General features: G+C 42.3%; 3 protein-coding genes and 1 pseudogene across 3 annotated transcripts; 2 read left to right on the forward strand and 2 right to left on the reverse strand.

Annotated features, from left to right (window-relative positions):
- Positions 1–2,771: 2,771 nt before the first annotated feature.
- LOC117695521 (myelin-associated neurite-outgrowth inhibitor pseudogene) lies at positions 2,772–3,263 on the forward strand (annotated as a pseudogene).
- A 7,918-nt stretch (positions 3,264–11,181) lies between these two features.
- Positions 11,182–15,673, forward strand: LOC117695492 (homeobox protein prophet of Pit-1-like). The gene is made up of 3 exons (XM_034486383.1): positions 11,182–11,543; positions 13,600–13,645; positions 15,479–15,673. Exons 1-3 carry the CDS (start codon positions 11,182–11,184, stop codon positions 15,671–15,673), a joined length of 603 nt encoding a protein of 200 aa, XP_034342274.1.
- A 2,462-nt stretch (positions 15,674–18,135) lies between these two features.
- Positions 18,136–33,103, reverse strand: LOC117695108 (paired box protein Pax-3-like). The gene is made up of 3 exons (XM_034485992.1): positions 32,727–33,103; positions 28,409–28,454; positions 18,136–18,360 (listed from the first exon to the last, which is right to left on the reverse strand). Exons 1-3 carry the CDS (start codon positions 33,101–33,103, stop codon positions 18,136–18,138), a joined length of 648 nt encoding a protein of 215 aa, XP_034341883.1.
- Positions 33,104–48,249: 15,146 nt separating this feature from the next.
- LOC117695409 (paired box protein Pax-7-like) lies at positions 48,250–53,428 on the reverse strand. Its single transcript, XM_034486284.2, has 3 exons — positions 53,013–53,428; positions 52,380–52,425; positions 48,250–48,336 (listed from the first exon to the last, which is right to left on the reverse strand). Exons 1-3 carry the CDS (start codon positions 53,426–53,428, stop codon positions 48,250–48,252), a joined length of 549 nt encoding a protein of 182 aa, XP_034342175.1.
- Positions 53,429–72,089: the final 18,661 nt, after the last annotated feature.

Consider the following 72,089-nt stretch of genomic DNA (forward strand, 5'->3'; position numbering starts at 1 on the left):
ACCTTAGCTCCTCCTACACATCGTACCAATGAAAACCTTAAATTTGAGGTCAAAGTAAATTTTGTACCATTTAAGAAATTATAACTTCATCTTGATAATAATTATACAGATTTCTACCAATAGGTTATGGCTATGCAATAAGTCCTAGCTAATCCCCCCTGTTCCAACAAAACCACTACTTGTCCCTAGAAAGACAGACCATTATTAACCACATTAGTCCCCAAGCTCAGGGAATAGGGGCGCTGACTCTTCTTTAACTTCTTCAAGCTGATTAAGGGCGCTAAGATTTTAGAAGAGGGGTGGGGGGAAGAGTAAGTTGATAAGCCTCTGATGCTGTGTCTTCACTGAATCCAGATGGAATTCCAGGACATCAGAGGTTTGGGCATGTCTGCTCAGTATGCTTGCTTGATGAGTAGATACACCAAGGCTGTGTATTCTGCAATATACAATTCTCAGAACAAGTTTTAGTATCAAGAGAAAAAAAATTTCCCACCCCCAGGGGGCTGACATATTTTTTTAAAGATGTTAGATCTGAAGACTTTTTTTTCCCGCTTGTTAAAATTGGTTGTAGTATTTACGTTTCAGATTTTATCCCCTTAGCCTACTTCCTCCCACCACCCAGAAACCTCCCATCCCATCCCCCTCCTCATGCTTCTATGAGGCAGTGACCACACCTACCCCCCCCTCACTATCCCCTCCCCGCCCTCACATTCCCCCCACGCCCCACTGTGTGTTCATTTTTTTTTTTATGGGACCAAGAAACTCCTCTCCCACCTATGTCCGACAAGGCCATCCTCCCCTACATATACCTCTGGAGTCTTGGGTCCCTCCCTATGTGTTCCCAGGCTGGTGGTTTAGACCCTGGGGGGCTCTGGTTGGTTGGTATTGTTGCTTTCCACCTGGGGTCAATAACCCTTTCTGCTCCTTCAGTCCTCTCACTAAGTTCTCCATTGGGAAACCCCTGATCATATCAGTGGTTAATTGTGAACATTGTCCTCTGAGTGTGTTAGTCTTTGGCTGACCTCTAAGGAGACAGCTATATCATGTTCCTCACATTATGCACTTCCAGCCATCCACAACAGTGTTTAGATTAGGTGGCTGTACCTGGGGTGAATACCCAGGTGGAATGGTCTCCTGATGGCCCCTCCTTCAGTTTCTGTCCAATGTTTTGTTTCTCTATTTGCTCCCTTGAGCATTTTTGTTTCTTGTTCTAAGTAGAACTGAGGCATCCCCTCTTGGTCTTCCTTCTTCATGAGCTTCATGTGGTCTGTGGGTTGAGTCTTCGCTAATCCAAGCTTTTGGGCTAATATCCGTGGAGATATGTTTGTGTAACTATCTTCTTTTGGGGTTTTTGGAAGATTACTTTCTTGCTTTTTCTAGGTTGTAGTTTCCCTCCTTGTGTTGGAGTTTTCCACCAATTATTCTTTGAAGTGCTGGATTTGTGTTGAGATACTGTGTAAATTTGGATTTGTCATGGAATATTTTGGTTTCTCCATCAATAATGATTGAGAGTTTTGCTGGGTATAGTAGTCTGGGCTGGCATTTGTGTTCTCTTAGGGTCTGTATGATATCGGTCCAGGATCTTCTGGCTTTTATGGTCTCTGGTGAGAAGTCTGGTGTAATTCTTATAGGTCTGCCTTTATATGTTACTTTGCCTTTTTCTCTTACTGCTTTTAGTATTTTTTTCTTTGTTTTATACATTTGATGTTTTGACTATTATATGGCGGGAAGTATTTCTTTTCTGGTCTAAACTATTTGGAGTTCTGTAAGCTTCTTGTATATTTATGGACATCTCTTTCTTTAGGTTAGGGAAGTTTTCCTCTATAATTTTGTTGAGGATATTTACTGGTCCTTTTAGTTGGGAATCTTCCCCCTCATCTATACCTATTATCCTTAGGTTTGGCCTTCTCATTGTGTCTTGGATTTCTTGTATATTTTGGGTTAGTAGCTTTTTGTATTTTGCATTTTCTTTGACAGTTGTGTCAATGTTTTCCATGGTATCTTCTGCACATGAGATTCTCTCTTCCATCTCTTGTATTCTGTTGGTGATACTTGTGTGTATGACTCCTGATCTTTTTAGGTTTTCTATCTCCAGGGTATTGTCCCTTTGTGATTTCTTTATTGTTTCTACTTCCATTTTTAGATCCTGCATGGTTCTGTTTAATTCCTTTTCCCGTTTGGTTGCATTTTCTTGCAATTCCTTAAGGGATTTTTGTGTTTCCTCTTTAAGGGTTTCTATCTGTCTACCAGTGCTCTCCTTAAGTTCTTTGAGAGTGTTATTTATATCTTTCTTAAAGCCCTCTATCATCATCATGAGAAGTGATTTTAATTCTGATTCCTGCTTTTCTGGTGTGATGGGGTGTTCAGGGCTGGCCCAGACCGGAAGGAACCAGTGTCCCAATTACCACCTCTTATTCTTTTCTCACTAATCTATTCCTCTTCCCAACTAGTCCCCCTACACGGTAATGTATCTTGTGGTGTGACTCAGTGAACTTAATTAGGGGTACTTACATTCGCAAGGTTGAGGGATTATTTATGAGAGCATAGACAATTTGCCAGTGGCTATAAAGAAAAAAATGTTTCTTGCTCCTCAACAACTTTAAACTAAGAATGAGGCCTCTCTCCCCTCCATTCAGAAATATGTTCCAATTCTATCCTATTTCCAGGTTGAAATTTATGTAATGACCTTTTTAAAAATGAGAATCAGTTCAGCACTGGTGGCAGTGCTGGCTGACGGGCATGCACATGGGTCAGGCTGTCTTCTTAAAATCATGAATTCTGTTTATAACCCTGGTTCTTTTGAGGTTTCCTATGCAAATGCCAAAGGAATAAGTTATCCAGGCTACACTCCTGGTATATCTTACAAAGTGTCTGTTCCCCTATCAGAGGTGCTATGACACCATACTTCTCCTCCCACAGCCCCTACCAGTTAGCCATATGCCCAGTGAGAAGTGTCTACCCACAGCAGACCCCATATGCTTAACAAAGTACAAAGTATACCCAGTCTCTGTACATAGTACCTACTCGTGTCATTCACCACACCATAGTGGTGCAACCTGATGGCATGCCAGCAACAGTTTACCTTGCTCTCATCCCTTCTCCTAGACCCAATGGAGTCACCATGGGCATAGTTTCTGTAATCACAATGGCCATGTCAGCAGACTGCTCATTCTACAATTCCTGTTGCCCCTCACCTACTCACTGACCTCACATACCAGGCCCCCAAAGCATCCACCCACAGCTATGTGCCCCCTCAGTGGTGATCACCCTGCAAATTAATACTTGAGGACGGAGCTGGTCAGTCATTTCATTGAATTACAAAGCTTGTGCCTCCAACAAGGACTTTCTTCTCAATGCTAGAGCTAAACACAACTAGGTCTCAGCTTAATAGTCTCCAACAAACTATATAAGTTGGATTTAAGAGAAATCCTGGTTTGTGGACTTCCTGGCATTGTTTTTAGAAAATGATTAGAAAGAAATATTAATCTATTCCGAATGATGAAGTGAAAGTTTCTGGTTATGTCATGTGATGCAGACTTCCATGGTGTTTTTTGCTGAGGCAAGACCTGTGAGGGAACATGTTTGGAGAGAGTATTCATAGGCCTCAAGAGACAGTGAAATGGTGCTTCCATAGCTAGCCTTGCAACACTTCGTTGGTCTTCCATGTTCACTTTGTTGAGAGAGTCATAGCAGAGAATTCCTAGCATCCTAGCTGGTTCTAGTCACTCCTGCTGGCTGACTCTTACTGATTCAATGGCAGCCTGGCTGTTTCTGCTGGGTGCCACTGCTGCTGACTCATGTTTGGTACCCTGACATTACTGAACTGGACTGCTGGTATCCTAACAACAGAGACTAAAACCACACCCCAAACTGCTTCTAAACAAGTCCACAACTCCTTGTCATATTTACCATCTTTTCTCCCTTACCTTTGGCCAGTGGGCTAAAAGGGGGATTAAAGTATTTGAGAACCCTTATTAAAAGTAGGTTTTCAAAAATCTAAGCCTACAGAATCATATCTAGTTGAATGCATGTTCATTAAAACAAATACTAAAACAAGCCTTTCTCAATCTACCTATAGGAACTGATGTAAAACCCCAAGAACTGGATGGTACTCTACAACTTGTGCAACCAGGGCACTACTGGAACATGTGATGGATCTCAAAGTTATACATGTACAAGCGAGTGTGCTCATCCCATCCTCATGAAGCATTTGGTGGGCTGGAGAAGATTTTTGGAATGGTGCAGATTGCCAGTTAGGCAGGTGGACTTGTAATTTTGCAACAGCCTGTTCCTTTGGCACTCTCACTGACTGAACCTGTAGACTGGGAGAAGGTGTGAGCCTCGCAATGGCTCCAGAGCAGAGGCAGAGACGGTAAAGTTTCTCTTCTCCATTTCAGCTTGAATATGGTCTTGTGGGCAGGATGTATTTAAGACTTATTTGGAAAAATGGGAGCTGGGTGGCCAGGACAGCTGGGATGAAGGGTGGTCTGTGTGTCAGTAGAGCAGTGTCTCTACCATCTGAGTGTCCAGGATGTTTTATGTATCTGTTCTGATGGTTGGGGAAGTCCAGTGTTAAACTAAACTGTCTTCATAGGAGAGAGAATGTCAGAGGGAAACAGCCACACCGAGGTGGTATTATCTTCTGCTTCATTTAACTTAGAAAACACACACACACACACACACACACACACACACACCCTCAGAAATATGGAGTTAGCTGAAAACACAGGTGCTGCCATATTCACCCCCCACAAAGAAGGGCAGAGAAATCAGCAGTATGCTCTGGGTAACATTGTGTTTAAGGCACACAATGTTAAAGGGAATGTCTGTATTTTAAATTAGCTTCTCATGTTTCTTGTAGAGAGATGGGGCTTTGTTTATGTCTGCCCTTGTTTGTGGGGGTGAATACGGCAATACTTCATGTTGGGATTCTTATCCTTTGGATGAACAGTTTGCACTGTTGATGATACCAAGGCCTCTCCAGGACCCAGCAGGACAGAAGGTAGTTTTCCCAGGTGAATAATCACAGGGGAGGGGGACCAATGTACCCATAGTTTATATTCTTAATTTTTATGCTATATAACAATTAGATGATCTCACATGTAAAAGCACATTTATTGCAAAAGGAATTGTTATGTATTAATACTACAGTTTTCAATAAAGATTGACTTGTGTTGCAAAAAAGAAAGAAAATCAAGTTAGCATCTCAGAGACTTTTGCAACTGTATGTGTGTTTGTGTGTGTGTGTGTGTGTGTGTGTGTGTGTGTGTGTGTGTACTCACAAATGTGCAGGTACTTTCAGAGGCCAGAGGAGGGCATCAGATCCAATAGAGCTAGACTGACAGGTAGATGTTAGCTTGGCCTGAGTGCTGGGAAGCAAGCTCAGGTCCTCTGCAAGAGAGAGAAATCCCCTAACAGCTGAGCCACCCCTCCAGCCCTTCAAACAGAATATTTTAAAAATCAACTTTTCTAACATAACACAATCCCACAAGTATGCTAATTTAGGAATTAACATGCGAAGAACTAACAGACATTTTAGGATCCTTGGCCTTTGAAGTGACATAAAATTAACATCTGAGGTGACTTTTGAATGTTGGAAGCTTTGACCTGAATTGTTTTAACAACCTGATTTGAACAGCAACACAATTCTGTAGAACTCAAGGTTCAACTGGTTGTCAATGTAGAATAACCAATACGTCTCATACAAACATTTTGATTTGTGTTAAGACTACAAAATGGATTATCCAAGACTTCTAATACAACATTCTTACCTAGAATCACTAACCCCAGTGTGAATATTGAGATGAAAAGCATTTGGTGGCATTAGCTTTGTGAAACTGAAGTAATAGGGTGACACAGTCAATATGTTTGCCTCCTCATCCTTAATGCCAGTCTTGTAATGAGCCACTGGTGCCATCCCCTCTTCAGAGACAAGGGAGTTGAGAGTCAAACACCACCATCCTAAAGCCACCATCCTAGATCACAGAGAGCTCAGGCCTGGGACCTAGTGCTACCAGCTGCCAGCACCACGCCACCCCCCCACACTACTCATCCTAGACTTGTGTCACAGCACCCAAACCTTCATCTTTTCTTTTTCTCCTCTTCTTGTTTTTATTTCTTTCCTCCTCTCTTCCTTGGCTGTTATCAGAATCCAAGGATGTCCTGTTAGTGAATGGATAAAGTGGATGGGTCCTTCTCCGAGGAAGCTCATGTGCTGCAAAGGTTAAGGACCATTCCCTGCTCAGCATCATCATGAAGAATGGAGCCTCCTGCATTAGCTACCTATGGGCTCTGGGATCTTCCCCTTGATCTATGATGCACAGAGCTGCAAGCAACCAAGGATCCAATTTCCAGAAGTTCCCATGGATACTTAAAAACAGAACTTACACTACTTCAGGAAAAGAAAGAATGTCTGAGATGACACCCTCAGGACAGGAGTCCCTGCTTGCCTCCTGACAGGTTCTTTACAAGGAGTCTGGTGGAACTTCTTGGGGCCAGGTATTGAGGAGGGTGCTAGGAGTCCCTGTGGTATCTATGGGGCCTCTGACCAATAAACTGAATGAATGCTCACAGGTGATTGCCAAGTTGGAGGTTTAGGGCAGGCTTGCCCTCATGAGCCTCTTCCATGCTTTTGACCTTGTTTCCCTAAGGCAAACAAGGTTTCCTGTGTTTCCAAGTTGTTTGTCTGCCCTGATGCTTGTCTGCTTTGCTGTGCACACAGGTCTCTCTTGCCTAGCCCAGATTATTTGCTGTCAGTTTGGTCTCATGTTCATTTTCTTCCTTTGCCCTTCAAAGTGTTAAATGTGCTCCTTCACTGGGCTAACTCAAAGGAGGATTTTGATTGTGGCAGATCCTGTTGTATTTCGAAAAAAAAAAAAAAAAAAAGAATACTGTATGGGTATTAGATAACCCTATTTTTCTCAGCATGGTATTCACCTCCATAAAAGGAGAGGTGGATTTTTTGTGTGTCATTTGTGAGTACATGGTGGGTACACACCTACTCTAGCACCCATGTTGAGGTCTGCAGACAACCTTGGGTGCCTTCCATCTTGTTTGAGACAGGGTCTGTCTGGTTGGCTGCTATATAAGCAAAACTAACTGGTGCATGAATTTCCAAAGATTTTCCTGCTTCTGCCTCCCATCTCCAAGTAGGGGTGGGCTGCCATTTCAGAGCCTGAACTACTACTGTGTTTGATGTTTCAATTTTATTAAATGAGATTTCATATAGGTATTCATACATGAGTAGTGCATTGATATCATTTCTATCCCTTCTTATACTGTTCCATGCCTTCTGTGTTTGTCCTTCCAATCTCTCTTGATTCCATTGCTTCTTAATTATTTTTACATAAATATGACCTACTGAGTCCAGTTAGTCCTGCTCTCATGTACTTGTGCTTGGGGCTGCCGACTTAAGATTGGGTAACCCATCAGAAGGTTTGTTCCTGAAGAAAATAGATTTGCCCCCTTTTCAGCAGCATCAATTCCCTGTAGCCCTACACTTAGGGGTGGGACCTTATAAGATTTCCCTCAGTTATATCAACTGATATTGTTATTATGCAGGGATTTGTCAAGTAACCATATTGTTGAGATCTTGTCAGTGCCGTGTCCCTGTCATACCTAAGTGGTACTATGTCTCCCAGCTGCTGTCCTGCTCTTCCGGCTTCTACAATACTTCTGTTCCCTCATCCTCCATGTTCTGTGAACCTTACATGCAGGTGCTGCATTATACAAGTACCTCTTGGGGCTGGCATCCCATGGCCATTGATTTTCTGCATTTGACCAGTTGTAGATTTTGTAGTAGCCTCTGTGTGTTACCAATAAAAAGAAGCTTCTATTGTTAAGCAGTGAGAAGTCTACTTATCTGAGGTCTATAAGGACAGTATTAGAACTCATTAGTACTAGAACAGCTTAAACTCAGGTCGTCAGGCTTGGCAGCAAGCAAGCATCCTTACCTGATAAACTGTCCTGCTGGTCTACACATTTAGGACATTTTTTTTTAAAAAAGTGAAATAAAATGTTTCTTCAAATTGACAGTGATACTGCACACTGGTTTTAATTAAATTCTTTCCCGGTGACAAGAACACTGAAAAATAAATCTCTCTAAAATATTTTCAAATTGAGTAATTTAGTGAAAATAAAACAACTATAATTTACTGTTTTAGGTCATCGTGGTGGTTAGTTTGAATTGTCAACTCAACACAATGGAGATTCCCCTGGGAAGAATATTTCACTCAGGTATTGTGTAGCTCAGGTTGACCTTGGCTATGTCTGTGAGGGACCATCTTACATTAATTGAAATGGAGACAACCAACCTGAGAGTAGGTGGCATCATTCCCTTGTTTGGGGCCCTAGACTGTGTAAGAGTATAGAAAATTAGCCGACTATCAGAAACATGCATACATTTATTCTCTCACTTCTTCACTGTGGATGTGACATACTGATGGGAGTTCCTGCCTCGACGTTTCCGCAGTTATGGATTGTAGCTGAGAGATGACCTTAAGTTCCTTTTTGCCAGTACATTTAATCAAAATAACAGAAACAAAACTAAAATAATTGTATAGTATTTAAAATCTTTTGTGTAGGGAAAAGGTTAAGAAAGCTATGTAGCAAATACAGTGTGGGACAATATTAACCATCATTAGGCATTAGGGAAATGAAAACTGAAAGCATGATTTGGTGTCACTTTGCAATATATCAGGATGATTATTATGAGCTTAGTACCAAGCAAGGGAAATCTCCTTTTGAGATATTGACCAGAGTGGGTCCAAGAAACTCCCTAGAGCATTCTAAGATATTGCTGTTGCCCTTGGTGTGTCCAAGAATTTGCTGCAGACACTATACAGTTCAGGCACATAGCAGGAATCAAGCTGGAACTAACCTGACCTGAAAGCCTCTTTCCTGATGTCAAATGGAGACACAAGCTGCCAAAGGACGAAAGGAGTTAATAGTCCTACTCAGCTATAAATCCCACAAACCACATCAATGACTACCATAGAAGATAAGCCAACAGTGCAATAGTGGCACTCATATCTTGGGAGTAACCACAAGTTTCTAATTGGACATAAGATCCATTCAATAGGAAGAAATTTGTGCCTGTACTATGAAACCCAGCCGATTATCCATATCCAGAGAGGTCACAGCTTCTAGAGGAGAACCTACTACCCATTTACCTAAACTTTATATATATGTATATGTATACGCATATGTATATGTGTGTATGTGTGTGATATTTGCATGTGATTCGTGTGTGTGTGTGTGTGTGTGTGTGTGTGTGTGTGTGTGTGTGTTTAAGTCCCCCCCCCAAATTGAGACTTTTGTTCCAGGAAGTATGAGGAAGCTCATGAACTCCAGGGAGTAAACAAAAGGCCACATGTTGGAGACAACAGGAAAGCTTGGAGGCATCTTGGGGCCCACTACTCAGCAGGAGAAAGAGGGTTAAACAATTCAAGGGGTTGAGACTCTGAGCAGCCAAACTGAGGGGAAGAAAAGAGGTATTTTGGGAATCAAGCTACCTCCAACTTTCATAGAGAGCTGCAGTGGTACAGGTTAAGGGGAGTCTTCACTTGTGTTAGGGTCAGCTTTTTGGTAATATTGCCACTTTGTGTTATCTCTGTTCCTTATAAGTAACTGGCCACTTATACTCCTGTTAGTAACTCCAGTTAAAGAAAAAAAAAAAACTCATTAGTTGACCAAATTGGACATTGGTACAATCGTTACTTTAGTCTGCCACTGACTTACCTTATAGAATGAGTGTGTGTGTGTGTGTGTGTGTGTGTGTGTGTGTGTGTGTGTGTGTTGCATCTCTCCGGGAAAAAAAAAGCCTATTCTACAATAGCACACATGTGTGGCAGTCAGAGGACAACTTACTGAGAGTTTCTTCTCTCCTTCCAGCATCCAGTTCAGGAGATTGAACTCAAGTCACTGGACTTGGTGTAGGCCTCTTTACTCACTGAGCAATATTTCAAACCCAATCCATTTAGCTTTGGCATAGTTCCTGAGATCTGAAGTCAGGTCATCAGGCACTGGTAACAGGCACTTTACCCACAGAGCTACCTACCTGGCTTTAAAACCAGACAATTTTTTTTTCAAAAATAGTCTTTGCTATCATCCTTTGCTAACATCTTTTCTGTAGAGTTACATCTTTTGTTTGTTCATTTTTGGTGCTAGGCCTGGAACAAAGCCTCTCACTCTCCCTAGGCTAGTTCTCTACCACTGAGCAATATCCTAAAGACCCAAGTGATAACTCTGAAATTATCTGATTAGAAAACTGCCTGTGGGGGCTGGAGAGATAGCTCAGCAGTTAAGAGCACTGACTGCTCTTCCAGAGGTCCTGAGTTCAATTCCCAGCAACCACATGGTGGTTCATAACCATCTGGTGCCCTCTTCTAGTGTCTCTGAAGAGAGTAATGGTGATGTACTCATATGAAGAAAACTGCCTAGTGTATGCGTTTAACCCTTGTGTAAAGTGTTCTATTCTAGAGGGTTGTTCCAATGATCTCTCCCTGCAACACAAAGAGGACAGGACGCCCATGCTACCTTGGCATTTTTCTCTGTGATGTCTGACAGGGGTGACATTCTTACAATGAACATTGGGGCTTCTTTGTTACTAGATCTTACGAAGGAAAATGCTTTAAATTCTGCTCCTGTGCCTAGTTGGACCAAACCAACTCTGCATTCAGTGTCTTTAACAGAAATATGGAGCAGAAGCCCCTAATCCATAACGTCAATTTAATTCCAGCATGGAGAACATTGGGCTGTGAAATTGGAAGGTGGGGCCATGAGATGTTCCCCATGTTTTACACAGTGTTCTTTGAATTATTAGCCCCACCCTATTCTCTGTCTCCAGATAACCTTAAATCTCCATTCTTAGTCCTCCTCAGTAGCCTCTCTTGGGATCCGAGGAGACGCCTGAATCCGGGTCCAGTTCAGGTCTCTTTTCTTGAATATATCCTAAAGTCAGCATCCTGTTTGAAGCAGTTCTTTTGCCAGGCCTCCTAATGGAAGCTGTTTGCTCCTGTGGGGTGGATGCGCCTCTTCACGCCCACACATACCCCCCCCCAACTTCCGTACCTAGGCCACACCCAGAAGCCAGTTAAGTCTGTAGTGTTGGGACATGCGCAAGATTTTCGCTCGAGAACTGGGAGGTGCTCCAGAGTAGGCTCCATTTGCAAAGCTCTAGCAATGGAGAGCAAATACTTCTACTTCGACCTCGACTATTATGGGGTGAACTTCTATGAGGAAGAAATAATGACTGAATCTCAGCAGAGGGCCGCAGCAGCAGCCTGTTACCGCTTTGGAAGAGGTGTAAGAGTCCTGCATGAGCTAGGCCAGGACGATGACCTGAGCTTTAAATGCAAGAAAAACTACAGCCATGAAACAAGGAAGGAAATGCAAGCCCATTCCAGTGAGACTGCTAAAGCGACTGAAGCAGTTCCCCGTCGTCCCAACAACAGGCAAATAAAACACCACAAGTTCACCTATGCCCAACTGAGTGAACTGGAGAAGGCTTTCCAAGAGACCCAGTATCCTGATGCACACCGAAGGTAAGTACATGCTTTTTCTTTTTTTCCAGAATCTACTGTTTTCCGCGACATTGGGCGCCTTTACCCTCTCCTGGTGCCCACTTCTTCATTTAAATAAACAAAACAAACAAATAGAAACACATCCCGAGTATTGAACTCAGAAGCCCTAGAAATGCTAGGCCAATTCTCTTTCCCCAAGTTAAATCCTGAGTCAATTGCATTATTTAAGGCAGATGGTACATTAACAAAGGCAGATTTGCTCTCTGTCTAGCAAGTCCTGTCTCAGCCTCCTTAGTAGGTCAGGTTAGTTCGGTACTTGGCTTGGCCTGCTTCTCTTCTTTGCCCTGAAACCATGAAATCTTCAGCTGAATTTATGGTAGGAGTGAGGAAGTTGGCCTCTGAGGCTAAGGTCAAACTCCCATGCACTTTGGACAAAGAAATAAGCTCCCATAATGCCCACAGTGATATGTTTCAATGGTGGTCATAGAAAAGAAACCAAAAGCCCCCGTCTAAGCCGAGTCTAAAGTCCAGAGCATACAGTGTTTTCTAAACTTTTGGAGAAAGGTTTTTCAGAGTATTTTATGGTGCTAAAACAAAACCTGTGCTTATGAAACCTTTGTCCGTGGCTCGCCTCTGGCCTATTGCACTATTTTGTCTTTTTGTCCTGAGGCACTGCCACAGGCAGGAAATCCTGCAGAGCTTCCCCCTTTCAAACTACCCTGTTGTTCTTACTACTGTCTTCAGTGCTCATGTGTGTGTTCCTACATGTGGTAGAATCTTTGCTTTCTCGAAGCTGAATGTCTCAAAGGCATTGTTAATCTATCTAATCCACTTACTTTTAACACCACGTGTAAAGGGATGACTGAATTCATTTGGTCTGTGGCCCACATGCTTTGCTTCTGTGGACAGACAGCTCTTTAAGGACAAGTTTTAAGTCTTTTGTGGTATACACCAAGAAGCTGAATTGCTGGCTATCTTAATTCTGTGTTTCCTCTTTTGAGCAATCAGTAACTCTGTTCCCTCATGGTTAAAGAATAAACAAAGTACCATCCATAGGAAGTGAGGGAGGCCAGAAGCCTGGGAATCATCACAGTGAATATGGAACCAGTGTCATATATATTGTATAAAAAAAGTGGAAGCTTGAAGAGATGGCTCATGGGTAAAAGTACTTAATACACAAGCCTGAAGATCTGTTTGTTCTTGGGACCCAATTAGAAAGCAGGAAGTAATGACGAGTGTCTAAATTACATCAGTCCACCAAACAGATGGCAGGGAACACATGGGAGAAACCACAATATGGTGAAGCAGATAAATCTAGTAGGCACCATAGTCCCAGAAACAACAAGAAAAACGTCTCAGCAAGGTCAAAGGGAAGAAGAAACTCCAAATTTAATACCTCTACTAGTCTTGCTGTCTGGAGCACTTGTGTGCTGTGCTTGTCTACTTGTATGTATATAATATTAAGTGATATAAAATAATATAATATCTAATATATTATTATATAAAATTAAATAATATATATACAATATTATATATAATGAATGAAGTAATTTTTAGAGCAAGGTGACTACCATTCAAGCATGTCTTCCTGCATTTATACCCATCCCCAACAAAACAAGCATAGCTGCACAGAAAAAAAAGAATATTCCTGTAAGCAAACACATATGATAGACTCAGTTCTGTTTCTCAACTACAGTTCTGTATTAGATTTTTACTTTAATTACATGTGGGAGCATAACACAACTGTGAGAATGTGGAGGTCAGAGGACAACTTGGGTGACTCTATTCCATCCCGTGGGGCCCAGGGACTAAACCCAGGTCTCCAGGAATGTCATCATGTCCCTTTACCCACAAAGCAATCTCCCTGGATACACTATGGTGCTCATAAGACAATCTTTGATGCTTTGACAAGATGAAGTCACATCTAAACAGTCCTCTGGGTGGGAAAAATGATGAAATAAGTGTTTGCTGAGTCAGAGCAGGGAGAGCAAAATAAAACTATGGAGAAATTATACAGGTGCACTTTCTTTCCCTACCCCAGTGGCAATGGCTAAGTTGTGTTTTTTTCTCTCCACAGAAAAACACTTGCAGACCTCATTCACGTGGACGAATGCAAGGTGAAGGTTAGTCCAAGTGCAGCAGGGTACTCCATCCCAGGCTTGTGTCAGGACAGACATGGCCTTGCCTTACACAGTAGGAGCTCCTGTGTCTAGCAAGAGTCACACTACTTTGTTCTTGGAAGTAGAAAGGGTTTTTCAAAAAGAAACTCCAGCTAGTGTTTTTTTCCCTATTTCTAGCAGTAAAGGAACATGTTTTCCTAAAGGAAAACAAAATGAAGAAACTAGGTCTTCTCTGTGGGAAAGAGACGGGGTCCAGCTATGGCATACATAGATATAGCTATGGATGTATGCATGTTATACACACCTGCATGTCCCCTAATTGATACTGACATATGTGTGACAAAAGGATCCTCTGCAGAGTATTTCTTTTTATTTATTTAATTATTTACTTTACATCCCAGTATCAGTCCCCTTCCAGTACCTTCTCATGCAGACCCTCCCCCTCCCCTTCTCCTATGGGAAGGAAGAGCCACCCCTGAGTATCTCTCCCCTCCCCACAACCCCAGCACATCAAGTTGCTGCAAGACCAGGTGCATCCTCTCCCACTGAAGCCAGACAAGGCAGCCCAGCTAGTTGAATGATTTCACAGATAGGCAACAGTTTTAGGGATAGCTCCCCCACTCCAGTTGTTGGGGGATCCACATGAAGACCAAGCTGCACATCTGCTGCATGTGTGCAGGAGTCCTAGGTCCAACCCATGCTCACTTTTTGGTTGGTGGTTCAGTTTCTGTGGCCCCCAAGGGTCCAGGTTGGTCTTCCTGTGGAGTCCCTGTCCTCTTCAGATCCTGCAGTCCTTCCCCAATTCTTTCATAAGACTCTTAGCTTCATCTAATGTTGTCATGTGGGTCTCTGCATCTCCTTCCATTGGCTACTGGGTGGAGCCTCTCAGAGGACAGTTATGCTAGGTTCTTGTCTGTAAGCATAACAGTATCTTTAACAGTGTCAGGGATTGGTTCTTGCCCATGAGATGGGTCTCAACTCAACTTTTGTTTTGGGCCAGTCATTAGTTGTCCATTCCTTCTGTCTCTCCTCCATCTTTGTCCCTGCACATCTTGTAGGCAGGACACATTTTGAGTTGAAGGTATTGTGAGTGGATTGTTGTCCTTATCCCTTCACTGGGAGTCCTCTGCAGAGTATTTCTGTCTGGAGCTATGCTTTAACTCAGGGTGACCATGAAAAATATTTATGAGATGGCATAAAGAAGCATTAGCAGACATTTCAGTTGTATCAAATTACTAAATGCTAAACACATGCACATAGCTAACAGAATCATTGAATGAATATGGAGCAGGGGATGATTTGCCTTTATATACAATGAAGAAAACTGTTTAAGGTGAAAACGATGTGGGATAAGAGCTGATTCTCTTTTGTAAGGTTTTAGTAAGATGATAGACAAATGCAGCTCTGTACTTTAATTTCCAAGCTTAATACCATGTGTCAATTCTGAGATATTGCCCCAAATCCCCTTTCATTATGAAGAAGGCAAGGTTTGACTGCTTTGAAGGTCTGTCTATAGAATGACCCTGATCATGTCCAGAGTTTGGCAAACAGCTAATTTTCTTAAGGCTTCTGCAGAAGAGGGAGTCTGGTGCTGTGTGTGCTAAGTAAATTTGATGGGTTTTGTTGGTAACAGGATGGAAACTGGGATCTCTCATGCTGTGAGCACATCCTGCATCCTGGGTAATACTTGAAGCCCTAAAAAGTTTTTGAGCAAATATAAACTCTGTCCTGCTGTGAAGGGAAGAATGTTCCACATGAAGTTGTATGATGTGTCTTCCCATCATAATATTAACTGTTCAGTATGATTAACCAGCTTCTATCTTGGTCTGATTTCAGGCTTGGTTTAAAAACAAGAGAGCTAAAATCAGGAAAAAGCATAAGGAATTACTACTCAGGAATGCTACATCTGGTACCTTGAGCAACTTTTCCACTCAGATGAATGAAGACCCCAAGAGTAGTACCTCTGTTCCCAAGGCACCAATAGAGTTCATCGAGTGCCAGCAACATCTTGGCAAATCCTGCTGGTCATAAAAATATAGTTTTGTCACATACAATAGCAATAAAGAAGATGTTTATCAAAGTACTGGTTACATTTGTCATCTCTTTCCTACAGAATGGGATAACTTTGGGTTCAGTTTTGTGCTAAATGAAGGCCAGAAGACTATTCCAGTATTTGGATTAAAATGTCTAGCACAATAAGAGAATATGGTGATGACACACCGTTTATATGCAGACGGGGCCTCCTCCTTCATTTTCCTGAGACATCCTAGGTAAATGTCAACATCCTACCTGCATGTCTGGAATCAGGGATGTAGCCCTTCTTGGACATAGGATCTCTTCCTCTTGAAGAACTTCTTGGAGAATAGGAACATTCATAGAATTAGAAAGCCATGAGGGTGAACTTGGCACTGATAGCAAGGGTAATAATGTGTTGTGAGGATGAAGCATTGAATGCAAAACTATGCGACTGTCCAGAGTTAGCTAGTGAAGAGATGAAAGGCTATACACAGAACCTTGAAGGAAATGGAAGAAGCAAAAGGGGTGCAGGGAAAATTCCTGGTTGCTAGTTCCCAGAGAGGAAAAGGATCCCAGAGTAGAAGTGGAAAGGTGGCCATCTGCTTTATTTCCTATAGCTTGTCAAAAAATACACAATCTATAATGGGAATCAGATCTCAGTTTATAAATTTTAAAGATGAGCAATAATTTATTATAAAATGCATTCAAACATACATAAAACATGTGGACAGTGTTATTTATGAGCAGTTCCAAGTCCTTAATTCCATCTTGCTGTCTTATCAAAGAATGAAATAAAGTCTGCATTCTGACATCTGACAATGAGCTATGCCCCTGCCCCTGCCCCTTGTAACTGTTCTCTAATCATGTATTATCCTTGATCAGGAGACTACACAGGTTTCCAAATGAGGTCCTAATGTGATGGGGCATGTGGGGGGAGGGAAACTACCTTTGCAAAGCCTGCCTTGACAACACAATAATGAATGCAAAGGAGCCCATGATCTGTTTAAAGAGTACAGTGGCTTCAAGTTGCCTACAAGATAGCCTAAGAGTTCCTTAGCCAGGCAGGTCAGTCTCCCGCACTCTGCTTCCATTCTAGGCCGTTTTACTTGAGTTTGTTCTCAGAACTGTTTAAGGCCAGACACAGTGGTGGGCACCTGTAATCCCAACACACATACAGGGAGATGACCTGCAAGGACAGGAGCATTGACTGTAAGTTGTTGGGCAAAATGACCTAAAAAGGAATCACCGTCCAGAAACAACAGGGATACAACCATGAATGCAACAGAGGCCAAATAGAGACTCCTGAAGAACATCCATCTACTATTCACAAATGTGCCTGTGTTCCTGCTCTTCCTCTCTCTCTTATGTTCCTCCCTCTCCCTCTCCTCACCCTCTGTCACATGCCCAAAACACACACACACACACACACACACACACACACACACACACACAGGCACACACATGAAATAAACTGAAAAATCAGGTGAGGTCTCCTAGAAATGACAGCTGGTGTGTCACCTCCTGGATATTTTACACACAATCACAAACGTGCACACACCAGACAAAATTTCACAGCTAAGAATGAATATGCCTGTAAGCAAACACACATGATAGACTCAGTTCTGTTTCTCAACGACAGTTCTTTATTAGGTTTTTACTTTAATTACATGTGCAAGCATAACACAACAACCAAGCATGTGGAGGTCAGAGGACAACTTGAGAGACTCCGTTTCATCCTGTGCTTTTAGTCCTGGGGCCCAAGGACTAAACCCAGGTCCCCAGGAATGTCATCATGTCCCTTTACCCACAAAGCAATCTCCCTGGATACACTATGGTGCTCATAAGACAATATTTGATGCTTTGACAAGATGAAGTCACATCTAAACAGTCCTCTGGGTGCGAAAAATGATGAAATAAGTGTTTGCTGAGTCAGAGCAGGGAGAGCAAAATAAAAATATGGAGAAATTATACAGGTGCATTGCATTTCCTTACTGAGCCCTGGGTAGCTAGCTCCACCCATCCCCCAAGTTCCCCTCTCCTTATTTTTCTCTGGACAGGTCTGTTGTTTTGTGACCAAGGTTTGCTCCTTGGCCACACACAGCTACTATTGCTGCTGGTGTCCACGGCTCATCTTTCTTGCCTTTCAGATTCTGGTCCCATTACCTTCCCCCAAGACTTTCTCACAGAAACCGTGGGGGTGGGATCAGTAGGCTGGAACCCAGTAGGACCACAGAAGTCCCAGGGAAGGACCTGATAGGCACCTAGAAGGCTGTAACAGAATGTGAAGACAGGGTAGTACTGCCCAGGAATGCTGCAGAGGCAGAGTCTGCCCTTGTTCTGACAGGGAAGGTGTACCCACTATGTACGGAAGCCCCCTCAGCTGCTCTGAGCTACTGTTTGCAGAAAATTTAGCACAACATATCCTTTTCTGTGGATGGCACACCCAAGGACTAACTTGGTAATTCTGTCCTTTATTGCTAATGGAAGAGAAGGGAGATAGGGCTGTCCTGGCCAGCATGGGTGTCAAAGTGCTGGTGATCCCAGAAGAGCCCATCGCCCACTTGCTCCTGGAAAATGATGACTCTCTTGGACTCCACCAAAGTCTTCATGCGAAGTTCTTCCTGGGTAGGAGTGATGATCTTGCCCCGTAGTATTTCCCTCTGAATCTTCCTAACTTTAGCTCTCTTATTGTTGAACCAATCCTGAAATCCGAGGGAGAGATTAGATTAGCATGTTTAGCAGTTGCTGCCTTGATGGGGAAACACATTATGCAGGATGATTTGTCCCCACAAGTCTCTTTGGAACACACAATGCACGTTTGACATGGCTGCATCTATTATTAGTCGTGATCAAAGATTTTCCTACAATTTTGTATGCTACCACCAGAAAAGTAAAGAAAAATGTTACATAATACACAATACCATGTATTTTATTCTGAACAACTTTACCTAATTAGAGCCATGTGCCAAGTTCTCTGTACATAGGTTTATGGTCATTCTTTTTAAATTGTACTTAGACGAGTCTCATTCATTCCAGTGTGGTCATGTACTTCCTTTGTAGTCACGAGCCACCTTTTCTCCTCCCTAGCGGGAATTGGGGGCAATATCCTGGACACACGATATACTTAAATTTAGAATTGTCACTTTCTAGATCACCTTTCAAAACCCTCTAATAGAAATGAAGAGCCCATCCGCTCCTCGCCTGTATCCCAGTGACTGGAGCAGATGCCCCGCTGATCTGCTCCCCTGTGGAAGCTGCATCTGGAGGCATCATAGAGAGGCCACGGACCACAGGGCTACAGGTAGGAGCACCCGCAAACTGTCCTAGGCCCCAGAGGCACAACTGGCAGTAGGGGCACCCAGAGCGCACCTGGCATCCAGATTCTGCCCCTGCGGAACACCACTCACCTTCCGCCCCTCGCCCGGATCCCTATGACTGGAGCAGACACCCAGCTGATCTGCTCCCCTGTGGAAACCACGTCCAGAGACATCCTAGAGAGGCCACTGCCCTCAGAGCAGGGGACACCATATCCTGAGGCATCCTAAAGGAATGACTACGCTCAGAGCAGCAAACACCTAGCTGTTCTACTACTGTGGTGACACCATATCCTGAGATATCCTAGAGGAGCCACTGTACCCAGAAGAGCTGGAGCTCAGGATCACAGAGACATCCGGACCCCGAGGAGTTCTAACACAACTAAGATAACTGGAAAGGCAGGCTCCAGTCAGAACCAGTGAGTGCAGGTAGCACTAGAGCTAACCAAATGGCGAAAGGCAAGCGTAAGAATGTAAACAACAGAAAGCAAAGTTACTTGGCATCACCAGAACCCAGTTCACCCACCATAGCAAGTCCTGAACACCACATTACACCGGAAAAGCAGGATTCAGAATTAAAATCACTTCTCATGATGATGACAGAGGACTTTAAAAAGGGGCATAAACAACACTCTCAAAGAATTTAGGGAGAACACAGGTAAACAGGTAGAAGCCCTTAAATAAATGCAAGAAAACACAACCAAACAGGTGAAGGAATTACAAAAAAACCACCGAGGATCTAAAAATTGAAGTAGAAACAATAAAGAAATCTCAAAGGGAGAATACCCTGGAGGTAGAAAACCTAGGAAAAAAATCAGGAGTCCTAGACACAAGCATCACCAACAGAATACAAGAGATAGAAAAGAGAATCTCATGTGCAGAAGATACCATGGAAAACATAGACACACCGGTCAAAAAAATGTGAAATTTGAAAAGCTAACACAAAACATCCAGGAAATCCAGGACACAATGAGAAGACCAAACCTAAGGATAATAGGTATAGATGAGAGTGAAGACTCCCAACTTAAAGGGCCAGTAAATATCTTCAACAAAATTATAGAGGAAAACTTCCCTAACCTAAAGAAAGAGATGTCCTTAAATATACAAGAAGCCTACAGAACCCCAAATAGACTAGACCAAAACGAAATACCTCCCGTCACATAATAATCAAAGCATTAAATATACAAAACAAAGAGAAGACACTAAAAGCAGTAAGAGAAAAAGGCAAAGTAACATATAAAGGCAGACCCATAAGAATTACACCAGACTTCTCACAAGAGACTATAAAAGCCAGAAGATCCTGGACTGATATCATACAGACCCTAAGAAATCACAAATGCCAGCCCAGACTACTATACCCAGCAAAACTTCAATCACTATTGATGGAGAAATCAAGATATTCCATGACAAAACCAAATTTACACAATATCTTCCCACAAATCCAGCACTTCAAAGCATAATGGATGGAAAACTCAAACACAAGGAGAGAAACTACAACCAAGAAAAAGCAAGAAAGTAGTCTTCCAACAACCCCAAAAGAAGATAGCTACACAAACATAATTCCACCTCTAATAACAAAAATAACAGGAAGTAACAATCATTTTTCCTTAATATCTCTTAATATCAATGGAATCAATTCTCCAATAAAAAGACATAGACTATCAGACTGGATACATAAATAGGACCCAGCATTTTGCTGCATACAGGAAACACACCTCTGTGACAAAAACAGACACTACCCCAGAGTAAAAGGATGGAAAACTATCTTCCAAGCAAATGGTCTCAAGAAACAAGCTGGAGTAGCGATTCTAAGTATCAAATAAAATTGATTTTCAACCAGAAGTAATCAAAAAAGATAAGGAAGGCCACTACATACTCATCAAAGAAAAATGTACCAAGAAGAACTCTCAATTCCGAACATCTATGCCCCAAATGCAAGGGCACCCACATACATAAAAGAAACTTTACTAAAGCTCAAAGCATACATTACATCTAACACAATAATAGTCAGGGATTTCAACACCCCACTCTCAGCAATGGACAGATCATGGAAACAGAAACTAAACCTAGACACAATGAAACTAACAGAAGTTATAACCAAATGGATTTAAAAGATATCTATAGAACATTTCATCCTAAAACAAAAGAATATACCTTTTTCTCAGCACCTCATGGTACCTTCTCCAAAATAGACCATATAATTGGTCACAAAACAGGCCTCAACTAGATACAAAAAAGATTGAAATAATCATGTGTACCCTATCAGACCACCATGGACTAAGGCTGGTCTTTAATAACAACAAAAACAACAGGAAAGCCCACATACACGTGGAAACTGAACAACACTCTACTCAATGATGACTTGGTCAAGGATGATGTAAAGAAAGAAATTAAAGACTTTTTAGATTTTAATAAAAAGGAGGACACATCATACCAAAACTTGTGGAACTCCATGAAAGCAGTACTAAGAGGAAAACTCATAGCTCTAAGTGCTTAAAAAAAAATGGAGAAAGCATACACTAACAACTTGACAACAGATCTGAAAGCTTTAGAACAAAAAGAAGCTAATATTCCCAAGAAGGAGTAGACAGTAGGAAATAATCAAACTCAGAGCTGAAATCAACCAAGTAGAAACAAAAAGAACTATACAAAATATCAACAAAACCAGGAGCTGGTTCTTTGAGAAAATCAACAAGATAGATAAACCCTTAACCAGACTAAGCAAAGGGCACAGAGACAGTATTCAAATTAATAAAATCAGAACTGAAAAGGGAGACATAACAACAGAAACTGAGGAAATTAAACAAATCATCAGATCCTACTACAAAGGCCTATACTCAACAAAATTGGAAAATCTGGATGAAATGGACAATTTTCTAGATAGATACCAGGTACCAAAGTTAAACGAGGAGCAGATAAACCATCTAAACAGTCCCATAAACCCTAAAGAAATCGAAGCAGTCATTAAAAATCTCCCTACCAAAAAAAAAAAAGTCCTGGGACCAGACGGTTTGAGTGCAGATTTCTATCAGACCTTCAAGGAAGACCTACTACCAATTATCTTATAGTTATTCCACAGAATAGAAACAGAAGGAACACTACCCAATCCATTCTATGAAGCTATAATTACGCTTATACCTAAACCCCAAAAACACCCAACAAAGAAAGAGAATTACAGACCAATCTCACTTATGAATATTGATGCAAAAATACTCAATAAAATTCTCGCAAACTGAATCCAACAACACATCAAAACAATTATCCATCATGATCAAGTAGGCTTTATCCCAGGAATGCAGGGATGGTTCAAGATTCGGAAATCCATCAATGTAATCCACTACATAAATAAACTCAAAGAGAAAAACATGATCATCTCACTAGATGCCTGAGAAAGCATTTGACAAAATTCAACATCTCTTCATGATAAAAGTCTTGGAAAGATTAGGAATTCAAGGCACATACTTAATCGTAATAAAAGCAATATACAGCAAGCCAGTAGCCAACATCAAACTAAATGGAGAGAACCTTGAAGCAATCCCACTAAGATCAGGACTAGACAAGGCTGCCCACTCTCATCCTATCTATTCACTATAGTACTGGAAGTCCTAGCTAGAACAATTAGACAACAAAAGGAAGTCAAAGGGTACAAATAGAAAAAGAAAAAGTCAAAATTTCACTATTTGCAGATGATATGATAGTATACTTAAGTGACCCTAAAATTTCCACCAGAGAACTCCTAAACCTGATAAACAACTTCAGCAAAGTGGCTGGATATAAAATCAACTCAAACAAATCAGTAGCCTTCCTCTACTCAAACAATAAACAGGCTGAAAAGAAATTAGGGAAATGACACCATTCACAATCGCCACAAATAATATAAAATATCTTGGAGTGAATCTAACCAAGCATGTGAAAGGTCTGTATGACAAGAACTTCAAGTCTCTGAAGAAAGAAATTGAAGAAGATCTCAGAAGATGGAAAGATCTCCTATGCTCCTTGATTGGCAGGATTAACTTAGTAAAAATGCCCATCTTGCCAAAAGCAATCTACAGGTTCACTGCAATCCCCATCAAAATTCCAAATCAATTCTTCATAGAGATAGAAAGAGCAATTTGCAAATTCATTTGGAATAACAAAAAACCCAGGATAGCAAGAACCATTCTCAACAATAAAAGAATGTCTGTGGGAATCACCATCCTTGACTTCAAACTGTACTACAGAGTAGTGATAAAACCTGCATGGTATTGGTACAGAAACAGGCAGGAAGATTAATGGAATCGAATTGAAGATCCAGAAATGAACCCACACACCTATGGTCACTTGATCTTTGACAAAGGAGCTAAAACAATCCAGTGGGAAAAAGACAGCATTTTCAACAAATGGTGCTGGATCAACTGGAGGTCAGCATGTAGAAGAATGCAAATCAATCCATTCTTATCCCTTGTACAAAGCTCAAGTCCAAGTGGATAAAGGTCCTTCACATAAAACCAGATACACTAAAACTAATAGAAGAGAAGGTAGGGAACACCCTCAAATTCTTAGGCACAGGGGAAAAGTTCCTGAACAGAACACCAATGGCTTATGCTCTAAGATCAAGAATTGACAAATGGGACCTCATCAAATTGCAAAGCTTCTGCAAGGCAAAAGACAATGTCAATAAGACAAAATAGCAACCAACAGATTGGGAAAAGATCATTACCAATCCTAGATCCCATAGAGAGCTAATATCCAATATATACAAAGAACTCAAGAAATTAGACTCCAGACAGCCAAGTAACCCTATTAAAAATGGGATACAGAGCTAAACAAAGAATTCTCAACTGAGGAAATTCGAATGGCTGAGAAGCACCTCAAGAAATGCTCAACATCTTTAGTCATCAGGGAAATGCATATCAAAACAACCCTGAGATACCATCTCACATCTGTCAGAATGGCTAAGATAAAATATTCAGGTGATAGTAGATGCTGGCGAGGATGTGGAGAAAGAGGAAAACTCTTCCATTGTTGGTGAGAATGCAAGCTGGTACAACCACTCTGGAAATCAGTCTGGCAGTTCCTCAGAAAATTGGACATAGCATTACCTGAGGATCCAGCTATACCACTCCTGGGCATATACCCAAAGATGCTCCAACATATAACAAGGACACATGCTCCACTATGTTCATAGCAGCCTTATTTATAATAGCCAGATGCTGGAAAGAACCCAGATGTTCTTCAACAGAGGAATGGATACAAAAAAAGTGGTACATTTACACAATGGAGTATTACTCAGCTATTAAAAATAATGAATTCGAGGAATTCTTAGGTAAATGGATGGAACTAGAAAATATCATCCTGAGTGAGGTAACCCAATCACAAAAGAACACACATGGTATTTACTCACTGATAAGCAGATGTTAGCCCAAAAGCTTGAAATAGCCAAGATTCAACTAATTGACCACAGGAAGCTCATGAAGAAGGAAGACCAAGTGTGCACGCCTCGGTCTTTCTTGGAAGGAGTGCCAGAATGCTCAAGAGAGCATATATGGTGACAAAGTGTGTGACAGAGATTCAAGCAGGGGCCATCGGGAGACCACTCTACCTTGATATCCATCCCATGTGCAGTCACCAAAGATAGACGCCGATGTGGATGTCAGGAAGTGCATGCTGACAGGAGCCTGATGCAGCTGTCTCCTTGAAGGTCTGCCGGAGTCTGACATATTCAGAGGCGGATGCTTGCAGCAACCCATTGATGTGATCAAGGGCTCCCAATGGAGAAGTTAGAGGACTGAAGGAGCTGAAAGGGTTGGTGGCCCCAAGAGGAGAGCAACAGTGCCAGCCAACCAGAGCTCCCCAGGGTTTAAATCACCAGCCTGGGAGCACAAAGAGAGGCACCCATGACTTCAGCTGTATACTTAGAAGAGGATGGCCTTGTCAGGCATGGGTGGGAGAGGAGATCCTGGGTCCCATGAAAGCTGAACACCGACTGGGGAGGAATTCAAGGGTGGGGAGGGGGAAGTGGGGAGTAGATGGGGGCACACCCTTGTGGAGGCAGGAGGAGGGATGAAATACGGGGTTCCTGGGTGGTGGGGAGAATGGGATAAGGGGATAAAATCTGAAATGTAAACATAACATCCAATAAAAAATATTTAAAAAAAAAGAGAAAAATAAACAAAAAAGAAAAAAGAAATGAAGAGATTCATCAAGCTCTCTTTCCACATTTATCTCACCTAATAAGAACAGGCCTTACATTATGGGAATGTATTTTTCCCCTTTGTAATTGAGATTCAAGTATCCACCCTTGGGTGTTTTTTCTTGTTTAGCTTCTTTGGGTCTATGGCGTGTAACATGGATATCCTATACTTCACAGATAATATGTACTTATAACTGAGTATATATTATACATGCCCTTTTGTGGCTGGGTTACCTCACTCAAGATGGTATTTTCAAGTTTGATCCATTTGCCTAAAAAATTCATGATGTCTTCTTTTTATAGCTGAGTAGTATCCCAGTGTGTAAATGAACCGCACGTTTCTTTTAAAATTTTTATTTATTTACATTTCAGATGACATCCCCTTTCCCCATTTCCCCTCCCTAAAAAATCCTATCCCATCCCCCTCCTCCTTTTTGGTTTTATGCCATTTTAATTCTATGCAAGTATTAAGGTCAGTTCTAGGTTGAGGAACTAGCAATACAATAGATAAAAGTAGTCAAGCAACAAGCAATACAATAAAGACAAATAGTCAAAGAAGAATCAAGGCATTAAACTTAGTTACATGAATACTCCTGTGATCACTGTTTCTAAGGGCTTATCAGGATGACCAAAGTATCTGAGCCTACTTCCCTGTCCTAGACCAAGGTCATTTTCATGTCTGAAGCCTACTTCCTTGTTCTAGCCTAAGATTTAGATTCCTGTCTGAAATTAATTCTTTCTATTTCCATTCCTCTGTTGAAGGACATATGGGCTGTTTCCAGCTTCTGGCTATTATAAATAAAGATGCTATAAAAATAGTAGAGCATGTATCCTTGATGTACTGTGGAGCATCTTTTGGGTATCTGCTCAAGAATGGTATAGTTGGGTTTTCAGGTAGAACTATTTCCAATTTTTTGAAAAACTGTCAGATTACTTTCCAGAGTGGTTGTAAAATGTTGCACTCCCACCAGAAATAGAGGACCGTTCCCTTTTTCTACATGCTCTCCATGTGCTGTCACCTGAGTTTTTGATCTTAGCCATTCTGATGGGTGCCACTTGTAACCTCAGGGTCATTTTGATTTGCACTTCCCTAATGACTAAGAGTGTTGAACATTTCTTTAAGCGTTTCTCAGCCATTCGAGATTCCTCTGTTAAGAATTCTGTTTAGCTCTGTACCCCATTTTTTAATTAGGTTATTTGGTTTGTTGATCTCAAATCTCTTGAGTTCTTTATATATTTTGAAAGTTAGTCCTCTGACAGATGTAGGGTTGATGAAGATCTTTTCCCAATCTGTAGGCTACCGTTTGGTCCTATTGACAGTGTCATTTACCTTACAGAAGCTTTTCAGTTTCGTAAGGTCCCATTTAACCATTGTTGATCTTAGTGCCTGAGCCACTGATGTTCTGTTCAGGAAGTTGTCTCCTGTACCAATGAGTTCAAGCCTACAGTCATAGGGTCATAGGATATAGATGGTGGGAGGGAGCTGGGTGGGAGAGGGGATGGGAAGGGGAAGTGGGGGAATTCAGAACCAAGAAGAGGCAGGAGATAGGGCAAGAGGGCCAGGAGAATGAATGGAAATCAGTAGCTGTCGGGGTAGGGTTAGGTATGGGGACATCTCTAGAATATGACAGAGACCTGGGATTGGGGATGCTCCCAGTCTATGGGAGTTACTGTAGCTGAGATTCCTAGCAGTGGGGATATGGATCCTGAAATGAGCACCTCCTGTAGTCAGGCAGATCCCCAAGTAGAGAAATAGGGACACCAACCTACCCACAAAACTTGTAACCTAAAATTTATCCTGTCTACAAGAAATGCAGGGACAAAGATGGAGCAGAGACTGAGGGAATGGTCAATCAATAATTGACCCATCTTGAGACCCATCTCATGGGCAAGCACCAATCTCTGACACTATTAATGATACTCTGTTATACTTGCAGAGAGGAATCTAGTACAACTGTACTCTGAGAGGCTCCACCCAGCAGCTGACTGAAACTGATGCAGAGACTCACAGTCAAACATTGGAAGTAGCTCAGGGAAAAGAGTTAAAGGAAAGACTGAGGGCCCTGGAGGGGATAAGAACTTCACAGGAAGACCAATAGAGGCAACTAACCTGGACCCTTGGTGCTCTCAGAAACTGGACCACCAACCAAAGAGTATACATCAGCTGGAACTAGCCCTCCATACTACCCCTCTGCATATATGTAACAGATATACGGCTTAGTCTTCTTGTGGGTCACCTAACAACTGGAGAAAGGGCTGTCCCTGACTCTGTTGCTTGTCTGTGGATTCCATTCTCCTAACTGGGCTGCCTTGTCTGGCCTCAGTGGGAGAGGATATACTTATCCCTGAAGAGAAGAGACTTAATGTGCTAGGATGAGGTGGGGGAGATACCCAGGGGGCACTTAACTGCTTAAGCAAGAGGGGAAGGGATGGGTGAGGGACTGTGTGAGGGAGACTGGAACGAGGGGGGGGCAGTGATCAGGATGTAAAGGAAAGAAAGAAAGTAAAAAAGAAAGAAAGAAAGAGTATTTTATAGCTCAATTATTCCATTTCCCTCATTCTGTTTTTATTTATTCATTCTTTTATGAAGTGCTTATGTGAGATTTTGTGACCAAATACTCCCTGCAATTATATGATAATTTTCAAGTCACTCTGGGTTTCAAAATGATGCCTAATAGAAGACCCTGGTGAAGGACTCCTGTGTGTCACAAGTTAATTATGAGATATATATATATATATATATATATATATATATATATATATATATATGTGTGTGTGTGTGTGTGTGTGTGTGTGTGTGTGTGTATATACATATATATACATATATATATGTATATATATATATACGTATATATAAACACACATATATATATGTATATATGTGTATATATCACATGTGTGCAAATTACATATGCTACACACATGTACATACACAAAATTGATGGATAGACAGACAAGCATATAGACAGATAGATAGATAGATAGATAGATAGATAGATAGATAGATAGATAGATGAAGATTCTTTTACTTTGTTAGGCTTTTACTTTAGGAATGAACATATGTGACTGCCATTCATGGGAAACACCAGCTAAAATTTTCCAGGTTCCACTTGTCAAGGCCCCATAGTACATATCATATTTCCCAGAATAAAACACAAAAGAAAAAAAACCACAGCATTTACACGAGTCTAGGACACGGTCATCTATGTCCTCAGGCAGGTCTGAGATCAATACCCTACTAAAGGGAAAAGCAAGCTGACTGACCTTTATTTTCTGTTCATCCACATTCATGAGCTCTGCCAGCTCTTTTCTGTGGAGAGAAAAAGACAAATGCTTAGTATTCCATACTAGGCAAAAAATGAAGTACAATTTGTGTACTCTGTGCATATTTTAAGATTCAATATCTTGCTCTCCATACTTATTCTTAGTTCTGTTGCAGCCTGCCTGCAGGAGGTTCTTCCTCTCAGCCGACTCAGTCCCCTCAGGGACTCAGCCTCCTGGTGCAGACTGAGTCCACCTAGTTCTTCTCCACGTTCCCTCTCATCCTTTCCTTTCTGATCTCCCACTGACCTGCACAACAGCTCTACCAAGGTGTGAACAGCCACCACACTTGCCTTGAATGTAGTTACCTCACAGATGCCACACTTGGCTAGGACCAAAAGACCCACCCAACAAAGATGACACCAGATGTCTACACCAAGAAACACCTAAAACACCCTCAGATGCCTGGATCACAGCACCAAAATCACAAGCATGAATCAATACAATATGCTTCCCCCAGAAGTCAGCAACTCTATTGTATTAAGCTGTAAGTTAAACAGTTGAGCTGAAGCACAAGACAGGAACTTCAAAACATCAATTATTAGTATGTTCAAAGACTGACTCTAAAGAGGATATGAAGAAATGCCTTTGAAGACCATCAAAATGCAAACAGTTGAGTGAATTGGTGAGGCGTATTCAAGACAGTCAAGTAGAACTGAACAAAGGACTAGAATAAAAAAAGAAATAAAATTGGAAATGAAAAACTTAGGATGCTAAGCGAACACTTCATATGTAAGCCTCAAAAATAGATTAAAAGACGTGAAAGACAGAATTTCAGATCTTGAAGACAAGGTAGAAGAAAATGACATCTGAGTCAAAGAAAATGCTACATATTTTTAAAAATCCAGGCATAGATAGCCCAGGAAACCTGGAACAATATTAAAATACCACATCTATCAAGGTATAAAAAGTATATGAAACAACAGACATGGAAAACAAACTCCCCATGACACATAATAATGAAAACACTAAATGTACATTGAAAAGATAGGGTATTAAAAGCTTCACCGGAAAACGACTAAGTCATATACTAAGGAGGGCCCTTTCAAATAACAGCTGGATTTTCTATGGAGACTCTGAAAGCCAGAAGGGAGTGGATAGATGTTCTAGAAGAGACCACAATTACCAACTCAGACTACTAGACCCAGCAAAATTATTAATCACAATTGACAGAGAAAAAACATTTCACGATAAAAACAAACTTAAGCAAGTTCAGTACACTATCTCCCTCCACAGAAGACACTAGAAGAAACTTCAATCTGAAGAGAAGGCTAACTATACCCAAGAAGACACAAGAGATAAAAAATCCCAGAAAAGTTCATCAAAAGAGGGAAAAATCCATGCTACCCCAGCAAAATAACAGCAATCAATAAATGCTGATCATTAATTAATAACTCTCCATTTAATGGTCTATACTCCTCCCCACAAAAGATACAGACTAATACTAATAGGTTTGATAAGAAAATGGGATCCATAAAATCAAATACACTGAACCTGATACAAGAGAAAATGGGGAAAATCCTTGAACACATTGGTACAGGAAACAACTTCCTGAACAGAACACCAATAGCTCAGGCACTAAGATCAACAGTTAACAAATGGGATCTTATGAAACTGGAAAGCCTCTGTAGGACAAAGAACAGCATCATCCCATAATACTCCAGGGTAGGCCCATGTCCAGGAGGAGTCAAACAATACAAAAGAGACTCCATATATTGTTTCGGTTTATTGTGGGTGTCTGTGCATAAATGAGTGTGTGTGTGTGCGCAATATATTTTGCTATTTTTGTCTTGTTTTCTTTTTCTTTTAATTTTGTCTGCTTTGATTTGGGTTTTGTTTTCCTGTTTTGTTTTGTTCATGAAGTTGAATGGGTAGGAAGAATCTGGGAGGAGTTAGAAAAGGGAAAACATAGTTAAAATGCATTGTATAAAAATACTTTTAATAGAAATTTTAAAATTTTATCCCCCATCATACATCTGCAAGCACGTGTCTCATTAATTCTTAGAAGGACCCATGTTTAGAAGTGGGTTTTATCCTGTTTGAACTTATTTCTGGCATTGTGTATAGTTTCAGGGACACAAAGGGCTTCGTTTTATTGGACATGGTCTCTAAATAATGTGTGTACAAAAAGCAAGTTCCAGCACAGGTAACACGCATGAAATAGATAACCTGGCATGCTAACAAAGATTGACTGTCTGTGTATTGAAGGAAAAATCATCACATGGAATCAGACAACATATCTGAACATCAATAAGCCACTCCAAAACACACCCAGACTTAAATAGAAGACCTTTTTAAAGAGACACTTGACCACAAAGACAGGTCATGGTGGCCAAAAGCACAGGTAAAGTCACACAACAGTAAGGAAATGAACTTCAAATCACACAGATATTATCCCACACCCAGAAAGGTGGCTATTAACAAGGTCCTCAAAATACCAAGCCTGGAAAGTCCCTGAAGACATTGGAAACATCATGCTTGATTCTGGGAAAGTTCAAGCAGTATATCCACAAAGGAAAGGTCAGGTCCCTTCAAATAGTGAGCATGGAATGATCACACGATACGACCAATCTGCTTCTGGGTGTACACCCCCAAATGACTGAACATCTGGAATTTTAAGAAAGGCATTTGTGGACTCTTGCAGCAGCAAAGCACAATCCATCTGGGCCACAGAGAAAATCACCCAGATCTCTTTTTACAGATGGTGAAATAACAGAAAACCTATGATAGCTATGCAAAAGGGTCTTTGGGATATAATTTACCCCCGAGAAAGCAGGAATTCAGCCGGATGTTAGCACACTGATGAAGCTTGAAGACATGCCAATCAAAGCAGGTAAGTTCAGAAATGACAAATTCTGCCTGATTTTCCTTATGTGAAGTGCCTAGACAAGGCATCTTGAGAGGAGTGATAAGGCAGAAGAGTGGAGGTAGGGGCCTGCGGGCATAGAAATGGCAGTTTTTTAATGGGTTCAGGTTTCCCTTTGGTGTCATAGAGGGGCTTCCAGAGATCTGTCCCAAAACCACTTGACAAGACTCTGGGCTGCTGAATTTTGACCTTCAGATTTGGTTTAGGGTTTTAGGTTTCTGTATTTAAGGACAATCTTTTAAATGAAAAGAACAAAAAGAGTGGTCAGTGAGCATTTTGGAGACCTCATTTGCACCAAGCATGCAACCTGTCAGCCAAGAGAAGCATCCTCTTGAGGGACTAAGAGCCGAACCAATCCCAGACCTGCAGACAGCTAGGGAAAGGTGCCTCTGACTAATAAGACAGGAAACGTTTCTGCTGCTTCCTTGCGTTCCTTACCTGAGACAAAAAGGCCTAGTGGGCCTTTTCCCCTGCCTTTGGCTGACAGCTCCAGCTTGGTCAGATATGTTCAAAGCCTGTCCAATCCTGTTTCAGTTTACATGAAGCTATGAACCTGTCAGCTTCCCTTTCTCTGTCTAAAATGACTAATACAAAAATGAGCAGCTTGGTCTGCTGACACCCCCACCCCAGATGAAAAACATTTCGTTTTTCACATTCCCCTCTCTACTTAGTAGAGGGGCGTCTCTCTGCCTGCCTTGCCTTGCACTGGTCCTATTTCAGTTTTAATAGCTTGTTACTTGTTGCTGCCTGCTGAGTCTGGAACCTTTCCTGCCTTTCAGTTCTTTAAGGATAGAGAAAACAAATTCCATCCAGAACCTCTAGACAATAACTCTCCCTAGCCATCACCATAAAGTCAGCTGAAAACTTAGTGGGTTTAAGACCAAGAGGGGAAGGAAGTCAACCCTGCAGCCACAAGTCAGTAATCTCAGCTTCTGAAGAGGCTGAGACAAGAGAATCACAAGTTCAAGGACGACAGACTGGGGTACAGAGTTGGTTCTAGGCCAGCCTGCTCAACTCGGACCCCGATTTAACAAAACTAAAGAGAGGCTGTGGTCACCTACAGGGCTCTGGTGGCCCTCACAACAAAATGCATGCAGGGTGTCTGCCACTGCTTTGCCAAAACCTCCACTGTGTGCTGTGTAGGTTAGTTGGGCTTTGCTCAGATTCAGTCTTTGTTATGGCTTGAGCTCGCTAGAGGGCGCACTCCTGTGGCGCCTGCAGAGGCTGTGTCCTGAAGCTCTCTGAGGAGCTTGTACCTCAGGGCCAAAGGTGCACCACTATGAGTGAATCTATGTGCTGAATCTCAAAGACATTAAAACATTTTAACAAGAGTGAGAAGGGGTCAGAGGAGAGGAAAAGGAGCCCAAGGTCCTGAGGGACAGACCCGGTACACACCTTCTGAGGGCATCTGGGTAATGAGTTTCTTCGAACACTGCCTGCAGTTCCCACAGCTGTCCAGGCGTGAATCTGTATGGTTTCCGAGAAATGCTGAACAATGACTGCTCACTGGTCTCGTCCGCGTTCTTGGTCTCCTCTGGCTCTTGCTCAGTGTCCTGGATGTTAATCATGTCACAGTCTTGGTAGGTGCGTTCGCCTGAAGAGCTCTGGTGGCCCTCACCGAACAGCTCTTTCAGGATGCCTGCTACTTCATCACTAAAACTGCCACTGTTTGCCGTGTAGGCCACCCTTTCCTCAGGTTCAGTCGTGATTTCTTCCTCATAGAAGCTCACCTCATAGTAGTCGTAGTCGAAGTAGAAGTACTTACGGGCCATGACCTGTGCCTAGTCAGAAGGCGCACCCTTGTGGCTTCTAAAGAGGCTCTGCTCCTTAAAGCCCTCTGAGGAGCTGTCTGGGTTCTCCAGACTAAAATTGTTACCTTAGACTACACACGTTCCTTTCTGACAGGGACATGTGCTTCCCTCCACCGATGCTGTTGGCTTTCAACTTACAAACCTGAGTGAGGCTCTAGTTGAGGCATACGAGGGGTAGAATGTGGACAGCAACTTGTGCGTGAATTTGCCCCATAGAGTAAGACAGTTAAAGCCCTCTGAGGAGCTGTCTGGGTTCTCCAGACTAAAATTGTTACCTTAGACTACACACGTTCCTTTCTGACAGGGACATGTGCTTCCCTCCACCGATGCTGTTGGCTTTCAACTTACAAACCTGGGTGAGGCTCTAGTTGAGGCATACGAGGGGTAGAATGTGGACAGCAACTTGTGCGTGAATTTGCCCCACAGAGTAAGACAGTTGCCATCAAAAACGTGGCAAAAAGGGCTACTTGAAGCAGAGCATTGGTTTTCTGACTTATATGAGAAATGGACCCCTAGTTGGACCTCAGTTGAGGAGTTTCCCTGGGTCTACGAGAGGATCGTGATTATGGCTGAAAATGTATTTCAGCCTGATTTAGAGACAAAGGTAGGATATCAATAAAAATAAGATGACTAAATAAGCTATCATTTTAAAATATAATTTCCAATCTTTATGTGACCCAAAACAAAGCTTCATCACTTTCTACTACCTATTATTTGAAGTATTCTCATTATGTAAATTATGAAGTCAAAATAATGAATCAATTCTGAAAAATATTAGCTGATCCCTTACATCCTGGAAAGCCAAATTCGGCCATGATTTAATTCTGTATAAAAAGAATAAAAGCACAAGTGTGTAATTATAAAGTTTTTTTTTCAATTTTAACAAAGAATATAATTATATGCATATGTATGTGTATATGTGGTACCCACCAGAGAAAAATACTTGGACACCTCTTTAAGTGTTTGTGATCCCAGTGTAGCTCTCAGCCTTTCTCAGGATGAGCATTTAAACATATAAACCATATCCTGGGCTGGCATATTTCAATTAACAAGAAGAGTTAGCCAGAAGCTGAACTACAGAAGCCAAAAAAGCAAGGTTAATACATTTAGAGTTTCCCAAAACTATGGACTTTGATAGATTAAATCTTTGTTTTATTTTGATAAGTGGTCCTGTGCTGAGTTTTATGACCTGAAAGGTATTTCCATCATGGAGTCAATTGTGTTAAGGTCTAGTGCCCTTTTATAGTATATAAACTAAAATTCTTCATGGTTCATTATTAATTAGTGTTTGATTTGTGTACAAGTGTTTTGTGCCTGTCTGCCTTTGATCACATAAAATTTCAGGTCCAAAAGGGTCACAGTTTAAAATGTTTAGGGAGGGAGGTCTTCTGTAGTGTACCAGGGAGCCTTCCAGAAGTGAAGGTTCCAGGTTTTGTTGTTGTTTTGTTGTTTTTTGTTTGTTTTTTCTTTATGGTCCAGACTTATTACTTTCAGGAGTCACTGGGTATCCCGAATTTTCTGAATCCATGTGCACGAGCCCATGATAAGAAGATTTACAGGGTCCATAAGAGGCCATCGCTCTGCCTACCTTCGCTCTTACTCCTGGTAACCTTACCCCAAGCTGCAAGGGTGACTTCAGTCGAATCTTGCTAAAGCATCCTGGTTGTTCCTGCCTCTCTATCTATGATCTGGAGAGTGTCTCTTGGTGACTCTTCATTAGCCTTTTTCTTGTGTCTCTGAGAGAAGTGTCCTAAATTCCCCTACAGTGGCTAGCAAGCTTGACATCATGGCTCTAGCATCACAAAACTTACTCTTACCATTTTTCTATCTTTGAGCCGGGTACCCTTTCTGTCCTTTTCTTCAGTCTACCCGGGATGCCAGGCAATAGCCAGTGGCTTCTTTTGAAATGTAATTTGAAGGAAGGAGGATGACTTCTTTTTGACACCTTGAGCTACATAAATTTTCTGAAGTCTTGGGAGGCACTCCCCTTCTCTGTGGTCTTGACTATTAACTTGGCTGGATTTACACTTACCTAGGAGGCACATCCATGGGAGATAGTGAGGGTAATTTTTGAGAGAATTATCCCTCAATATGGGTGACTTACTCCAACTGGAAGACTAGATATAATGAAGTCAAATGAAAATCCTCTGTGTGCATATGAATTCTCTTTTTCTGAGTGAGTAATTCTACCATCTCCAGTGTAGTCATTGTCTGACATCAGAATGCAGATTTTCCAGCCTTCTAAAGAGGACCTGACACAAGACTTTCCAGAGACCTTCCTGATTTTCCGCACTGGATTACAGCTGCTGAGGAGGCCATTTTCTTGGACTGAGCAGCCTCTGAGCTCTTTGCCTTTCACCTGTACCTTTGTCAAGTTCTTTCAGGATCTGCTCTGCAAGTCAATTTAGGGAATGTCTTTTAGTTCTGGTATGATACTAGACAAATAATTGCTAACAATTAATTTCCCCAATAGGCTTAATGCTGTCTGGAGCTGGATAATTTTGCTATACTTAACTTGGTGAAATTTCTCTCTGGCTAGTATGGAGATCACTGATTTCTCATTAGAAAAACTGTTCAATGAAATACATAAGACGAAACATTCCGCACTATTTATTCACCACTGTGAAAGACAAAGATACTTTTGAACACTTCTGAAAAATTCTTCCTAAGATGTTAGATCTTAGGATGCTAGATAATTGCTTCTGGAAGATATAAATAAAGTAACAAAGGAAAAACATTAACTTGAGAGACATGAATTTTCCTAGGTCCAAACTTGCATAAACACTCTAACTTGACAAAAAGTAAAATTTCCTTTTAAAAACCAGATGTAGAACTGCCAAAAAAAAAAAAAAAAAAAGCAAAGAAAATTAAAAAAAGAAAGCCTTGATTGTGAGACTGGCTGGACTACAATATTATGTTAGTAAGTTTCAGGCCTGACGGGAATAAGAAGTTAGAGTTAGGATTCTGAGTATAAAAAGATGAGTTTGTATACCTTGATGTGGACATACAAGAGAGGACCCTGATGAGCAACGTAGAGCCACATCAAGCCATATACATGACTATGGTCCCTTGAGCAGAGATTCTGAGCTTCATGTTGTAGTTCAGAGTTTTTAAAATTAAAACATAATTACAGAATTTCTCCCGTTCTTGTTCCTTTCACCCATCCCAAGCCTCTACTCTCTCTCAAATTTATGACCTTTTATTAAAATTATTATTACATAGATGTGAAAGCACACAAACACACACACACACGTATATCCTGCTGAGTCTGTTTAATGTAGGGATGGTCATTTAGGGATGACCCCTTGGTACTGGATAATTAATTAAGGATCTTATTTCCCTGAGAAAGACTTATTCTCTTTTTGTCAGCAATTAATAATTGCTTAAAGCTAGGGGCAGAGACTAATAAGATTTCACCCATTAGGTTTGGGTGTCAACTAGTGTTGGAGTTGTTAAAATTTTGTTTAGAGAGTGGTTGTTGAGATTGCATTGCTATAGCTTCCCATTTATATTTAGAAGACACAATCTCACAGCAGACTTCTTGATCTTCCAGAACTTCCAATTCTTCTGCTCCCTATTTTATTTAGCCACATTCTCTGAGCCTAAAAAGTATGCTAAAAGCTGTAAATGTGTAAGTTGGGGGCTAGGCACCACATGACAAGTAATTCTCTGCTTTTTGAACAGTTGTGTCTTTATATGGTGGTCTCCTGATGAAAACAGATACTTATTTAGTCATGAGTGAGGTCTACCTTTATCTGTGGGTATTAAAATAATTATAAAAATTATATTAGTTTGGAAAAGTGTCAATATAGTAGGTTCAACTCTAAGAGCTCTGACCTCACTAGATGCACATAGTTGATTAGATTTAGATTTAGATTTCTGCTAAACAGGCCTTAAGTTCAATTAGAAAACTTAGTTACCTCAAAGATAGAAGTGCGGCTATGATACATTTAGGGAAATACAGCCATGCTGGTCATTATGTTTAAACAATTTCTAAAAGATGCTAAGGAAAAAGTAATGTTAAATTGCATTACCCTAATTGCTAGGGGCGTTGAATACATTTGAAATATTTTATTTATTTATTTATTTATTTATTTCTTCTTTAGTCAAATCTGTTTAAATCCATAGCACATTTATATTGAGTTTATGTTCTTGATTCTTCATTTTAAAAAGTATTTTATATATTCTGGATATTGACTTATTAAATACTAACTAGCAAATATCTTTCCAACTTTGTTTATTTCTTCTTTAAAAAGTCGGTTCTTTCCCTTGCTACACAGAGGCTTTTAAATTCTATAAGGTTCCATTGACTCATTTTTTACCTTAAATATTAGAAGACTTGTTTTATCACACTAACTCATAGTAAGGGTTTTGCATATTAAAGATTCTGAGATAGGAACAATTGGGTCTGAGATATGATGTTCATATTTCTAAAGATAGAAAATTATATGTGAATATTCTTAGACATAATCCTGATTTGCCTGACAAGAAACACTGAAATATATGCTCAAAATATATATCTCCAAGATAAAAGAAACTTTACTGGAGACAAAGATCTGAACATAATATTTAAGAAACTGTTAAGACTGCTCTAACAACTCTCTCCTTCTGATTTGAGGATTGGTATAACACTAAGAGAACTAAAGCTAACAAGAATTAGTGAGTAATACTAACAAGCATGTACCCGCCCCTCCTACCCAGGAAGAACTTCGCATGAAGACTTTGGTGGAGTCCAAGAGAGTCATCATTTTCCAGGAGCAAGTGGGCGATGGGCTCTTCTGGGATCACCAGCACTTTGACACCCATGCTGGCCAGGACAGCCCTATCTCCCTTCTCTTCCATTAGCAATAAAGGACAGAATTACCAAGTTAGTCCTTGGGTGTGCCATCCACAGAAAAGGATATGTTGTGCTAAATTTTCTGCAAACAGTAGCTCAGAGCAGCTGAGGGGGCTTCCGTACATAGTGGGTACACCTTCCCTGTCAGAACAAGGGCAGACTCTGCCTCTGCAGCATTCCTGGGCAGTACTACCCTGTCTTCACATTCTGTTACAGCCTTCTAGGTGCCTATCAGGTCCTTCCCTGGGACTTCTGTGGTCCTACTGGGTTCCAGCCTACTGATCCCACCCCCACGGTTTCTGTGAGAAAGTCTTGGGGGAAGGTAATGGGACCAGAATCTGAAAGGCAAGAAAGATGAGCCGTGGACACCAGCAGCAATAGTAGCTGTGTGTGGCCAAGGAGCAAACCTTGGTCACAAAACAACAGACCTGTCCAGAGAAAAATAAGGAGAGGGGAACTTGGGGGATGGGTGGAGCTAGCTACCCAGGGCTCAGTAAGGAAATGCAATGCACCTGTATAATTTCTCCATATTTTTATTTTGCTCTCCCTGCTCTGACTCAGCAAACACTTATTTCATCATTTTTCGCACCCAGAGGACTGTTTAGATGTGACTTCATCTTGTCAAAGCATCAAATATTGTCTTATGAGCACCATAGTGTATCCAGGGAGATTGCTTTGTGGGTAAAGGGACATGATGACATTCCTGGGGACCTGGGTTTAGTCCTTGGGCCCCAGGACTAAAAGCACAGGATGAAACAGAGTCCCCCAAGTTGTCCTCTGACCTCCACATGCTTGGTTGTTGTGTTATGCTTGCACATGTAATTAAAGTAAAAACCTAATAAAGAACTGTTGTTGAGAACAGAACTGAGCCTATCATGTGTGTTTGCTTACAAGCATATTCATTCTTAGCTGTGAAATTTTGTCTGGTGTGTGCATGTTTGTGGTTGTATGTAAAACATCCAGGATGAGGACACACCAGCTGTCATTTCTAGGAGACCCCACCTGATTTTTATTTTTTATTTATTTTTTTTTATTTTCAGTTTAATTCATGTGTGTGCCTCTGTGTGTGTGTGTGTGTGTGTGTGTGTGTGTGTGTGTGTGGGTGTGTGTGTGTGAGTGTGTGTTGGGCATGTGACAGAGGGTGAGGAGAGGGAGAGAGAGGGACATAAGAGAGAAAGGAAGAGCAGGAACACAGGCACATTTGTGAATAGTAGATGGATGTTCTTCAGGAGTCTCTATTTGGCCTCTGTTGCATTCATGGTTGTATCCCTGTTGTTTCTGGACGGTGATTCCTTTTTAGGTCATTTTTCCAAACAACTTACAGTCAATGTTCCTGTTCTTGCAGGTCATCTCCCTATATGTGTGCTGGGATTACAGATGCCCACCACTGTGTCTGGCCTTAAACAGTTCTGAGAACAAACTAAAATACTCAGGCTACCTTGCTAAGCACTGTTATAGGTTGAGCCAGCTCTTCAAATAATTTTTTTTTTTAAAAAGCAAAAGAAAACTAAATAAACAAACAACCAACAAAAACCTCTAGTGTTTTGATACAAAACCTCTCACTGGCCTAAAGATCACCAAGTAAGCTAGAATGTTTTGCAGGCAATTTCCAGGACCCTAGCCAGTCAGAACCTAGCCAGTCTGCACACCCAAATAACCTTTCATAGACGCTGATAAAAGAAAGCAAGTAGCATCTTTGCAGAGGTTCCTTTGGGGTATCACCCATACTTGAGGAAGGAGAAATCCAGATGTGTGTGAGCATATTAGGGAGCCTTGAGGACACTGTACCAAATTAAATGAAACATGTTAGCCCTAATAGTGCAGGTTCTGCAGGATATAGCTATATCAGATTCAGGAGATGCAAAAGCATGGTTGTAGCCATGGACTGTCCAGCAAGAGAAAATATCATGATGGATTTAATAGATAAGTACTTTTTCTGTTTGGCAACGTGAAGAGACTTCCAGAAACCTGAACAACGTGGAAATATGCTGTCAAAATATGCACTTAAAATGATTTATACAGATATTTTGCTTTTGTTTTTCAAGATAACTCTAAAATGAAAATAAACAAAGCATGTGGTCAGCCATTGCTTTCATTACATATTTTACTCAGTTTTTAAGTAACCGTAAAAGAGAAGCTAACAGTGAATGGACATGCATTCCTCTGTGTTGATAAAGGGTATCAAAGGTTCAGGGAAATTCTGGCATAGATTTGTCCCGTAACACAGACTTCTCCACACTGGGAAGACCCTGTGGATTGTTCTTCATGAATACTTCAGGAAACAGACTTGTGAACAACAAGGCTTTGCCATTGCTATTTTCTGTATATCACATTCACACTGGGAGTCAGAAGTCACAACTGGATAAAATCAAATGCAAGGAATCTACTTGGATCCCAGAGTAACAAGGGCCAAGTGGCAGCCCTGAATCCTAAAAGGCAGGGAGGTGCTCAACTGAGGCATTGTAATGATCACAGTGGACCAATGCACATAGACTGATAGGGCTGGCCCATCAGTCCAGTGTCTCCAGAAGTGAAACACATAGAAAGTTCACAAATTATCTTCACTCTGCATGAGTAGCAGTGTTCCATAGCCATACGGTTGTACCCAGTGAATAGGCAAATGCTCCTCTTCTCAGATTGCCAAGTCTTGGTTTGGGGATGGCACACCAGGCCTGGCTGAAGCCCTGACCGGTACCAGGTAGCCAGGCATGAGAAGGATGCCTTCATGCCCTCATCTTATACATGGGAAAAATAAAACAGAGTGGTCAAGTGACTTTCGCTAAATCACACAGCAAGCTGAGGAGTAAATACGGCAGGGCTGTAAGAAACCCTGGCTCACAAAATGTGGACTGTCAGAGAGCATGGAGGATACCAGGACAATATGGCCCACTGAATCAACTAAGCAAGACCCAAAAGGGTCACAGAGACTAAAAGTGCAAGCACAGGGCCTGCAAGTGTCTGCAGTAGATCCTTTGTGTATATGTTATGGCTATTAGCTTGGTTTTTTTTTTCTGGGACTCCTGAGAGTAGAAGCAGGTATATCCCTGACTCCTTTGTCTGCTCTTGGGATTCCTCTTCTCCTATTGCCTGGTGTCTCTTGGAAGCCTGTCCTTTTGTGAAGAGGAAATGGAGGCTGAATGGATCTGGGGAAGTTAGGAGGAGCTTTGAGGAGTGTAGGTGTTGGCTCCTTGCCTGCAGGTCCAGGCGAGAGGAGAGAGGTCCTGGTCCTGCAGGGTCTCTCTGGGGCCTGAGCGGGATGGTGAGTGTTGGGTGCCCACAGAAACACACCAGGCCAGGAGTCTTGTTGAAGCAGGAACTCAACTTTAATGTAACAACCTCTTGTTTATATAAACTTGGAGCATATGGAGGAGGGGTTTTGGTGGGGTGAGATGACATAGGGGGCGGGAAGGGTGACAGAGGTTATGAGGTGACTGACAGGGTCAATGACAAAGCTCTACATCAGCAACAGCTGAGCAGAGGCAGAGACAAACAGGTCCTGTTTAGTCACCCCAGTACGGAAGTGACTAAGACAGGTCCTCTAGGCCCAAACCAGGGCTGAAATGGGGCCCAACATGTAAGGAAGGGAAACTGTGGTTAGGATGTATTTTTTGAGAGAATAATCTATTTTCAAAAAAAGTAACAAACAATGTGGACCACACCTAAAGAATGACACCAAAAGTTGTCCACACCCATTAAGCACACACATGAATGGACTCACATCAACAATATACATCCATGCACAAGAGCATGCCCATACACTTAAAAATGACATTTCACATCCATCAGTCTATTCAGGTTTTCAAGTTCACTTTGCCTTAGAAATGCCTTCTAACTTTCTGTCATTTTCTTTAGAGTATTTATATTGATATCAGCTTCACTAAAATACAATTTGACAAAGTTATATTCTGGCTTCTTCAGCACAAATAAAAGATTTGTTCCCAATTGAGAGATTGAAACAGGGGCCACAGAAGCCTCCTCAGCAAAAGCTTCCTGGGGATGTTCTGAGTTCTGAGCGTCCTTTCTTCCACACATCGTCTCCAGTCTCCACTGTGGTCATTCTCCCCGAAAGAGGCTTTGCTTCTGGGCTCCCTCTTCTTACCCTGAGGTTGCAGTGAAGACTTAGATCAGCTCTCTCTCTCTCTCTCTCTCTCTCTCTCTCTCTCTCTCTCTCTCTCTCTCTCTCAATATTTCTTTAATGTATGAGTGCTCTATCTGCATGTATACCTATATGCCAGAAGAGGGCATTATATCCTGTTATAGAGGGTTGTGAGCCACCATGTGGTTGCTGGGACTTGAACTCAGAACCTCTGGAAGAAGATCTACTTCTCTTAATCCACAGAAACACAGCTAGGATTGGCAAGTGACAAGGAAACTAGGGGAACACTAGGCTACAGATCCATTCAGCCTCTAGTTCCTCTTCAGAAAAGAGCAGGCTTACAAGAGATGCCAGTCAAACAGGACAAAACCCAATACAGTAAGACAAGGTAAACGCCCTCATATGGAGACAGGACAAGGCAACACAACATGAGGAAAGGAATCCCAACTGCAGACAAAGGAGTCAGGGATATACCTGCTCACAACCAGGGCCAGAGGACACTGGAAATCCAAGTAGACTCAGGCAGGGTGATCTGCTGCCCCGAAAGCCCAGTGCCATTCGATACAGGCACAAGGCAGAAGGAAGGTTATAAGCAAGGACATGTGTTAGAGTATTCTCAGCACCCCCAGCACCTCTGGACTGCTTCTTCTTATAAAGTAGGGTTCACTGTACTGGGGAACACCATTAGTCCACGAAGTTACTACCTCACCAGTGATGATGGGCCACAGTATATTTGCTGCAATTCTGACCAAATATACCCCTCAACCTTTGACTCAGCTACTTCAACCCCACCATCTTGCCCTCTATTTCTGGACTCCTGGAACTCAGGAGGGGGTGTTTTCCAAACACGAGATGAGAAAGAATGTAAACACTTAAGAAGCCTTCCAACCTTCTTCCTGTTCTCTACAGTCTCCATTTACTTCTCCTTAGAGAAGATTAAACGAATAGGCACAGTTGGGAAGATATGGAGGGCTACACTCACACACCCCACTGTCACACCCCCAGAACTGCAGCAGGAGGACAGGAAAGCTAGGCTATGAAGTTCTGCAACATTAGCAGCTTCTCTTCCTGCACAGGCTTTCCATGCACAGGGTCAAAGACTCCAGGGGCTGAGGATCACAAGACGTGGGGAAAACCACTGGACATTAAGAACCCACCCCAGGCCAGGTATAGCATCTCCATTTCTCATCTCTAAGTACTCCCTCACAGTGGCTGGCATCAGTAAGGGCTGGGGAAGGAGTAATTGAGAGAGGCACCTGTTCTCTGGTGGGGTACTCTGAGCCTGGGGAGGTCACTGTTTTCACTGTGACTCAGGTAATGTGCCCTGTGACTGGGGAGGAAGTAAGGTGGCTAAATCAGGTAACCTCCTAAGGCTTGCTGTGCTTCAAAGCAGTCTTTTTGTCTTTGGCCCTCTTGGCCTTCTTTTATCCCATCTTGTATACCAGGGAGAGACATTTGCTGATGACTTAGTCTAGACCTACTTCTGTGGCTCCTATGCAGTTAGCCCCAGGAGTCCCTGAAGAATTTCTCCAGGCTATTTTTTTGGGTACTTCAACTCTGGACCCTTCTTAGAATTTCTGTGCAGGTGCAGCAGGATGCATGGGCCTTAAAGCAGCAATCAATGAAAACCAGGTGGCAGTTTTAGCTCTCCTGTTGTTCAGCACCCATACTTGGGGATTGATGCAGCAGATGATCTGGGGTAACCTTAGGGTAGAGGAAACCAAGCATGTCTTGGAAGTGGCCAGAAGAAAGTAGTCTGGAGGAACTTGCACAGAAGAGAAGATCTGCTAGATACCTGTTCCCTTCAACAAGGGCCTCTGAAGGGCCAGCTTTGCTCCAAGAGTAACTGGTACCTGCACCTCGTTCTTCTAGATATTTTATTTAAATTATTTTTCCATGATCACATTTCATGGATTCATCTATATAAATGTAAGAGATTGCATTTCTTCTTTTGTAAAAAAAAATATTAATTTATTTTTATTTGAGTACACAGTAGCTGTCTTCAGACACACCGGAAGAGGACATCAGATCCCATCACAGTTGATTGTGAGCCATTATATGGTTGCTGGGAATTGAACTCAGGACCTCTAGAAGAGCAGACAATGATCTTAACCTCTGAACTATCTCTCCAGCCCGAGATGGAATTTCTTATTTGATTGAGTTGTATGCTGCCTTGAGTGGCAGCTTCCAGTCTGGGTTAAGCTATGATTTGGGGGTTCCAGAAAATATTATTACTCAGCTCCTCCTATAGTCTGTGAAAGGGGGAGCACTAATGACTCCTCCCTGACCCAGAACCTTCTCTTCTATTATTGCATATTGTTGTTGTTGTTGTTCTTGCTGTTGTTGTTGTTGCTTCCACATTCACAAAACTCATTTCCTCATAGCCTTATACACATTGTCTGTTACCATGTGAACATTAGAGAATAAGATTAGTCAAGAGAGATGCTAATGATATGAACAAAGTTAGGCCCAAATTATAATGTAAATACTTATAAAGCTGTATGGAATAAAAAGCGTTGAGGAGGAAATTGAGTTTTCAATTACACAATCTGGGCCCTTTCCTTTTTTCCATTTATTTATTAATTCATTCATTCATCATTCATCCATTCATTTTGTATACCAATCGCTGCCCCCTCCCAGTCTCCCCTCACACAATCCCTCCCTCATCCCCCTTTCCTTCTCCTCTGAGAGAGTGGGGGCCTCTTGAGTGTCTCCTCACCCTGACACATCAAGTCTTTGCAGGGTTAAGTGCTTCCTCTCCCACCCAGATGAGACAAGGAAGCCCAGCTAGGGGCACAGATGCTTCAAAGCTCATTTGTACTCTTGCAGTCTATTTCCTAAACACCTTCAATGCAGTGAGCCACAAGGGGCTTAGCCAGTACACAGAGCCAAAATACCTCTCTAGTAATTGAGTGCAGGATCAAATTGCTGTATGGGCAATTAATTCCCACAGGCTTGTAGGTTTACAGGTTCACAAAACATTTTTGTGATTATGGATCTGTAAGGAAGTTACTGGGGTGTTCTTTGAGTTAACTGATACAGGCTAATGGTTCAGAAGGGTTATCTATCTGTGGTTCTTTGCCCCAGACATCACTCCATACCCACCCCAGCCTCTCCACCCTTAGATGAGCAGTCTTCAGAAGGATTCTCTATGCAGCCCCTAGCTACAAAAAGAGACCTTTGCTGTAGTGGGAGATATTTAAATCTCCAAATATGACCAGTCAATGAAAACACAACTCAGTGATTATGAATATATTCTGTAAGCCTAGATTGGGCAGATACCCCTACACTACTGTGTTCCCCAACTATGAGACCCTTATAACTTGAGAGTTTTCCAGACCCTGCGTCTGTCCTTCTACCTCCTGCTTCCCAGTCGTTCCTCTCCTTCATCATCTTCCTCCCCCATTTTCTTCCTCCAGTCCTCCTCCCCTCTGCTCTCTTCCACCAACCTTTATTTCTCCACCTCCCCTTCTTCTGCCCAATCACTGGCTCCAGTATTTAATTTACAAATTAAGATGGGCAGAAGTTTCACTGGAGTTCACCTGTGTACTGACTCACACCTCCTCTGCAGCCCTTCACAGGAAAGGGGAAGTTTCGTATCAAAGTACAAGGCTGGGGCTATCCACAACACTTTGCAATGTCTTTCATTTGATGTGATGGAATGTTCTGGTTTCTGAGACTAGAACAAGGCTTCTTTTCAAGTTTGCTAAGCCCAATACAAGAGTCTTTCCTGAGGTGAAAAAATGGAAGCTCTGTCCAGTGTGAGAAATTAACTTTTCTGTTTACCCTGGAACTTGCCATATACACCTGTCCAAAGCAGAAGAACCTATAGAAACAAAAGCACACAAATCCAGCAGCTTTTTCCCAAGGCTTGGGGGCCTGGGGTCAGATTCTAAACATGGGTGCAATAAAGCTGTGGAAAGCCTTTCTACTAAATCTGTCCATTGCCTACGTGTCTCCTGAAGTCTCTGCTGAGTAATAGACGATGACATCCTCAGTGCAGAACCTGACGCACTTGAAAGGGAAAAAGACATAGGATAGAGCAGAAGAGGCTGTGTGACAACACCAGTATTTCTGCGTGTGTTTGGTGTATGATGTGGGAACGTGCATATATGTATAAGAAGTGCTCAATATATATTTTTCTTCTGGAACCCTCTTGAATCACGGGTAAATATCCGTGGAATAATTTAGGGACTCTGCTTTTATTGTTTACTCTGGCATAGAGGTACCTGTTGAATCTGGTCAGTTTGGGGGAGATATTGAGGTTATTTTGTATTGCTTACCTTGCTGCTTGGAAGCCTGCAAGGTGGAATGTTTCAATCTCAGAGCAAACTGTTACAGAACAGCATGCCATTCGCTTGGGTGAGAAAGAAGGTTCTGGCTAGCATTGCACTAAAGCCACAGTTTGCTACTTTCAGGCCTCCTGTCTTGACCTTTGTGGTAATGATGCTCAGTGGTCAGGGTTTTGAGATCACAGCTTGGTGACAAGCTTTTGGGAATGGAATCTAAAGATTTATAGCAAGCCAGAGGAAAACAGACAGCATGTTTTTTGGGGGGGAATGGTAGACACTGGATAAGGAACACATACCACAATGAGGTCATCTTCCCATATGTATATTGTCTACATATACTTTCCTCCTCTCCTGGTATGTGGAGCTGTGGGTGCTTATTCTGGACCCACAGAACTGGGTCCTGGGCATTGGCAATAAACCCCTTCCTTATTGGTCTTTCGTATCTATGGAGAGAAGCTTTCTCTGCATTTGTTGAGCCCTGAACTGCCAGTCCCATATTGTGTGACCAGCCACTCTCCAAATCTCGGGACTAAACTACGAACCTGTCTGCATTCTGTGGTACTAGACCCCAGGGAGTTTTTGTCGCTACCTCCCATCACACCCCTTCTCTGCCTGTGTAGGCATCTGTTTACTGTGCCCCTTCCTTCTAGGTCCTTCTCATGTTCTTAAATTCAGCTTCCAACTCCAGCACCTGTGACCCGAGTCCTGCTTTGGGTAGAAGGATGTTCTCTGGCCTCTAGACATTTGCTGTGTGGATCCACTGCCTCCATCTTTCCCAATAACATTACCATTCACAAACTTTCTTAAATACCAGGCTTTGCCAAATACACTCAATCCTCCCTTCCTCTGTCATCCCAGACTTCTAGACACATGTCCAGTAAATAACTATTTACCCATCTTCTCCATTACATATTCCAGATTTCCACTTACCTGTACTCAGTTTCCAAGGAGGCCTTCAACACATGCCGCTGCATCTCTCTTTCTTAGACACAGACTGCCATAGCTCACAAGTGATCACAGCATCAAAACCAGCCCATGCCTTGGACCAGAATCTCACAGTACCACAGATGCTACCCCGATGTCATATGCCACCATGCTATGGCCCCTTTCATGTGTCTGCCCTGCTGGAACTCAGGTGTGGGCCTCTCTGTATACTTTCCACACTGCCTCCCCTCCAATAGCCCTTGGGCTAACACAGCCCATTGCTCCCCACATGCCCTGAAACTGCAACCTAAGTCTACCCCTATCCTGGCCTGGTGTATATCTACTGAGAATCCTTTGTCTCTCTGGCTTGGCCTCTTGTGCATCTTGTGCATAGGGATGGGAGAAGAGAAGAAACATCTTTCTAATCAGCATGGGATGGGCTCTTGTATTTCCTTTGAAGCAATATGACCTGGCAGAATGACTTCTAGTACCGTGACCATGCCATTGAAAACAAGGACTGTCAACAGACCTGGGGCAGCCTAGTTGGGTGGGAAGCAGCCCTCTTTGTGAACCATCTTCTCACTGGGAACTTGCCCTGCTCCTGATTTAATGTATTTGCTCTCACAGGGTCAAGAGTCAGGGTGAAGCTAGCACACTGTGGCAACGGGGAAGAATATGTGTCTGAGTGAGGACTTCTGTAGTTCCTGAGAAACTTTTGTGATCTGTGCAGTAATAAAAATGGCTCTGGGTTGTCATCTCACTTTGTCCTTCTGTTTCAATGACATTTCCTCAATAATTTACATACATAACTTACTGACCCCTAGAAAGGACATGAAACATATTGAATGCATGTTTCTTTATTGCTGAAGGGATAAGGTTCCATGGACAGTATTAGTGCCCAACGTGCCTTCATCTGATGCCTGGAGAGGATGATGCTTCATGGACTCCTCCAAAAGCTTTACTGCAAGGCATTCTGCCTATCTGCAGATGCACACTGGAGCATTTGCTCTTTCCTATATCTGGCTCTTCTTCTCTTAAACCATCTCTGCAATGACATGATGAAAGAGATAGCTTTAGTGTAATTCAACAGTCAGTATCACAGCTGGAAAAAGAAAACCCACACTGTGTAACTGTATACGCCAATGAGCCTTTACATTGAACAGAACAATTGGCTTTTTATAGTTTGGGGTTTTTCTTTAAAATTATTTTATACAATATAATTATGATTGTTCCTTTCTAAACACTTCCCACATCCTCCACACCATCCTATCCACCCAACTTCTCTCTCTCTACATATATATAAAATATATGTAATATATATTATATGTCTATGTATATAGACATATATGCCTATAATTTATATATATATATAGACAATAACAAAGCAAAATGAAAATCAAAGCAAACAAAAAATAAGACCAAAACATACTAAAACAAAACAACTCAAACAAACAAACAAACAAAAATCATAGAAAGTGCAGAGTCAAGCCTGCCCCAGAGTGTGCTTCATACACTCAGTGTCTCTCCATTGGAGAAAACTGATATCCACTGCAAATAACTCCTTGGTTGGGGGTGAGATTTTGTGTCCAGTTTCCCCTGTCAGTGCAGAGGTTTTGTCTGGTTCGAACCTGTGCAGGTCTTGTGCTTGAGAGTGAGAGACTTTGTATCAGGGTAATCCAACAAAAATGTTCCACCATTTCATATTCCTGCTGAGGCCATTTCAGATTTAACTAGAATTTGATGTCCTTGATGGAGAATCCCATGGAAAATTATCCAACTCTATTCTAGGAACCAAAGATCAAGAATGTCCTCCCTAACTTAGCTTCAGTTAAACTGCCAGCTTAGTTAAACAGCTTGCTTCGACGTGTTTCCTTCTGCAAAGCTCCCTTGCAGCTGCTGAGTGAGATGCCAGAGCACAGTTTCTGCTTTAAAAAACCCTGTGTTCTGGACACTTGAGGCTACACTTTGGCACCAGAATACCTGGCTGTGGTCCCAGAGGGCTGGAATAAATACTTTCAATCAGCTATAAACTGTGTCCGAGTGAGCATCCCCAAACAACACTGGAGTGCTCAGTCCTAAGTGGGATGTCATCATCAAAGCCCTCACCTCAGGGCTCAGGGAGCCATGCAGGAGAGAAGGCAGAAATATTATAAGAGCCAGAGGTGATGGAAGACTCTAAGGAAACAAAATATATCTTCTATACGAAAAGGTCAAAAATAAGACTGACGTTGTCACACTTCAACAATCACACCCTGATTGTTTGCAGCCTGACCGAAGAACTTGAGATGTCTCATATAAGCAGTTAGATCCCAACTCTCAATGGTGCCGCCTTACATGGGGTGATATATTATATTATATTATATTATATTATATTATATTATATGTACAGGGTTTTTACAGAAGCCTGCCTTCGAGGGTGCCTAAGGCACCACTAGTTCTTAGACTCCAGAATTCAAGGGTGGTCATCCAAGGGAGGCCGGGGCTGTGACATTGTCACCTATAGGGTTAGGAAAATGAAACCAATTCAAATAATTATTCACTTATCTTGACACTCCCCTGCTTCCAGGGAGTTTAAGGGAGAGAGGGAAGCCAGTTCTGCCCTCCCTCTACTCCATGCCCTCTTAAGTTTTTCTGGGCTCAGGAGGAAGGCAATGCTCTGAGCAAGAACTGCAACTTGAAGATATTGATGCTGTGCTTCTTGCCCAGTAGCATGGCATGGCGTCCTGGGCCGTTTTTCTACCAGAACATTCAAAGCCTTAAGGTTGAACCTCTATTCAGGAAGGTAATCTGCCACAATGTGGATAACAGTTAACAAAACTGCCTCTTCCTTAATACATTGGCTAACTATGGACACATAGTCACAGTCACTTGTTAGATGTGACCATCCTCCCAGACTCCTAGTGAACGAGGTTCCATGTATTTGTTACATTAAGGAGTTCTCAAACTGCACATCTGTGACCACACATACTTTTTCTCCATGCCCGGAACCCTCTATTATGGATATGTATAGTTTAAAGAAGATCAGGAGACCGAAGCCCTGCTGATGGGGACTCGAACCTACCATCAGGATGCCCCCACGAACTCAACCAAAGCCCCAGTGGCTGACTCACTTGAGCTCACATTAGACCAGAGTTCCCCATGTTTGACTCTTAAAGCCCATGGATTATGCTTGCCAGAAGAAAAGGAAATCAGGGCAGGAAGGCCTTTGAGAAGTTCACACTGTAGAGTGTACGAGCGCTGGAGTGATTTCTCCTCTCTCATGTCCTGTGGCCATGCTCTCTCCACAGCTGCAGTCTCTCTAGAGCTGCAGTGCACTGGCCTGTGAGCTCGGAAGAGGGGAAAAATCCCCTACACCTTCAGGTTTTCTTTTCCTCTCTCTCTGTCTCTCCATCCTAGGAGAGCCTGTCTTCTTCCCCTAGCATCTCCCACCTGAGCCTGGTCCTACTGTAGATCCTACTCGTGGTGTTAGGATGCCAGCACTCAGGGCCATACCGCGTGGGAATGCTGCTCTGCAATATTTACTTCAGGTAGTACAGCCTGTTTCTATCATGGCTGCCTGGATGCATCCTGAACGTTAGCACTATAGCCTTCGTCTTTCCTGATTTGGCATGGAGTATTCAGTTTTGGGGGGAGACTCATGGCCTCAGCTTTTGACCTAAAGACCTAAAACATTAGTCTTTACTCTCTGGAGAAAATAAATTCATTTGAAAATAAAAAATACAACTTTGCCTTCAAGTGAAGTCTATCTTTCTCCAAGTTAAAAAAAAAAAAAACAAAACAAACAAACCTTAAATCTTCAACATAGTCTCCTTTGAAGAAAAGAGAACCTTTTCAGTTTTCAAATTATCCAATAGAAGACTCACTTGGCAGTGGCTTTCTAGCCTTTACTTTTTCTGTGAATGGTGTGTGGTGCTTGCAGAGGACTGAGATTGAAGTCAGACATCTTCTTATATTGCCCCTCACAGGATTTACTGCAGCAGAATCTGTTGCTGACCCCAAGCTCAGCAACCAAGCTAGTCTAGAGCATCCTGAGATTCCCAGTCTCCACCTCCTGCTTATGATTGTAGATGAGCTGCCACACCTACTAAGCCTTTGTGCAGGTGCCAAGGACCCCAACTCAGGTTCCCAGACTCATCTGGCAATTGATTTATCCACTGAGCCCTGACCTCCGCCCTAGCCTGCATTTTTGACTTTGTGTAGTTTCCTCTGATCAGGTCCTAGTTAGTAGATTAACTGAAATTACTTCCATTTCATTCTTTTTGTTTCATTTAAACACTGATCTTCAAAGGTATCAGGCCTAGCTGTCTCCAAACACTAACTTGACTATTTTGGCAATGTTTTCAGTTTCAATGTTCCCAGCATGAGGGAAAAGGAATTACCTTACCACTGTCTGCATCACCTTTCCATGGACTTACAAAGGTGGAGAGTCAACAGTGTGTACTTTGTAAGTATCTTCTATTGTCCACAAGTGTCCACGCGTATTAGGTAAACTAACACAGGTTAGTTGATGCAAACTCTGTTTCTTGGGAGAATTTCTCCCTTGCCTCAATTAGTTTGTGCTCTTAGACAAGTGTACATTTGATGCAACAGAATGTTTCTCATCTACATTGCTTGCTACATCAATTACAGTGTCCCTAAAGTCAATTAGAGTCCCACTATCTGGCCCTACACATAAGTGTCCTGGAAATGATCTGAATGTCAGGACTCCAGTATTAATCACTGAGGATATAGCAGTATAAATTTATGTCCTCCTATATATATAGAATTATAATAACCAATGCTGTCTATTCATCTGATGTTTACATACAGATTATAAGTAATCTGTTTTGTTTCTGTTTTGTTTTGTTTTGTTTCCCAATTAAGTGATCATGCTGATTTAGCAGTAGGAAAGGGTTATAAGCTTCTGGTTGCTAATTCCATTTTCTTTTCTGGAAAACTCTGACACTCAATGCTTGACAGCCATTATAAAACAGGCAAGGACACCCCCCCCCCCCACCACACCTCCACTGCATTTAATAATGGCTTTAAGAAAATGGTCCATGTCCGGAAGATGAGTGCTCTATCCAAAACCTTTTCAGGTATACTGACCTTCACTCTGGATTCTGCCAAGTACAAGTGCTTTGCAAGGATTCTCCTGTGGAAAGAAGATGGGAAAGTGAAGTTGTTAGAGGAAGACAGCATCTTAGCTTGGCAAGATGAAGAGACTTCTGGAGATAGGTCACATACCTGTGCATAAATATCTAAAGATGCTGAGCTCTTAAATGTAAAAGTGGCTTTTCATTTATCTCACCACAATAAATAAATACATTAATTAATTAACTAATTAATTAATTAAACAAGGCATATGCTTGGCATACTACTAGAAGGGTTGCCTAGAAACCACCAGGTGTTGAGTTCAATTCCCATTACAAAGATAGGAGACAAAGAGAGGCATGAAGAGGAAGAGGAGGAGGAGAGAGAAGGAAGGGGAGGTGGAAAAACATAAATAAAAAGAAAACTGCAGGAAGGAATTGAGAGGCACCAACCAATTTCTAGACATCAACACTGAATGAATATATTGCCTTTGACCTCACAAAAAAATCTCCTTCCAATACTCAGTAACACAGAGGTCCTCATGCCTTGAGGCTCAAGGCATATGAGAGGTCACATCACAGAGAAGGCACCTCCAAAGGGGATCCTAAAGGATGGAAGTTGCGATTGCTTCTAAAACAAGCCACATACCTTGCGATCACGTCAGGGTACTTAGTTTTATCAAAAAAGTCTTCCAGTTCACTCAGCTGCCTGGGCGTGAGACCCAACTGGATCCGTGGCCTTGTGCGCCGGAACTGTGGAACTCTGGCAGCAGCCACGTCCTTCTCCTCCTCCAGCTGTGGATCTCCAGAGCCTTGGTGGCTCCTAAGGTACTCGTCTTTGATGTCATTGTCAATGTACTTCACATCTCCAACGAGGATCACATCACCCTTGTCATCTGGGATGCCTTGGTACTTTAGTTTGTCTGAGCCATTTTGAGAACCTTCTTCAAAGCTGCCTCCCTCTGCTGCTGCATCAGCCTCTTGTTCAACATCAAGGGTCAGCTCGATCTCATTCTCCTCCAGTTTGTAGAAATTGGGGTCCACATGATGGGATTGGAAAGCCATGGCGGAATCTGTAAGGGAATGGCATTATGTCCACAAACGTTTTGGGAATTGAAATGGAATTGCAGCCTTTTAGCAAGTTTCATATCTGTCCTCTTTCTATCCCACGACCCCTAGAAAAGACATGTGCTCAATAGAATTGGCTCTAGGGAACATGTGCAGAGCGTGCTCAACTTGGAACCCAATCAAACCCATCAAAACCTTCAGCGGCTATGCCTAACCCTGCTGAGGCTTGAAGGCCAGGTTGGGAGGATACCCAGGGGACCTCTCAGAGGAAAAGAGGAGGGAATGTGGGGAGGAATTCTGTGCAGAGAGGACCGGGATAGGGGGGCAGCTTTGGGGATGTAACTGATTGATTAACTAACTAAAACCTTCAGAGGAAGGGACTAGAGAAGAGAGCAAGCTGTTGTGGGTATAAGTGAACTTCTGGAGATCTTCTAGTCTCTATAGCTCACTGGGTGCACATTGCAAGAATTGGGGATTATGTGAACATGGTTAGCTCAGTTTGCTTTTTTTCTAAATTTCTGTGTGAACATTAAAAACACAGCCATCCACTGTCCTCCACCAGCAGAAGTGGCATGTTGGAGCTAGGTTTGTGTAACATTCTGGTGGACAAGACACTGCAAAAAAAAAAAAAAAAAAAACCCTGATGTCACCATTGAAAGAGATCATTATTTGTGTGTGTGCACATGCTTATGGGTGACTGCAGGGAGATCTGGATCTCCGCTCGACTTATATCTACGTGGTTATGTAGCACCTGAGGTGCATGCTGGGAACTGAACTTTGGTCCTCTGAAAGAACAACAAATGTTCTTAACCATCTTAGTCATCTCTCCAGTCACCACCTCCAAGTGCAAACTTTTTCTTTCTTCCTTTCAACTGTAGAATCCTAGAGCTTTGTGACATTAGAGCAGCTAGTAAGATTCCTAAGAAAGTTGTAGGGTGAATATCTTGTCTTAGACATGTGAAAATCAATGTCCATAAATACGAAAGCCTTGTCAGTTAAACATTGAGTTGGTAGCTGAGTAGATTTGATCCCTTTTAATTAATGAATGTATTTGATAAGTGTGTATAGACCTGTACCATAGTGTGTGTGTGTGTGTGTGCCACAGCACATATTTGGATGTCAGAACACAACTTAAGAGAATCAGTTCTCTCTATCATGTGCCCCAGGGCTCAAGCTTGAGTCATTAGACTCAGCAGCAAGTGCCTTCACCTACTGAAACATTACCAGAAGACCGACCCCAGGGTGTTTTTTTTTTTTTTATGTACAAAGGTTGTGGTACAGGCAGAGGCTCATAAAAGTATGTCTGCTCAAAATTTTCAAAAGACATTTAGGATACCTTTGAATATTCAACTTACTGGCCATTAAGCCCCGTGTACATTATAGGGACTCATAAGTCATAGCCACATTCCCTTCCAACCCAGACTCTTGACCCAAGTATATCCCATCAAACTCCTTCTACACGGTCTCTTACTGCCAGGACCTTCTTGGAGTCTAACCTATGAGAAGGAAGAGAGGAGGAAAAGTAGTAAGACCGAACATAAAAGGAATAGAAAGAGCAGGCATCTGTAAGGCAGGGAGGAGATGAGCAGTAGTATGAGGTAGCAAGTGGGTACCCCAGGGCCAAAGCCCGTATCTTAGGACCCTCAATGACTGTGTCTGATTCTCAGTTACATTAGCTTCCTGTATTACAGCCTTACCTATTTCTTTTGCCTCCTAAGAACATTTTGCTACTCAGCTGCTACTGTGAAACATACCTTTTCTAGGGAGACAACACACATTTACTCACCACAGGAAGGGAGCCCACCGCAGACCAAAGTCACAATTACACCTATCTCCACCTTGGTGAACAAATGGGTTTTGCCGGAGTTACTTACAGGAATATGGGCGAGGGGTTGCTTACAGGAGCAGAGATGACTCAAAGATGGCTTTGTCACCAAAGCCTATCACAGCCTGAGTGATGGCTCATAAAATCTGGAAACCCAAAGCACACTCTATGGCCTGCAGGCAGTTCAACAGGTTGCAGAGTCTTTCCAGGTGGCTGGGATAGTCTGAAGTTCTTCCAGACAGCTCAACTGCTCTTTGCTCCTTCTAAGCAGTTCTGCTGGTCTCTTCCAGGCTGCTCCACTGGTCTGAGGGTGACCGACAGCAGGCCTGACTATTTATATAGTCTGGAGAGGGCGGGGCCTAGTGAATCTGGTCAACTGGCCTTTTTTTTTTTTTTTTTTTTTTTGCAGGATACAAGGTTTCAATCCAGGATGAAACTGCTATACAACATCCGTTTAAAAAAAAAGAATCACTAATAGAAACTCGCACTTGAGCCTGCCATGCTCCTTATTACATGTCCCCAAGAAGGCACATAATACTTGGAAATGAATACAGCATTATAACTTTCAGATACCTAGTAATATGGTATAATAAGTCACAAAAGACACTCCGTCATTGTTGTTAAACACATATTCTGACACATTTGTTTGTAACACAGCTTGTTATTCCCGGGCAATAGATCAGGCCGTGTGTACAAAACAAGAAGGTTGAGAAGCAGAAGAGTGGTGCCAGGATTGGGGTGAGCTCACCCAGGCTTACAGCACCAGCCCAGACCCCAGACCACCTGAGTTTTTGGAAAGGACATGCACCAGAAAGCACTAGGTTCCAGCACAGCTCAGAACACGTGCCACTTGATACTCAAGAGCTCATGCACAGGGTACTTTGTTGGACACAGTACACACTGGCCAAGTTTGAGGAGCTTGCTGACGGAATTGTGGAATAGGATGACTGTAATGCCATTGAGTCCATCTGACTTGGCTCACAGAGAGCAGCCTTCAATAAGATACTAAACCAGTGCTTCTTAACCTTTCTAATGCTCTGATCCTTTAATACAATTCCTCATGTTGTGCTGACCCCCCAACCATACAATTATCTTCAGTGCTACTTCATAACTGTAATTTTGCTACTGTTATAAATCATTATATAAATATCTGATCTGCAAGATATTTGATATGTGACACCACCCCCCAAAGGGGTTGCAACCCACAAGTTGAGAAGCACTGTTCTAAACAAAGAGGCTTGCAACCAAGCTGTATGTACCTGGTTTAATTCAAGCTAACATCAAGGAAGTTGGATGCATTCTTGGCTCCGATGACACTGCAGTCCACTAGAAACCTCTGCATCCCTAATCAAATACATACTCGCTGCTGCCTACTTGTACTCATGGCACATTCAAAACAAGTTTTAGAAACCAGAAGTACAATTTTTATTTTGGGAGGAGCTGGTAGCTTTCCGGGTATTGCCAATGATCTCCAGTTCAAATGTTTACTGGTACCCCTCTAGCCACCCACCATGCCAATCCCTCATTTCGAGATGCATTGAAAAGGTGCACTTGAGAAAAATATCTTTTTCTTTCCTTGTTTCTATGAGGTGTGTGAATATTCAATTTATGTAAGTGCGCATTTATTTCTAACACAACTTAAATATAAATCTTTTAAGAGAGTTGGTGCATCCATTATATACATATTATTATTATTATTTTTTTTTTGGTTTTTCGAGACAGGGTTTCTCTGTGTAGTCCTGGCTGTCCTGGAACTCACTCTGCAGAGCAGGCTGGCCTGTAACTCAGAAATCTGCTTGCCTCTGCCTCCCAAGTGCTGGGATTAAAAGCATGTGCCACCACCCGATCGCAATATCTGTGGATCTTAATATGGAATTTTCTGTAATCTATAGACTGTATATTAGGTGAGGGATCAAACAGCCCTATTTGAATGTCTGCATTGCCCATCTGAGGGTATGAAGTACTCAGTCTCTGGCTGATGGGTTTTCTTCTACTAGAGGTTCATGCCAATCTTGTTGACAACTCTGAATCCCTTCACGGAAGAAAGGGCCTACTGGGCCAGTGAGTGTACAGCGCATGCTCTGGGGTGGGAAGGAAACAGTGTGGCAGGGTAGGAGAGAAAAGGGGAAGGATTTACAAGGCATGTATTAAGGGATTCGTGGCCAGGGGGAAAAGGTTTGAAGATGACTAGAGGAGGGAGGAGGACGGAAACAGAACAGAACTTGCTACATCTGATAAGGTATTCCAAATACTGCAATGAGTGTTCTAGTTCCCATCATCAAAATTCTGCCCCCCCCCCAAAATAGGTCAGAGTCAATAGGGATTCAAAAATAGGGTTCCATTCAGATGAGACCTCCCATAGGAGAAGAGGTCTCTTTGTCCCAGTGAAAACTTTTCAAGCACAAGGAGTCTGGGAATAGTGCCCATCTAAGGCAAAGCTTAAAAATAAAGGTCTTTGAGCTAGGAGGAGTCTTTCTTTTGAAAGAAGTTTGAGGTTCTAACCCAGCCTCAGAGGAGACTCAAACTTCAGGAGTCAGATCCACCTTAACCAGCCTTCATAAAGCTGCCTGAAGCAATGCTTCTGGAATATGATTCATAAGTAGATGTCAAGCATATAGGTCAGGAGTGAAGGCCCAACATGGAAGTATGAATACTTGAGGTCTAAGGTGATAGGTCCAGGAGCTCAGGGACGTCAAAGTCACAGCATTAGAACTATAAAAGGAAAACGTTTACTGGGCTCTTCAACAGGATAAAAGGAGACTGTTTTCCAGGGGAGCTTCAAGACAGGAAAATGGAAAGGAGCTGAGCTGGTCTGGTCCGAAGTCAAGACATAGCTTGTAGCTAAGTCTCCCCTTTGACCTAAATACTGGGCTACTGGTCTGTGACCCAGACTGTGGAGGAGAAAAATAGGTTTGGCTACCTCTTAACTGAGGTCATGCATTGAGGGCCATAACTGATGTCACTGTCTCTAAAATTAAGTCTGGTTGGGACTGGAGAGAATAAGCGCACCTTGGTGCTCTTTCCGAGGATACGGGTTCAGATATCATTACCCTACAAGGTGGCCTACAACTGTCCATAGCTCCATTTCCAGGTTATCTAATTCTGCCTCCTGACCTCCACAGACTCCATGAAAGTACATGGTGCATATACATATACACAAGTAAAACAGTCACACATGCAACATGAACTAAATCAATCTTTAAAAAATAAATGGCTGCGTGCACATGTGGGATTGATAACTTGAGAGCTGTGGGGTGGAGAGTGGTAAAAGGAAACCCATTCATAAGAATCCTTGTGCTAAAAAAAATCCTGGCTGAATAAAGATAAGAAGACTTTGCCTAAGTGTGGCCAGAGCCTCCAGACTTCTGTTGGGTGTATGCACAAATAAGAATGCAAAGCCAGCTTCCAGTCTGGGCCTGAGCACTGAGCAGATACCAGGAGGAAGCTCTGCCTACAATCTCACTGAACCCAGAGGAAGCTGGCTTATCAGGAGCTCTAACCTGGGCAGTATCTTAGGTAAGGAGACAGCAATACCTGCCCCAAACAGGAAGTAGCTAAGACCCACTAGGACCCAAGAAGTCACTCCTGGCCTGGAGCACTGGTTCCTTCTTGTCTGCACCTGAGCACTCAGCAGATTTTGGGGCCCAGCTCTAACTCCAGTACTAACACCAACCCCACACAGTTCTGATACAACCAAGAGAATAGGACAGACAGGCTCCAGTCAGAGACAGTACAGGTAGCACTAAGGAGATCCAGATAGCAAAAGGCAAGCACAAGAGCATAAGCATCAGCAACCCAGGGTACTTGGCATCATTAGAACCTAGTTCTCCCACACAAGAAAGTCCTGAATTCCCCATATCACTAGGAAAACAAGATTCAGATTTAAAATCACTTCTAATGATGATAATAGAGGACTTTAAAAAGGATATAAATAACACTCTCAAAGAATTTGAGGAGAACACAGGTAATCATTTAGAAACCCTTAAAGAGGAAACACAAAAATCCCTTAAAGAATTGCAAGAGAACACAACCAAACAAGTGAAGTAATAGAAAAAAAAACCATCCGGGACAGAAAAATTTCATAACAAAACCACAAAGGGAGACTACCATTGGGGATAGAAAACCTAGGAAAGAAATCAGGAGTCCTAGAGGCAAGCATCACCAACAGAATACAAGAGACAGAAGAGAGAATCTCAGGTGCAGAAGATACCATAGAAAATATTGACATCGCTGTCAAAGAAAATGCAAAATGCAAAAAGTTCTTAACACAAAACATCCAGGAAATCCAGGACCCAATGAGAAGACCAAACCTAAGGATAATAGGTATAGATGAGGGTGAAGATTCCCAAGTTAAAGGGCCAATAAATATCTTCAACAAAATTATAGAAGAAAACTTCCCTAACCTAAAGAACAAGATGCCCATAAACATACAAGAAGCCTATAGAACACAAAATAGACTAGATTAAAAAAGAAATACCTCCCATCACATAATAATCAAAACACCAAGTGCACAAAACAAAGAAAGAATATTAAATGCAGTAAGGGGAAAAGGGCCAAGTAACATATAAAGGCAGACATATCAGAATTACACCAGACTTCTCACCAGATACTATAAAAGCTAGAAGATGCTGGACAGATGTCATACAGACCCTAAGAGATCACAAATGCCAGCCCAGACTACTATACTCAGCAAACTCTCAATTACCATAGATGGAGAAACCATGATAGTCCATGACAAAACCAAACTTACACAATATCATTACACAAACCCAGCACTACAAAGGATAATAGCAAGAAAGCTCCAATACAAGGAGGGAAATTGTACCCCAGAAAGAGCAAGAAAGTCATCCTTTTCCAACAAATCCAAAAGAAGATAGCCACACAAAGATAACTCCACCTCTAATAACAAAAATAACAGGAAGCAACAATCACTGTTCCTTAATATCTCTTAAAATCAGTGGACTCAATTCCCCAATTAAAAGACATAGGCTAAACTGACTGGATATGTAAACAGGACCCAGAATTTTGCTGCATATAGGAAACCCATCTCAGTGACAAAGACAGACTCTACCTTACAGTAAAAGGCTGGAAAACAAATTTTCAAGCAAATGATCCTAAGAAACAAACTGGAGTAGCCATTCTAAAATCTCCAGCCTGAGAACACAAAGGGAGGGACTCATGGTTCCACCTGTGTAGTTGGTTGAGGGTGGCCTTGCCAATATCAGTGGAAGTGGAAGGCCTTGGTGCCTGAAAGTTTGGATTCCCTCGTGTTGGGAAATTTTGAGAGCAGGAGGGGGGCAGGAATGGGAGGATGGTGGGAGCACACCCTCATAGTAATTGGAGAAGGGGTGATGGGGTAAGGGGTTAGGCATCAGTGGAAGTGGAGGGCATTGGTGTCTGAAATTTTGGATTCCCTAGTGTTGGGGAACTCAAGAGGAGGGAGGCAAGAATGGGAGGACGGTGGGAGCACATCCTCATAGTAACTCCAGGAATTATAAGGATTAGACATGACAGAGGCAGGCCACCAGAAAACGAGATTCCAGAATTCAAACAAAAAATTATCTTGATACAAAAGTTTGTTTTGAGAATTATATATTTCAGAATACACAGCCTCGGTGTATCTACTAATCAAACAAGCTGATCAGACCTGCTTGAACCTCTGGTGTCCTGGAATTCCAGCTCTATGCAGTGAAGACACAGCATCAGAGGCTTATCAATTTACTCTTGTCCCTGCCCCTCTTCTAATATCTCAACGCCCATAATCAGCTTGAAGATGTTAATGAAGAGTCAGTGCCCCTATTCCCTGGGCTTGGGGAATGAGGTGGTTAATATTGGGCTGCCTTTCTAGGGAAAAGTAGTGGTTTTATTGGAACAGGGAGGATTAGCTAGGGTTTATTGCATAGCCATAACCTATTGGTAGAAATAAGTATAACTGTTCTTAAGATGAAGTTTTAATTTCTTAAATGGTACAAAATTTACTTTGATTTCAAATTTAAGGTTTTCATTGGTATGAATATAATATAATATAATATAAAATTCATTGGTATGAATATAATATAATATAAAAGTGAGATTAATATTGTTACTCTCATAGGCATTGTGCCTACATAACACATTTAGGAATACAAGATTAGACCCAGTCCTTCTGTAACTTTTCTAACTAATTTGAGATGGTTAGCCTGTGAGTTAAGGGCCTATTGCAAATTCATGCCTCTGAGATTATTGTTAGGGTGTTTTCTATATTTTCTTTAGAAATAGCTGAGAGGAGTTAACAGACAACAGTCCAGATTACCTTACATGGATAGGTGGCTTTCAAAACATCAGAAGTCCACAGAATTAACGTTACAAACTTTTTTGTATTAATGTTCATTTTGATTAGAGACCTGTCTGCTCCTGACAGTTTCCTGTCTTGGACTCTAAGAAGAAATTGATCATCTTTGGAGTTACTCTAGTTGTGGTGAGATAGCCACTAGGCAAGAATTGCCTCTTTTCATCTACAGACAAATCACTGTCCAGAAAAGGACACACTTGCGGAATAGTCAACTTTATATTTGCCAAGACACTAGGTCACTAGGTCTGTCAGATGATCCTGGGCCAGAAGGCTGAAGATTGGATGTTCCAACGTTTTGTAGTATAGGGAGTGTCCAGGTGTTCAGCAGTCTCTATAAATTGGCTAAGTTTTAGAAGCTATGCTTTGTGCTTCCCATAATTTCAGTTAACTCATTCTGGATTTCTGATGAGGTTGAAGACTTATAGTCTCATAGCCAATCCTGGTATTTACTTTTGGAGAAAAGATTTGAGAGGATGGTTTTCAGCTGACATTCATTCTAAAGCCAAGAAAAAAGCCAGGTTCAGAACTAAGTCTTTTAGTTAAGAGGGATTATAGAGGTTCTGGTTAGTCACCAAAATGATGTACTGAGTATTAGATCTATCTTGTACCTTACTGACACAAATTGGTATAGTTATGGTATAATTGTATCTTAAGAGAAAAGTTTTAGTTTAACAAGAAGGGTGATATGTAGGAGGAGCTAAGGTGTGAGGAGAAAGGAGAGGAAGAGTAGGAGTAAAGAGAGGAAGAGGAGAAGGAGAGGAGGAGCTAGGTGACTAGAGAGAGAGAGACAGAGACAGAGAGAGAAAGAGAGAGAGGGAACATGGAGGCAGATGTTCACATGTCTCCGCCAGTCAAAGATAGTTGATACATCTAGGTTGGGTATTGGTTTACACTTCTGATGTATGGGCAACTTGTTATTGAGCATTACCAAACTTATAAAGCATTTGATTAACATTTAAAAAATTGTATAATAGAAAAAAGGAGAAGGGGAGATGGAATAGGGTTTTCTAGGGAGGGGAAATGGAGAATGGGGATGGCATCTGAAATATAAATAAAATATCCAATAAAAATATATAAAAATAAAAATAAAGAAAAGAACGCAAAGCAGACATTAAGAGTGCTCAGCTATGCAGGACAGCTCAACTGACTGAGCATGAGCTGTGCTAAACCTGGACCAGGCAAATACAAAGTCAGAAGTTCAGAGCTCAGGCCCCGTCTCAAGGAGCTCAGGAGAGACTGGATGCTGGTTCCTCCCCTCCATGAGCTCAGGACAGCAGAGGTGGGGGAGAGGGGATAAAAGCACACTATGAAGTGAAGATGGAGGAAATGCCAGTGAGTTTGAGGTGCTAGCCTTGCCTTCTTCTGGCAGGGGCATAAGGGAGAGCAGGAGGACCAGCGCTCTTTGTGAATGGAGAGGGGAAGCTGAGACTGTGAAGAGCAGGATGAAGAAAGGCCTGGAGAGTGAAGGAAACGGTGGAAACGGGCACAAGGCAGGCCGGGAGGGAAATGACTGCCCTCATCACTGTAAGGGAGATTTAGCTCTTTTATGAACTAGGCAGTGATGTACTAAATGGATGAGAAGATGCTTAAAACCACAACCATGGATGTGAAAAGAAGTTGGACTGCTTTAGGGATCTTTGGTTATAGCAACACAACAAAAGATTGGTTCCAGTCCCCTGAATACAAGTGCCAGCCAGAGAGGTACCCCATCACACCTCTGCATATTTTCTGGGCTTGGGACTCTTAGACATGTAGCCAAGACCTCTCCAGACATTACTGAGCTAGTTAGAATGGTCCCTAATAACCTGACACCTTGTTTTCTAGTGCTATAAACTAATTCAGAACCATCATTAATATATGATCCAGGCACAAGGTCTGTTATGTATCTGAAAGAATGAAAGCCATCATACACTAGAGGTGCATATGCTACCTACCGTGTTTACTATGGCACTATTCACAATAGCCAAGATAACAAATATCTATCAACAAAATGGACAAGGAAAGTGTGGTGTATTTACTACACATTCTTGTTGCCTTTCTCTCTGCACTGTAAAAATGACATTAAAATCACAAGAGAATGAGTTGAGCTGGAGAACATGTTAAGCAAAATAAACTAGACTCAGAGAGATGACACACACTTTTACCTGTATATGTAATATAGGTAATAAAAATAAAGACAGAAAATTGAAAGAGCAAGGGGTCAAGGAAGAGGGGTAAAAGAGATAATCGGAGAGTCGAACAAGATCAAACTGCCACATCCAGATAGGAAACATCATTTTCTGCAATTAATATGTGTAGTCTGCTGTCCATCCACTTCCCTCTGAGGCATCAGATGTCACTGTATGGCAGAGAGAAGAGGGTAAAGCAGAGCTGGGGACAAAGGTTCCACTGGGCTCCAGTCCAGCTGGGAATGTTGGGTGTGTTAAATCTATTAGAACACAATCAAGGAGGTTTGGGCAGCTTGTGCAGGGCGGGTATCAAGTCCTGGGTCTCTCAGCTACAGCTACAGCTACAGCTACAGCTATAGCTACAGGGGCAGTAGAGGCAGAGGGGCAGAGCAAAGAGGGGCAGCGGGACAGAGGGAAAGAGGGGCAGATATGTAGAGGGACAGAGGGGCAGAGTGGCAGAGAGGTCGAGGACAGAGGGACAAAGGGGAAGAGGACAGAGGAGCAGTGAAGAGATTGGCAGAAGGCACAGTGCTAGAGAGGCAGAGGGGTAGAGGAACAGAGGGACAGAAGGATGAGGGGCAGAGTGGTAGAGGGATGGAGGGGCAGAGGGACTAAAGGGCAGAGCGCAGAAAAGAGAGCGGCATAGGACAGTGGAGCAAAGGGACAAAGGACAAGGGGGAAGAGGGGCAGGGGGTTACAGGGGCAGAGTGTAGAGGGGCATTGAGGCAGAGGACAGAGGGGCAGAGGAACAAAGGGCAGAAGGGGCAGAGGAGCAGAGGGGCAGAGGGACAGAGGGGCAGAGGGGCAGAGGGGCAGAGGGGCAGAGGGGCAGATGGGCAGTTGCAGAGCGGCAGAGTGTAGAGGGGCAAAGGGACAAAGGGTCAGAGGGACAGAGGGGCAGGGTGGCAGAGAGGCAGAGGCAGAAAGGCAGAGGCAGAGGGGCAGAGTGTAGAGGGTCAGAGGGGTAAAATACAGTGGGGAGTGGGACAGAGGGGCAGAGGGGCAGAGGACAGATGGACAGAAAGGCAGAGTTAGAGGGTCAGAGGCAGAGGTGGTGCTATGAACTGTTGCTACTCTAAGGTAAGCCTCTACAGTGGGGGAGAGCCTGGCCAGCCAGGTGGGTCCAAGCTCCAGTGAAGGCTCTAGGGAGAGAGAACACTTTCCCAAGTGTTACCATTTACTAAAGAAAGACAGGCACTTTCAGGGGATCCTGGGTGATATGACTTGTGTGCTTTATTCCATGTGGATGGACTATATGAACCTTGAGGAGTGCGGTGAGATTTATTGGTGGGTGTTTCCTATTGGCTAAGTTTGAGGTGTTATTGATGCTCTATTTGCATTTGGATGGACTCCAGGTGCTCCATTGTGAGACTGACTGCCACTGGCCCTCTCAGTGGGGTGTTGTGATTACACATTCTAGAACAGGTACAGAAATAGACAGAAAGCAGCTCCACTCCTGCCATTCTCACACCTCTGAGAGTTCCAGCACCTGAGTTCACTCAAACTTAGGAGTTTTTTCTGTCTGTCTGGTGGCATGGGCCACTTGCCCTATAAACACTGGATAAACAGAAATTTTAAAAATAGAATATAAACCAACTTCCTAGATTTTTCCCTCTTATCATATGGTGCCATTCAGTAATCTTAAAGCTTTCTGAGAGCAAGTTACATTGATGTATTTATTTATATATATAAAAACACTAAAGAAAAAGAGGCCATGAATTTGAGGGGTAGTGGGGAGGCAGGAGAGGGCTTAGAGGGGGAAGAAGGAAGGACAGAAATGATATAATTATATTGTAATAAAAATAAACTTATTTTTGAAACGTGCTAGGAAGAAGGGGGAGGCCTGACGGTGGTACTGCCATGCACAGTGTGGGACCTCGACTCATCACACTTACAAGGTTAACAGCAAACATTCATTGGGAAGGAAGAAACTGCATTAGAGAAACTCGAGGCAGGATGGACAGAGAGCATAGCATGCATGGGTTCAGGAACGACAGTGTAGCTGATCAGGACACAACAGGGCGTTTTAGGGTCTGTGATATTTGAGGTATGGCCAGCTACTTTCTTCTGTTCCTGAGAATGAAGATGGCATAAAATTGGCTCTCAGGCAAAGCTAAGCATGTTGGGAGCTGCTGTGTGCGGAGTTCTATACAACTCATTTACATGGTCAGCACACTTCTCTACAAAACATGTTTGAGTAGGCTGTTGTCTTAGTCAGTGTTCTATTGCTGTGAAGAGACCCCATAATCCCAGCAATTCGTACAAATGAAAACATTTAATTGGTGCTGGTTTACAGTTTGTGATTTAGTCCATTGTCGCCATGGTGGGGAGCATGGCAGCATGAGGGCAGACATGGTGCTGGAGAAACAACTGAGAGCTCTATGTCCAAATCCATAGGTTACAGGAAGAGAGAGTGACTCTGGGCTTGGTATAGGCCGAGAAAGCGACACACTTCCTCCAACAAGGTCATACCTCCCAATGCTTTCAAATAGTGCCACTTTCTGGTGATCATGTATTCAAATCTATGAACCTATGGGGCCATTCCTTTCTCATTTAAACCATAAAATTCCACTCCCTTGTCCCTATAGACTTGTAGCCATATGTATCTTAATGCAAAAATGTACTACTTCCAACTTCAAAAGTCTCTTTAGTCTAGCAGAGTCTCCATACTGTTTAAAAGTTTAAAGTTCAAAACCTCTTCTGAGACTTAAGGTAACCTCTTAACTGTAACCCCTGTAAAATCAAAATGAAAAGGCAGATCACATACTTCCAACACAAAATGGCACAGTTGTCAAAATTCAAACACCTCAATGTTTCATACAAACATTCTGTCCTACTTTGCCATGGTCTGTACGCTGCGTGATTCTCTTCATTTGTTACATGGTTGGCCATGGTAGTGTCTGAACACTGATCACTGTACTTCCTTTAGGAAGAATGAATGAATGAATGATTTTTTTACATGCGTGGGTGTTTTTTTCTTGCATGTAAGTTTGTGCCTCACACAGAAGCCAGACAAGGATTCAGATTCCCTGGAACTGGAATTACGGATGGCTGTGAGCCAACATGCACATGATGGCAATTGAATCTGGGTCCTCTGAAGAGTACCCAGTGCTTTTAACTGCCAAGCCATCTCCCTAGCCCCAACATTGTACTCTCTCATGATGCAAAATGTTGACATTGCAAAGCAAAGAGAATCACAGGAAACCTTTGTACCCTAATCTAGTTTCTATAATTATTCATAAACAACAATAACTAGGTAATAACTAGGTAATTCATAATCTTAGAAAAATCAAAACCAAAATACAAAACCTACAGATTTTTAAGACACTATCTGCACCAGGTTTTAGAATGGTTGCCCTGCCAAAGAAACTTCTGCATGTGGCCTACAACTCGTTTCAGTCATGTTCATAGATCTTGCAAGTTCCTTCTTTGGTGCAAACCTCTCTCTCTCTCTCTCTCTCTCTCTCTCTCTCTCTCTCTCTCTCTCTCTCTCTCTCTCTCCCCGCCCCACAATTTGAATTACGGATTAAACAAGATAAGCAGAATTCATTTAAATCTTATATGACCCTCTCTGTACCTCTTGCTTGGTATATACTCTATAGTATCCAAATGAAATCTTCTTTTAGGAATGGTTTCTCTCCAATGCTAAATATAAGGATCACCAAGGACTCAGAATTTTAAATGAATAATACTTTTGGAATATTTTGGAAAATGAACAATATGAGTCTGTTATGGACCATGTATAAAAACCTCAGGTGACTGTTTCACCTGTGCCTTATACTCCTCTCTCTGATCGGGCTCTGAAACCCATAAAGCTGATTTACACTAATATCTTATGAGGCCAAAGTATTCTACCTGATTCACTGAAATGTGTAAAAATAATTACTTTGGTGCTCGGAAGGTGTTGGGTCCACTACTGCAACCAATGGTTGGAAGGCCATTGTAGCCTTGGATATCCTGGCACAGAAAAGGCATGAAATAAGCCAGGTAGTGGGAATGAGGCCTGATGTACAGCCTTGCTCAGGCCATTGAACATGCTGCTTAACCCACAGTCACACAGAGACATGGAATACTTAGGAAAATATTCTCTCAGCTCTGGAATCACAAGGTGAAGTCTGGGAAGTCTGGAAGCTGCTGGGCTGACTCCAGGCTACATGTGCTCCAGGTTACGTCTACCTCCCATTATGTTCCATTGCTATAGTTACTATGGTAGAGTGCTCTGTTCCTGACGGCATATTGTACTCATTCTTTCTCCATCATCCAACTCACAGTTCACATCACAATTCACAGGATAGGTAGTCACATCAGAAAATGAACACACACACACACACACACACACACACACACACACACACACACACACGAGAGAGAGAGAGAGAGAGAGAGAGAGAGAGAGAGAGAGAGAGAGAGAGAGAGAGAACAAGCCTATTGTTTATTAGAGCCCTGTGCCCTGAGGCAGAGAGGAAGAGCCTGCAGACTCAGAACTGAAAGAATAATGTTTGGCAATCCCAGTGAAGTGTGATATCCCGGAGTTCACTGGAGCACTTATCATCCTGGCTATTACCATGAAGCCCTTCCATGTCCTCTTTCTTTTTTTTTTTCCATGTCCTCTTTCATACTCAAACTGATACACAGTGTCAGCTGTCACTTAACCTGTGCTGAGGCTCCATGTCCTGAATGCGGTGATGAAAACATTTGCCCTGGCAGATCTTGTACTTTGGCCCTCAGTGGTCCTTATGTGGGTCCACAGGTTTAGGCTTCAGTAGGATCTGATCCTCTTTGACATGCCGATTTCTGATGACAGCATATCTATCTGTTACAGGTTCCAAGTGTATTTACTCTCACTTAGACAAAGGTGTTACCTTTTTGTGAAGAGGATTTGATGTTTACATGGTGAGAAAGCCATGTAACCTAACAATGGCAGTCAGAGATGGCTGAATAGGGGTGTGTTTTCAGAAGAGGGGCTCCATGCCACAGATTGCCTAACTATACTTGCCTTGGCAGAGTGGGTATTCTGAAAAAAACATGCTTCCCTTGAATGTCCAGGAGGATTTTGAGGTTTAAATGGGAACAGAGACTTCCCACATTCCACTGAGGAAAATTTGGTAATATCCCTCCACCCTTCGATATCCAGAACCTTAAAAAAAATCCAGCATGGGTGACTCATTAAGAAGCAATAATTTTTTTTATAGTAATGTTCATATAATACCTCAAATACATTTTGAGAAATGAGTTCCCAGGCAATTTAATCATCATATGGACATTATAGAATACCCATGGTATAGCTTACTGCTCACCTTTAGGCTCGGTGGTATATACCCCATTGACGAACATGCTATGTGGAATGCTACAGTAATCAGTGACCCAGTCTCTAATCATCCTAACTACATCTGATTTTATTGTGACTCTAATTTTCATATATAAACTCAGGCCCAGTGGTTTATATTTATATAAGACATAGTAAAAAAAAAAAACATCTGGGCATGGTGGCACGTGCCTATAGTTCCAGCATTAAGAAGGCATACACAGGTACATTACCACTAATTTGAGGCTATCCTGGTCTACGTAGCAAGTTACAGGCCAGAGAAGGATTTATAATGAAATCTTGTCCCAAACAAACAAACAGAAGTAAGGGATCATATCAGTGTGTAATATAAATAGAAACAATACAAATAAACTATAGTCCCAATTGTTGTGCTGGCTAATTTATGTCAAGTCAACACAAGCTCAACTTACTGTGGAAGAGGAAAGCTCGACTGAAAAAGTGCCTCTATCATATTGGCCTGTGATGCATTTTCTTTCATTTATCAACAAAATAAACTATAATAAGATAAAACAAAACTTCTCATTGAAGTTGGACAAGGCAAACCAACCAAAAGAAAAGGGCCCAAGAGAAGGAACAAGAATTGGAGACCAAATCATTCCCTCTCAAAAGTCCAATAAAAGCACCAAACTGAAAGCTCTCAGGTATGCCCAGGGGACCTGGTGCAGGCCCTGTGCATGCTGCCTCAGTCTCTGTGAGTTCATATGAGTTTTGCTTAGTTGATTAGGAGTGCCTTGTTTTTCTGGAGTCCTCCATGACCTCTGGCTCTTACACTGTCTCTCCCTTCTCTTCCTTGCAGTTCCCTGGGCTCTGAGGGGAGGGATTTAAAATGATGGCGACATCCAGTTTAGAGCTGAGTATGAGGAGCAAGGAATTGCTAAAGGCAGCTTGATTGGACTATTTTCAGTAATACAGAAGTCAGAAGTTTCCATGCTGTCAAAGGCTCTGGGAGTACCAGCCTAGTGCTGAGATTGCCATTCAGTTAAGGTACCCTAATTTGGAGAAAAAAGCACATGTGCTCCCCCCAGCATATGCTTAATGAATCCAACAGCACCCACACTACATGAGCTCTGGAATGTCTAGTAGCCTATGAACTGAGCTGTGTTCCATCAGCGGCACTTCTGGTTTCAGGTTGACACCAAAAGCTCAGGTGTCACCTGAGCTGGACTCCTGCTATGGACCTGGATGAGTTTCAACATATCCTCTGCCTCCTTCCTCTACCTGGCTGCTGTATATGTGAGCACTGTCAAAACCTGTGCCTGGAAATCACCTCTTTAATGTACTTGGTACAGCTGCCTTTGTGGGACACTGCATTTTTTGTTGTTGTTATATACATGAAAACAATGACGCCATACTCACTTCAAAAATATTAAGTGTCTATCTCCTGAGCATCACAGAATGTAATCACCTGTATGTCATTTCTCTCCTGCTTTTGATTGGAAGATGGTCTTAGGGAGATGACAACAGTGCAAATCACAAGACCAAAAGCTAATACAAAAATCTCCCTCATGTGGTGAGTTCTTAGGCATTGTGGAAGAAATCAAAAGGCCTGGGGATGTGCTTTTCAGGAGGAGTAAACAGTACTTACTCATGCACCAGCTTTCTGAAGCATAAGTAAAAGGATGTCAAACCCTGCAGTTAACTCAACGAACTCTGACAATTGATCTCCCTGTCCTGTGCCATTGGTGTTACCCCCTCTTTCACAGTTAAGGAAGCTGGGAATGAGACATTTCATTCAGGGTCCCAAGATATACAGAGCTGAGGTTTGGGGATTTAGCCTCCCCTTCTCACTTCACAACACACTGCCCATCCCATTTTCTTTCTATTTTTTCCTTTTCTATTTTTTAAAATTTTTTGGGTGGAAGTGCTGTCTGTAGAGTGATCCCCTTTTCCCCATGTAGGGTGAAGTAAAAGCTGAGAAATTACGGTCTTCACAGTCCCTTTGGAGACTAGGCTTTATGATTTAAGGCCCCAGCGGCCTGCAGGTTCCTGGGGGCGTGGCGGGGGAGGTTTCATGTCAGCATAGCTTGCTCCTCTGCTGGCATGGGGCACTCCACATAAATGTTATCTTCACAGACCACCTTCCCCCAGGGAGTTTCTGAGGGTTTTTTAATGGGACCACATGCATCCACTTCAAGAAATGGCTCATGTACTAGGACACTGACTCCTTAGAGGGAAGCCCATGGCGTCCCGGAGACCATGCTACTCATGGTAAACTGATGCTACTCATCAGCTGTTCTAAGGCACCAAACCCTAACCAAGCATTTCACCTTGACCAGCAGCCCCTTCCTCCATGGCTGCCTGTCTCCGGATGCTTTGCAGTGTTGAGGACAGAACCCACATTGTGCTACTGGGCTTATGCTGCTGCTTTCCTTGCCTACTGCTTTCTTCCTTCTCTGCAGTTAGAATCCAGAGGTCTCCTGGAAAGTGCATGGCAGTCAGCGAAAGGGAAAAGCTGTCCTCTGAGGCCCACGTACAAATGTCAGAAGCCTTTCCATGGCTCAGCATCACTGGAAAGACATCAGCTCCCCCCATTGGAAAGCTGCAGACTCAGGGTCTCTGTCTCTTTATCTATGCTCTAAAACCCATAGACGGCCAAGTAATCAAGTTTTATAAATACACAAAAGACATTATAAGGCACATTATTTTCAGAAAAATAACATCCTCACAGATAAGAAATGAACTAAATATTTCACGTGGAATATAATAGAGTTTAACTATGAAAATCTGGGGTAATTGTATTTTTATGCAGATTATTTAATTTTTTGGAGGGGGTAATGGTGTGTGTCCTTTTAGTTGTTGCTTGGGGTTTTTTTGTTTGTTTGTTTTTTGGGTTTTTTTATTTGTTTGTTTGGCTTTTTTTTTTTTTTTTGGTTTTGGGTTTTTTGAGGGGTTGTTTGGTTGGTTGTTTTTTAGTTTTCTGAAGCAGAATTTCACTGTGTAGCCCTGGCTGTCCTGAAACTAGATCTGTAGACCAGGCTGGCCTTGAACTCCCAGAGATCTGCCTGCCT

The sequence above is a fragment of the Arvicanthis niloticus genome, chromosome X, assembly GCF_011762505.2.
Source record: "Arvicanthis niloticus isolate mArvNil1 chromosome X, mArvNil1.pat.X, whole genome shotgun sequence".
NCBI lineage: Eukaryota > Metazoa > Chordata > Mammalia > Rodentia > Muridae > Arvicanthis > Arvicanthis niloticus.

Excerpts from the sequence above, each read along its gene's own strand:
- LOC117695492 (XM_034486383.1), top strand. The coding sequence starts at position 11,182 with ATGGAGAGCAAATACTTCTACTTCGACCTCGACTATTATGGGGTGAAC. Across the intron at positions 11,544-13,599 it reads TATCCTGATGCACACCGAAG|AAAAACACTTGCAGACCTCA; the intron begins GTAAGTACATGC and ends TTCTCTCCACAG. Across the intron at positions 13,646-15,478 it reads TGGACGAATGCAAGGTGAAG|GCTTGGTTTAAAAACAAGAG; the intron begins GTTAGTCCAAGT and ends GTCTGATTTCAG.
- LOC117695108 (XM_034485992.1), bottom strand. The coding sequence starts at position 33,103 with ATGGCCCGTAAGTACTTCTACTTCGACTACGACTACTATGAGGTGAGC. Across the intron at positions 28,455-32,726 it reads TACCCAGATGCCCTCAGAAG|AAAAGAGCTGGCAGAGCTCA; the intron begins GTGTGTACCGGG and ends TTCTCTCCACAG. Across the intron at positions 18,361-28,408 it reads TGGATGAACAGAAAATAAAG|GATTGGTTCAACAATAAGAG; the intron begins GTCAGTCAGCTT and ends CTCGGATTTCAG.
- LOC117695409 (XM_034486284.2), bottom strand. The coding sequence starts at position 53,428 with ATGGCTTTCCAATCCCATCATGTGGACCCCAATTTCTACAAACTGGAG. Across the intron at positions 52,426-53,012 it reads TACCCTGACGTGATCGCAAG|GAGAATCCTTGCAAAGCACT; the intron begins GTATGTGGCTTG and ends TTCTTTCCACAG. Across the intron at positions 48,337-52,379 it reads TGGCAGAATCCAGAGTGAAG|AGATGGTTTAAGAGAAGAAG; the intron begins GTCAGTATACCT and ends ATGTCATTGCAG.